This window comes from Carassius auratus, chromosome 21 (genome assembly GCF_003368295.1).
Source record: "Carassius auratus strain Wakin chromosome 21, ASM336829v1, whole genome shotgun sequence".
Lineage (NCBI taxonomy): Eukaryota > Metazoa > Chordata > Actinopteri > Cypriniformes > Cyprinidae > Carassius > Carassius auratus.
In genome coordinates, this window is record NC_039263.1 from 24,527,821 (window position 1) to 24,599,909 (window position 72,089).

Consider the following 72,089-nt stretch of genomic DNA (forward strand, 5'->3'; position numbering starts at 1 on the left):
CTATCATAATTAAGGTCAGAATCTAAGTGACCATTCTTACCCACACTTCTCTGTATGTACAAATGAATTACCATGCGTGCACGACTGTTGTAGTAAGTACAGTCGTGTTTCTTATTTGTTACCATGTACATATACTTTAGGTAAGTACCTTACCTTGTGTTATTGTTATTTTTATAGCTGCCTCTCTTTTTCACTTTAAATAATGCACTATGAAAAACATATCATGGGTTTTTATGCAAAACAGATGATTAGTCCTATGCAAAACAGTTTCTGCTCTGCTTCTGTTTCACAAATACAGCAATGAACACACACCCACACTGTTAACCATTTTTCTGTGGCAGCATGGTTGCCAGGAAGTGACTGAATTTTTGGTTTTACAGCAATGTACCGTAATGCAATTTCACAGTAATTTAAAACAGTACTGCATAACTACAAAACAGTATTGTATTTTTTACAGTACTTTGCCTTTTTTGTCACTATTTCTACCAAATGTGGCTATATTTGAATATTGGTGCACGTCCTGATTTTGCCAAGTTCGATGTGTTCCTAGGTCAACATATTTTTTTGACCCTGGAACAACATTTTACTCCAAAAATATATTCTTAACCATATCCCTAAACCTAAACCTAACCTTAACCATGAGTAATCCCTAAAATCAGAGGAAATGATAGATGAATGACACTGATGTACAAGCACCAAACACTGATTTTAAGCGTAAACTTCACAAAATCTATAAACTGGTTCTTCAAATCTGATTGGTTAATCACAATGTTGTTCTAGGGTCAACAACGATGTTGTCCCAGGAACATGTTTCACTTGGTAAAATCAGGTTCTGCAATATTGGTATAGGTATAGTACATACATAAAGTGTGCATATAATAAATATAAAACACAAACATAAATCTTGAGGGATGAATAGGGAATCACTATCCTAAGTATGGATGGGTACCAAAACCTGGTATTTAATCTGTCCAAGGGCTAAATTATGAAAGACTGGAGATAAGCTTTGATGTTAACCGTTCTGCTATTGGTACTGGAGAAATTAATTAAATACACATACATTTATTATTCCTATATATACATTATCTTGCAAATTCTATTGCACCAGAGTCGCCAGCTATTTTTATATGCAACAATATTCAAACATTTGTCTATGATGCATTTTTGCTGTTGGCAATTCAGAAGTGATATAGCACAAAACAGACAAGCTAATTACATTTTCAGATTCGGATGTATGTTCAAACGATGAAATACACACAAAATATGTCAAAAGGGCCGGCTTGGAGAGTATTCACTCAAAGAGAGTTTATGTCTTAATTCGAGAAAAAATCCAATGTGTATAAATATATTGTCTTAAAGTGACAGACTGGCGCTTGGGCCATCAATGTAAATCAAACAACAAAATGCAAAGAGAAAATTGCTCTTAATCTGAACATGTCAAATGTCAAACCAGAAGCCGTGGATGAGAGCAGAACAGCAAGACCCAATCTGTCTTGTGGTATCAAAAATGCAAAACAGTCACATGCTCAAAAAATCAACAATCACTTCACAGACAGCAGAGACACACGCCATTCAGACCATCACTGACCACAAGCCCCCACCGCAGGCCTGTGATAATGACACATTCCTCCCGGATAAACTCAACCACTTTTATTCACGGTTTGACATGCAGAATGACACACCTGCACAAAAACTCCAGCTGGTGGAAGGAAGACCCTATCTGGGATTAACCCACACAAGGCTGTGGGTCCTGACAACATATCTGGCCATGTACTGAAAGACTGTGCTGCACTTCTGAAAGATGTCCTAACAGATATCTTTAACACCTGGCTGAGCCAGAAAGTAGTCCTCACATGTTTCAAATCCACAGCAATCATAGCTGTATCAAATAAATCACCTGTCCTGTCTAAACGACTACTGTCCAATATCACTAACTCCAATCATGATGAAGTGCTTTAAGAGGTTAGTCATGCACAACATCAAAACCAGCCTCCTCAACACAATTTATCTGCTCCAGTTTGATTACCGTCCAAACCGCTCTACAGACAAAGAAAGTTCCTCCTTTTACCTGGCTCTTACCCATCTACAAAATAAACATTCCTATGTTAGAATGCTGTTCATTGACTTCAGCTCAGCATTCAACACAATAATCCCACAGCAGCTCATTTATAAACTAAACCTGTTGGGCCTAAAAACCTCCATCTGTAATTGGATCCTGGACTTTCTAACTGGAAGACCTCAGTCAGTCCGTGTTGGCCACAACACCTCGAGCACTACCACACTGAGCACAGGTGCCCCACAAGGCTGTGTGCTCAGCCCGCTGCTCTTCACCCGAACCTAGAGTACCCCCCCTTCCCCGTCTAGTAGTAAAGTGAACTTGAAGTGAGAAGATGGGGTGGAGGAGGGATGCTAATAAACCATCAGAGGATAGATGTAAGTCAGCAGTATTTACAGTATACTGTGGTATTGATTACTTGATTGTGGTCCACCGTATTGATTAGGATAAGTATCTGATGTGCTCCTCCATAACCTTGTTAAGAAAACATCATTTTGTGGGTGTGTGTGTGTGTGTGCAATTTGAAGTGTTCTACACACAGGTGAGTGGGCCTGTACAGAGACTCAGTAATATATGTATGTTTACATGCTCATGCACTACAACTCATCTTGCACTGTTCCCCAGCCAGCTGCTTGACCTACGATGTTTCTCTTTGCACATGTACTTTACTATGAGAAGCAATATATACATAGTATATTTATAGTCAAAATCTCTCAGTTAATTAGTTGTGCATAGATTTATACTGTTTTACTTAATTGTTGTATGTCTGTATTTATGTAGCATCATGGTCCTGTGAGGCACAACATTTCGTTCCACTGTATGTCCACATATGTAGCGGAGTGACAATAAAGCTGTATTTGACTTGACTTGACATAAATAACGTTATAGCTTTAATAAGCATCAATCTATATGGCGGGCCATACTGATTGGGACACCATGCTAGAGACTGAGACCTAGAGGTAGCAGAGACAAAAATCACAGACAGAGCATTCACAACCCCAGGACCAAGACAGAAAACAAACACACACACAAATCATCAGTGGGTTCACTGACTGAGACTGGACCAGCAGACTGAACAGGGTACCAGTTCATAACCAGGATAACTGACTGAAGCTGGAAAGGTGGACTGTTTAAAATCTGACGCATTTATAGTCTCTAGGCTCAGAACAGACATGGGTAAGAACACTGACAGTCCATTTTAAATGAGCCTTTACCTACAGAACACGATGGCGCTTCTAGACCATGTTCACATATGGCTTCCTTTTGCATAATAGAGCTTTAGTTGGCATCTGCAGATGACGCGATGGATTGTGGTTTCTGGAAGTATTTCTGGGCCCATTTAGTAATGTCAATGACAGAATCATGCTGATGAGGGATGCAGTGTTTATTCTCATTTCACCAAACCACATATGCAATCACTTTCTCTCACTTACTTCACATTTAGAAATAGGAAGCAGTAAACAAAGTACATAATTTCTGTTCTCCCCAGGGACTTTTTCTGGAGTTATCTGTTGACTGATGATGATTCATAATAAGCAAATAGATAATCTCTGTAACATGATCATCAAGGTCAATCTGTCAACATTACGACACACCCATTAAACAAAACTCTTATGTTTGAGATAAACCATCTTTCTCAACCTGGATTCAAAATGCAAAATCACCAATTTATTTATTGGTCACTGATGTTTTAATAGATTTTTAGTCTCTTTCTCAATAAAACATAATGCACTGAAATATTTTGTCAGTGTTTACTCTGATAATCAAATCTATATTTATCAAACCTAAATGCTAATGGAGCATCACCTAGAGCAAAATACAGCAACACAATAAATCCAGCTGCAAGTAGCAATAGAGGAGTCAAGCACAAATGGCATCAAGCATTAAAACAACCACAACGAGTAATTATAAGACATCTTATGGTGATTTGACTAAAACTGAAAAATAATAAACTCAATCATCAGTCATTTGATTTAAGAGTATCACTTGTGATCAAATCGATGTGGTGTGTTCAGTGTGAGGTCACAATGGCACACATAAAGTTTTGAAGAGATGCAGCCTAATTTTTTAGATACAGTAAATTAAAACCATTTCCTCTACCAACTTGAAATCCAAGTTGTTGCTTTTTTTTTGCCAGCATGGTCTGAAGATGATCTGAGTCAAATTAGCTTAAAATCAGACCAACAGTCTAGAACTACCTGGTCTCATGGCATTTTACATACCTGGGTGCACTTTTTAGCAAGACACTAAATATATACCAATAAGTACATATCACTACATTTTCCAAAAGAAATGAACACTAGAGGCAGCAAAACTCTGACACATTTTACTCCTTTTGATTAATAAAGCATAATTTTCGCACAATTACTTGATTAGAATATCATGTTACAACTTCGAAACAATATTAATATGCTGGGAGATTTGAAAACTGATGATTTTGAACGTTAGCATTGCACATATCTAGCTTCATATCTATTAGTTTTTAAGTACGGTAAGTTTGTTTGGTAGCTCACAGGAAATCATGGCGATAGACTACATGTATGTGGCGAGGAGCTATGGTACGAATCCTGTGTAACCACGGTTCAATAAAGCAAAACACTATCAGGTAGGTTTAGTGTATGGCATATTTCCAACATTTGAACTCTGAACCGCAGCAATACATACCTGTAACAATGTAATAAAAAAAACACACCAATACGTACCTATACATATATCTATGTTCACATATATTCACATATTTAACCTGTGTTTTAGCATCACTCAGAGGACACTTCTCTTTGAAACTGCAGCGAAACATGCAGTAAGGTACGTAAAACAGTGGTACGTGTTTTTATGAGACCAGGTTGAGCACTTGATACAAAACAGTTTGTGTTAAAGAAGCTTTACAGTGTTGAACAGGAAAATATTTCAACAATGCAAAAAGTGACTTCAATTATGGAATGAGTTCAATTCATCTATAAAGAAGCTCTGGAGAAAACAGTGATGACACCATCATCACCACACACTGAAGCATTACTGTCCTCCAGCTGTTTATTTTATTCATACTGAATAAAATAAACATTACTAAAGTTTACCTTTTGAAAGGGTACCACCTTCATTAAAAAATTATTCCAATTAATTATTTTGCAATGCTCATTTACCAGTAATAGATTTATAACTGTTAGTATTATACAGTATCATGCAGTAACAGAAAAAGTAGTGATTATTTTATACGCTTTGTTTTAGACATTATTGTTAATGAGACATCATGTGTTCATGTAATAATTTGCACAGACAAACACAATGACACTCCAGATGATCGTATAGGAATGCTTTAGCAGCATAATTTAGGGTAAGTTTACAGTAAGCCATCGGATATTTATGCATTCAGAGTTCTTGTCTAAAAACAACTGGGGAAGTATAGAAACAGATTTTTGCAGTTGGAAAACACGTTAAGCCATCAGATAATCAGCAGACATGCTCACGATAAACAGTTGTTTGAACAATCTAATTTATAAGTTTGAAAAGTTTTACCACAGAAAAAAAATACATACAGGTTTGAAAAACCATAAAGAGTGAACTGATCCCGTGGCCAATATCTGAGGAAATGTGATATAAAACATTTTGATGGAATTCATGCAATGTTGATGGTGACTGGCAAGGAAAGAATTAACTAAAACATGACCTAGATATTCCAAGACATAATGCAATGATTTGATGAAATTAAAACTATGAAATAAATAGGTTCATTAAGAAAAGGCTGAGTAAAGCTGGTTTCACTTCCCATGCCATTTTTAATGTCAAACTGATTTCCAGGTTCCAGTTACTGAATTATTCTAATATAAAATACCTCATATGTTCGAAGCAAGCAAGTAATTGTAAGTCAATTGCATTTGTGTTATAATCCAACCTTGCACATGTGGATAAAAGGAAAACTATACTAAAATATTTTAATAATTTTGTTAACAACTGTTTATTTTTTATTTTAATTTTTTTTCTGAGAACAGTAATATAAAACAAAAAGCAGCTGTGCAAATTTAGAACCCAGCCCATCCCATCCCACTCCTGGTAGACTTAAAAAAGTCCCCAAAAGTAATTTATGAAAAACATGGCTTTGTGTCATATCTCAGTACCCAACACATATGATCGTTCCTGTTAGAGTCCTGGTAGAGTCCAAAAAGGTAAGAGAGGGACACTCCCAAAAAAACAAAATAATTTAACCATGCCTAAAGATCCTTGCAAACAGAGATTACACTTAGGAGAAGATGACAGATTCATATAAAAACGTTTCTTTGGAGTCAAGTAAACCCTATGCAGCAATTTCCAATGAATCCTTTGGTGATTAGGATTTTTAGAAGACAATTTAAACATATCCCATACCTGATCCGAAAATAAAACATGCACATCCTTATTAAGATTATAAGATCCTCGCAAACAGTTGTGATAGATAAAGGTCCGTATGAATGCTCAAGAAGAAAGTGATAGATAACTGAAACAGAGGATGGAGATTCCTCGGAGGGAAGGATTAGTTTGTATAAAGGGTGAACAGGCAGTTGAGAGGTCCAGGGAACTCCATATGACCATAGGGCCAATCTAATGCAAAAATACATAAAAAAAAAGGGAGTTGCCTGGTAGATTATACTGAGTTTGAAGATTCTGGAAGGATTTTAAACCACAATAATTATAGATATCTCCATTGCGGACAATGAAATGGAGGACTGCCTGACAAAATATTATTATTGTGGAAAATAGGCGAATGCCCATGCCATATTGTAACTAGTCGTGAACATCTTTCAACATCCCTCCATGTGGAGAGGAGCAGGGTTACAATAGGATCAAGCGGAGATTTACACGGTCTAAGTGGAACCCCCCCAACCCCCCCCCCCCCCCAAAAAAAAACAAAAAAACAAATGCTTCAATTTATAAAAAAATAAATAAAAAAATAGAGTCCTCAATTGCGATTCAAGGCACAGAAGCGTCAGGATCAAACCAAACTGATAAAGGGTGGAGGGAAATGGCTAAAGTTAGGGAAAGACCTCAAGTAATGTCCAGGTCCATCTACTTCGTTGTAAGGTAATCAGTTTAATACGAGATGTTTCCCATCCCATATATACTGTGAAACACATGCATCAAGTTTGTGCCAGTAGCCAACTGGTGGAGTAAGAGGAATCATGGAAGAAATTAAATTAATATGTGGGAGAACATTCATGTAACAAGGTGGCCAGTAACAAGAACAGGAAGTCAGATCATTCTTTTTTAACAGGAGAGAAATAACAGCTATATTAATAGATGGGTGAAATGAGCAATGAAATACTGAAAAATGTATCATATCTAACATGAGTGGGCCTAAATCTGACCAAAAAGTATTATACAATTCGATTGGAATACCATCTATGCCTTGGGATTTCCCCTTGTTCATAGATCGGATTGCTGACTCCAGCTCCAAGAGTGATCGGCTCAGCCAGACAATCCAAATCTGCATCTGACAGCCCTGGTAAATCAGGGTTGGACAGAAAAGATGCAAAAGAGTCAGGGCCAACATCAGCAGAAGAGGTATAAAGGTTAGAATAAAAAGAGTGGTAGCACTTTATTTTACAGTCCTGTTCCTCATGTACATACCATGTACTTATTATAGTAATTACAATAACTATGTAATAACTAGGAACTAACCCTGAACCTACCCCTAAACCTAACCCTACCCCATGTAGTTACCTTGTATTACCAGAACTTTCTTAGATAAATACACTGTAAGTAAACTATAAGTACATGTTAGTACACGTACTGTAAAATAAAGTGCAACCAAAAGAGTGGAAGGCGATATTAATATCTTTTGGGTCTGTCGTAATGAGCCCATATTGGGATTTCACTGCTGAGATATTAGCAAACATTTCACTGTTGCATCATCTAAGAGCTAAAAGGTGGCTTGGTCTACTGCCTTGAAAATATTAATACTGCCTGGATCTTTGAATCAGGAATTCTGTCCTGGATCTAAGTAATGAATTGAGTTCGGACCTAACCGCCATGATTTTGCTGAGTGTATTGTCTGAGAAACTACGTTGATTACCCCTAGTCAGATTCTGGAGCTGTGATTCCAGTTCAACTATCTTTTGTATCTTTTTAGGTACAATTTCCAGATACCTGAAGGTCCCACGTTCATATATAATATGCAAGTATAAAAACATGGCAATGTTCAACCATCATACCACTCAGGTAGGAGATTCTGGGTCCCAGAGAGGAACATTTTTTGGTGCAAAATGTGTGAAGCATCCCCAGGACAACAACAAAAGTCTTTCTGAAGATGCTGGCTGAAACTGGTAAGACAGTGTCATTATCTACAGTAAAACAAGTCCTGGACCAAAATGAGCTGAAAGGTTACTCTTGGAAAAGAAAGCCATTACTTCAAAACCACGATAAAAAGGCCAGACTACAGTTTGCAACTACACATGGGGACAAAAATCTTAATTTCTGGAGACATGTCCTGTGGTCTGAAGAAACAAAAATTTGAACTGTTCGGCCATAATGATAAACGGTATATCTGGAGGAAAAAGGGTGAAGCTTGGAAGCCTCAGAGCACCATCCCAACTGTGAAGTATGTGTGGTAGTATAATGTTGTGGGGCTGCTTTTCTGCAGAAGTGACTGGTGCACTTAACAAAATTAATGGCATCATGAGAAAAAAATAAAAATTATGTGAATATATTGAAGCAACATCTGAAGACATCAACCAGGAAGTTAAATCTTGGGCACAAATGGGTCTTCCAACTGGACAATGACCCCAAGCATACCTCCAAATTAATAACAAAGTGGCTTAAAGGGTTAGTTCAACCAAATATAAAAATTATGTCATTAATAACTCACCCTCATGTCATTCCAAACCCGTGAGACCTCCATTCATATTCAGAACACAGTTTAAGATATTTTAGATTTAGTCCGAGAGCTTTCTGTCCCTCCATGAGATTTGAGGAAGTTAACACCCACAGGATGAGCTGATGATGTTTAAACGAAGAGCTATAAATACAGAATGAGAGAAAGACTGACAGAAACAAAAAAAAAAAAGGACTGATGAGTGTCACATGTGTCTGCTTGGACTGATCATTCTCACAGGTAAAGAAATCTGATTATGATCTATAAGATAAAAGATGTGTGTGAACAACCACTTAGGTATATTTACTTGAGGTATTCAGCACATGTGTCTCCTGTTAATGAGGGCCCAGGTGATGTGACCGATGTCACACATTATATTATATGTTTTTATAATTATTTTATATACAATATGCTTTAATGTTGGGAATGTGAGACATGTGCGAGGAAGTCATATACTAATAGTTAGAGAGTTTGACTCCTAACCCTAAGGTTGTGGGTTCGAGTCTCAGGCCTTTTAATTATAAAGCACATTTGTAACATAAAGCAATGCTTATTTGTTTTTAATTAATTTATTATTTATTGTTATTTAATTTATTTTATTATCATCTCATTATGTGGATCTGCATTCAAAAGGATTTTTGTCACTGAACATTTCCTGTAATTTCTAGAATAAATAAATAATAGAAAAAATAAAACAACAACATCATACATCTTACCTAATAACAAATGAAGCTAAAATAGCAAAATATTTCTGGCTGCACATCAACTACACAGAGTTATGACAGACATTCAGAGGCAGTTGAACTGATTAATATAAAATAACTTTATTGACATTGATATTGTCATATTTGAATTTTTTAAATGGAACATTCATTTTAAAGGATAGCTATTTGATAGTATATCTGTTATGATGATTCATTGTGAAGAATATTTATAAAGTTAATTATTCGTCATAATGAATTTTAAGAAAAAGACTGTATTAAAAATATAGACTGTATTCTGTATAGGCCAATAGGTTAATAAATTTTTTTTACATTTTGATTAGACTGCAGATTAAAGTAAAATAATTATTGATAAAATCTTTAAAATGAGAGAAATCCCTGACATTATTTTTTTTCCTTCTTTGACTGCAGAAAAAAACAAATAGTAAAACCATTTAACTTTTAATAAAAAAAAAAAAAAAAAAAAAACAAGAAAAAGAAAAAAGAAAACAACACAAGCTGTAAATGAGAAAAAAATTACAAAATGGATGAATGATATTAGACAGTTAACACATATACAATCGCTGGCATCAGTCACAAATGTTAAACATGACTGGCAACGACTGGTTCTTGAATTCTCAGATTCAAAATGATTAAAACATTAATATTTAAAATATTCTTTGAAACTTAATTTGATGTTTGAAAATCTGCACTTTTTAAGAGTGTTAAGAAACAGTCATGGAAGTGCCTCTCTTTAGGTACACTCAAGTATTTTAATAATATTATATTATCTGCGAGTACCCTGTACACATTTTTTTATACTTTTAAGATTATAAGTAGGGCCTACAATACAAGTGCACATTCAATAAAATTAATGTCTTTATTTTTCACAAGGAAAACTTACTCTGGAACAACAGTGTGGGCTGTGAGATGAGAACAGAGACACACTGAGCTTTAACCACTAACCATCGACCAACTGCTGACTGATGAGAAAACATCATTAGCTTCTGAGAGACAAAGATAAACTGAACCACAGTGATCTGAACTGAAGACAGCGACTGTAACACATTTCAGTTTCATTCAGGTAAGCTCTCATCTGTCTGATTTAATGTAATTTTTTTTTTTTTTTTGCTCTCATAATGTGAAAATAAAAATAGGTTATATCTGGTTAAATGAAAAATATCTCATGAACTATTCCACTGAAATTACATTCTTTACTGTGAGAATAATTGAAAGCAGTGAAAAACAACATAATTTATTTTACTATTATCTCTCCGAATGATGGAAAACACTTCAAATGGTTGGATACTCAAGACAGATTTATGTTACCATTCTCAGACTCTACCTGACTCGCAAAACACAGAGAAACAGATGACCACTGATGTTTACTATTTTTCTATTTAAATTCGTATTATATATTTCCTAGTTACCAGCCAATTTCAACATTTCTTTAAAAGGTTCAATCTAATTAAAACAATATAAATTCACTGAGCTCTGATTTAACTATGACAGTGTAACCATGATTAATTAGAGCAAGTCATTTCCATTAAAGATGCTCTACATGTATGAAACAGCTATGTTTTGAATAATTCACACTATCACTCAATATTAAATCAAATAAAACTTTTTTTTTTCTTTCAGCAACCTAAACAGTGAAAATCAGACCTTGATGGATGATATTGAGGGTTATTATTTTGATACTGATTATCATGACAATAATATCCCTAATGGAACTCAATATGATTCTTCAGATATCAGAAGGATTATCTTCCTCATCACTAGTGTTTGTGTGAGTCTTCCAGCTCTGGTTTGGGCTTTTCGTCTTCTGCACCTTCACAGAAAGATCAGAGGCCAAATCTCAGTCTTCATCCTCCTCCTCCTCCTCAATGACCTGATACAATTACCCCTTCATCTATATTTAGCGATAGGTATACTGACAGAATTCAGATCCTTTATCCATGAGCTTGTCCAGTTTTGGTTGGGATTACATTGGTGTGGTTTTCATCTGCATCAGCTGGTGGCTCTGGAGGGGATTGTGACTCTGAAATATCCGCTTTGGTCTGCTCATATTTTCTCACTGCCCTCTTACATCATAATCTCCATCCTTGTGCTTTTTTTTTCTACAGTGAGTGCTTTATTTCTTTTCCCGCATCCAGCATTTCAAATTACAAACATGTCATTATTCAGTCTCAGCACAAGTGTTGTTCCTCTGATCGTATTGTCTGTATCATCTACAATCAGCTGTAAAGCCTCTTCCACTCCTGTCAGAAAAAACCGTTCAGTGTTCACTGTTGCTATTCTTACATTTGTTTTGATGTACTTACCTTTCATGTTCTTCATCTGTGTGAATTTCTTTTATTTATATGCATATGTCTATCCATGGTTGTTAATATCTTACTGTTTGATTAGTTTGAGAGTGTTTTCAGACTCTATTCTGTGTGTTTTGGTCTGTAGAGAAAATCTCAGAGATGTTCAGACGCCACAAACACACACAGAACCCAACGCTGATGAGACGTCAGTCTGAACTTGAGTTTCATTAGTCCTCACGTCTGAATCTGGCTTCAAAACAAAACATAAAATGACCTGTATAATGAAAAGGAATTAATAAAATAAATAATATATGACTTAAAGATTGATTAATTCGAAAGGTTTGTGATTGCTAAAAGTGAAAGTTTGCTCTCTATGCCACAAACAACACAAATTGAGTTTCCATCTCTTTAATGATCATTCTGACAGTTTGTTTAATATTGTAATATATGAATAATATGTAAAATAACTCAAATCTAAATGGTCATGTTTGTTGTTTACGATTCATTTCAATATTCAGCAATTTAAAGTATTGTACGGGGCTTCCCATATAAAAAAGTGTAACATTCAATGTGATTTCAGCTGTCAATCATCCATATATTAGAATAAAACATCTAACACAATGCAGTTCTGCCCAGCAAATGATGTGCACACAGATCATTCACATTTGGACCTGAAATGGTAACTGATGATATTCAGAGAGTTAAATGACTCGGCAGAAGCTGATTGGTTCATGTTGCATATGCAGCCAATGAATTACTGTCTTGCATTTGCACTGTATTTACTCCGTACTATTGAGGGCAATGGCTGCTGTCAACTGTCTGGTTGCCAATATTCTTTAGAATATCTTAATAACTTAATACCCTAATCCTAAAAATAAATAAAAATAAAAATAAAAATAAATAAAAAATTCATACAGGTTTGGACAAACCTGAGTGTGAGTATATGATGGCAGGATTTTAATTGTAAGGTTCTCTTTAAGGTTAAGGTTAAGTTTAGGATCAGGATTATGTTATGTTTATTCTGCAAAGTCACCAAGTTGATGATTTGTTTCAGACCGATTGCACGTCATCACAAACTCAGCTCTTAACTGTGCCCTGCAGCCCAGGAGCAACTGTTTTGCAGGGCTCTGCAGTATTTCCTTTCACCTGCTTTGAACATTAAAATCAATAAAAAAATAAAATAAAATAAAAACTCTTGGAGAGATCCACAAGATCAAACTTCTTTCTTTGGGCATTCATTCTGATTGCTGCTCACCAAAGGTCTAGGAAAAACCTCTCCTCCTGCAAGATAATTTCCTAAAATTAGGTTGTTACATCTTCAACGGGTAATTGTGCACAAACTGCCAATCTTACATGACCTGTGATCAAGCCAGACTAGAGGTACAGATCATGAAGTGGCAGGTTAAGACATTCATTGGCTATTCTGTGCATTAAAACATTAGCTCCCGTGTCACTTTCTCACAAATCAGTGATTGGACTGATCCCGTGTTTCTCAAAATCTTCAGTGACTTTCCCACTTCGTCAGGTGAAAGAGACATAGTGCCATCCAACAAGAACGGCTGATACACACTAGTAACAGTGTGTGTGCACCAAGGCTGCAGTTTTAAGCTTCACACCAGCCATTTTCTGTTTCCAAGCCATCATGTGACTCGGGTTTAAACAAAAAAAAAAAAACTTTCTTGCCTTTATTTTTTTCACAGGTTTGGTGCGTGATGAGTTAGGGGTCGTACCTTTATCAGAACTAACATTTTGAGAGTACATTACATTATGCAGAGAATTATTAAAATGTTTATGTGTCAGTACAAATTCATCAGCCAATACCGCAGCATCATTAACAGAAGTGACTTTTTGTTCATTCAGGTGAACTACCACACATTCAGGGATGCAATTTTTGAACTTCCCAACTTTTGAAATTGATTGAATGTGGTGACTTGGTTCTCAAAAAGTGTGTACTTCTCCTGACCGAACTTGACATAAGTCTGTTTGGCAGAAGGCAGAAGAGACCTCATGGGCTTTGCCAGAAAGACTGCATCGCAGTAGCAGAGCCTAGATGTCCTTAGGCTGGATCAGATTCATGACAATATGCTCAAATGTAACAAAGTTAACATCTAATTCTGAATGAAGATCACTGCAGAGAGAGGAAATGACCAGTTAAACAGAGAAAACAACTGAAGACATTAGCCACATATACTGTGAAGTATCCAAGTAAATTATTTATATTTAAATAATAATCAGTAAATATGATTGTAGTCTATGACGTATCTGACCCTTCATCATTTACAACTAAAACAAAGCCACCGTCTCCAGTCACCAGCTCTTAATCTGCAGCTCCTACACAAGCAGGTACATAATCAGCTGTTAAGATCAATGTTTACTGCTAACTGAAGACCTCAGTCAGATACACTGACATGTGCTCAGATAAGAAACTACATTTCTTTAATCAGTTTCTGCAGAATCTCTGATACAGAGACATGACATGATAACGTCATTCATTCACAACCAACTGAAGGTTTTACTCACGTATGATGGAGATAAATAACTCTGTGAAAAATGAACACAGACTGTATGTAATGTGTTGTAATTATTGAGTATGAAAACATGATATCAGTGTTTAATAGTATGGTGCATCTGAACATTCATCTTTTGCAGGTCTAATGGATTCAACTCTGATTCCAGTCAGCAGCTCAAACTCTGAGAAGAAATCAAGCCAAACTCCTACAAAACAAGGTCCATGATCACTGACACACATCATCAGTCTCTCACTTCAGTGGTGTGCAGTTGCTCTCACAAACTGCTTTCATTTAATTTAGTTTGTTTGTTATGAGGTTGTTTTTGCTATTCAGAGCTGCGAGAGATAACTGCCACTGAAATATAAACTGCAACTTGATGTTTTCACACGTTCAGATACTATCTCGGTATTTCCACAATCTGCCACATAAATCTAAAGCTATAAATATATCTCCATAGAGTCAACTACAGCACCAACACAAAACCAAATACCACTGTAAACACTCTAAATTAAGATTTGTATATAAAGGATTCTCATTTGAGAGGCTTTATTCACATAATAGGCTTCTTCTAGAATCCGGAGATGATCATAAACTTAGACTTTTTGAAGCTTCCCTCTCGGTCCACAAGTGATCCTCTTAGATCTCTAACTGAGCCATAACAGCTTCCTTGCTTTTCTTTGGATCATTATTATTCAGAGATACTGAAGTTTATTATGCTGATGAACCTGATGATTATTGATCCTTATTATTGATGATCATTGATCATTGTGAACCCCCCCCCCCCCAAAAAAAAAAAATAAAATAAAATAAAATACAAATAAAATAAAAAATAAAATGAATTTCAATGTATGTAATGAAATGTAAAATGAGAGGTCAGTGGGTTATTTTGTATTTATTTATGTTGTAGTGAGGAAAGACTCATACAGAGGGAATAGAAATACCTGCAATTTTAGAATAAAATACTCTCTACAAATATCAGGCAAGATTTATCTTCATGTTATGGATATTTTATAAATTTAAACAGCTTTCAGTATTATTTTCAAGTGCTCCAAAGACTTTAAATGTGATATGAATTTGAGATTGATTAAAAACAGCAACATTTGACTGTCAAAAAACATGAATGGTTATTTACACAGATGGAAATCATAAAATAATAAATATATGGTAAAGATGCATCAGTGTCTTGACAGACTGTGGAAGTCATGACACGGAGAAACTGTGGAAGAAACTGTGGACGTCTTTATTATGTCCTGATCTTGAGCCAAATGAGATGCTGCCATAACTTAACAAGAACTGTGCTATCAAGACTGAAAAGATCTGTAGAGAGAGATAAACCAAAATTGGTCAGATGTCTTAAAAGCAGCGACGGAAAAAAAAAATGATGGTTTTGCTGCTGAATCTACAAGTTAGTAAAATCAAAGCTCACTTACTTTCTCCATGCTGCACTTTTAATGATTACTCCATGTATTCAATAAAAATGTGGAAAGAATTATTATATTATTATTATTATTAGTCTAATGCGTTTGTCTGTAATAGTTAACGTATGATCGGACCACAAACTTATTCCTGCGGTTGCATTTAACTATTTTTACATTTAACACCTTATTCTACCTATCCTCACACACTCTTTTCACAGTTTATCTGTTACGAATCCTGTGCCTGTCCTTCATTTCACTCCCCAGCAGAGGTCCCTCTTCAGTTACATTGACTTTCACACTACACAGACCGTTACACTTACACTGGACTTCAGCTCCTACAATACACTTCACCCTAATCACACGCTCACATAAAACCAGTTAAGTTGCCTATCAAGGTCCCCTGAAGTGCTTTGAAACAAACAGTTTTATGGACTATGTGCACAAAATGGTGACTATCAACTTGTCAACTGGAGTATGAGTGTGCATTTCCGCACTGCTAATAAAAAGAGTTTTGACAGAGATCTAGATCAAAGATCTAGCTAACCTTACTAAGTAAGAATGAATGGATTCAGGATTACAGAAAGGTGACTGGCCTTTCAATGGGTGTAAAAACTCAGGATCTTCAGTCAGACAGGTGTGTGATGCTATACTGTCAATGTCAGATCGCGCCCTCAGATCAGTTGGACGTGGTTGTGTACAAGAGGTAAAAACGATATAAATGCTGTTTGTTTTCTTACACAAACTGCTTGTTTTGTGTCTTAGGTCATCAATGTGTACTTACCATGGGAATTGTTTAATTTGGACTACTCTGTGCATGCTCTTAGAGGTGGTGACCATAGACCTCCATTATATAAGTCACAGACAAGAACGGATTGACCTAAACAAATCGAAATGGGAACTACTGTGGAAACAAAGACACCTACATCTTGGATGCTCGTGAGAATATTGGAATAATCTGGCAAAGAAGGGGGAAAGAAGCAGGTGAGTTAATTTAGGGAGAAGGGAGAGCATTAGGAGGTAAGGAGGGAGATGAAGGCTAACCACGACAGGACTGATAACTCTACAAATGCGAAATGGACCAATGAAATGGGGGACAGCTTACGGGAGACTGACTGGAGGGGTAGGTTAAGAGTAGGGTGCCAAAACTTCTGAACGCAAATGCATCTAGGGCTTTTGACTCGGCGGTGATTAGCGGCTCTCAGGGTCCGACCTTCAGTGTTTGAGTCAGAATCATGAACATGATTTTCCACTCCAGATGATTCATTTTTATATGTTTACATTCTTATGTTTGTTAAAATGCATTCTTAAAAGTAATACTATTACTGTTATGTTTAAGTAAAACAGGTGATTTGAATTCAGAAAGTGCATAAACTACTGAAGTGAGAGAACAATGATATAAATCTATTTACTAAACAAATTAGATCTGCTGTGAGTTAAGAGATTCTACAGTCTCTTTCTATTTCTAGGCCTACACTCTTAAAAACAAAGGTGATGCCAAAAATAGTGATGCCTTAGAAGAACCATTTTGTCTAAATAGTTCCATAAAGAACCTTTAACATCTGAAGAACCTTTCTGTATCACAAAAGGTTCCTTGTGGTGAAAGAAGGTTCTTCAGATTATGAAAAGGTAGAAAGAGATGGTTGTTTAAGAAACTTTGACTGAATAGTTCTTTGTGGAACCAAAAATGGTTCTTCTATTGCATCGTTGTGAACCTTTTGAACCACCTTTATTGTAAAATTATCCTTTTTCCTGAGTGTTGACTACAGACTAATTAACTCTCAGTTTGTGCTAAATAAGAAAATAGGCAAAGACACTTGATGATGTGTTAATGTAAGAAATAATAATTTGTTGTTTGAGCTGCCTGAGCAGCTATTTTTACTAAGGCTTGTAGCATTTTATTCAATTTGAAATAAATAAATGTATGATGTCAAACAAGTATATTTACCATGAAAACATATTTTCTCTGTAGACATCACACAGCAACCTCTTGAGAATCCTGTGATTGTATTCAAACAGAGGCAGAGCAGATTTTGACAGTCATATCTAAATTTGCATAAATCTGTTGTTGGTTTACATTTTAGTTCCACTTGTTTTCCAAAATTGTGGTCAAAATGGTACAATGGCACACATCTTGTAATGTTGTAAGACTGTGCTTGCCCAGGGCAGATACAGATGGCATCATGACAGAGTACTGACTATGCTGACATCCTAGAGCAGAAGAGGACCAGGAAATGGCAACATAAAAGAAAGCTGCCACCTGGTATAACATTTGTCAAGGAGGGGACAAAGCCACCAGAACCCAATAACTCCAAGATAAGCCTCCTGCAGTCTGCCCAAGCATGGGATCTTAGGTTAGACTTGAAGAGAAGCCTTCAGTTCCCAGATGTCTTCCATACTACCTAAAGATCTGATGCCACCCTTTTTTCTCCACAGAAGGAAAGAAGATCATCCTAGTGGAGCTTACAGTGTCATGGGAAGAGGAGTGGGAGGAGGCATTTGAAAGGAAGTCTGAATGCTTTAGAGCAGGGGTTTTCAAACTGTGAGTCCCCACACACTCGTGGGTCACAGAATGGAACAAGTTGGGTCGCACAAAGTCACTTGGGCATGCACGAGTTGTAATAACAGTGTCAGAGCAATGTCGTTAAAAGTTTCAATTGGTCCGCATTATTAAAAAGACAAAACTTGCTCACTTCTATACACTATTCTGCATGAGATTGCATACACCAGAAAATTTGAATGTTATGAAAATGTTTTCATGTAGGCCATGTTCATTAATTTCCATCATCTGTTTGAACTCTGCACTGTTTTCCTTTGGGAAACGGTTTGAAAAAAGCATTTCACATGTACAGAAGAAAAGAAGATCATCCTAGTGGAGCTTACAGTGTCATGGGAAGAGGAGTGGGAGGAGGCATTTGAATATATATGTACATACATAACTTCATTTTGTAATATACCTGCCTACAATTGTCATTTGTATATTGTCATTCACTGTCTACATATTTGTATTTTTTATTCTTTTATTATGTGTTTTATGTTCTGTCGCTGTCATTCTGTTGTACTGCGGAGCTTCTGTCACGAAAACAAATTCCTTGTATGTGTAAACATACCTGGCAATAAAGCTCATTCTGATTCTGATTCTGATTCTGATTCACGGTGAGCACAACAGGGCACACACGCAGGGTTAATTGTAATACTACAAGATCTAAACATTTCCACATAACAAAATGTACAACATTTTGCAATAATTCCTTGACGTATCATCTCTATTTAGAGAAACATTTGCCAGAGTTCAGAAATATTTTGAAGATATTGCTGAACATTTATTTAACCATTGCAAAGATTAATTTCTGCCTGAACTTAAGGTCATCCAGTGTTTTTTTTTAAATGAGACATTTATTTATTATAATTTTTTTTAAACCTATTTCTCAATTATTTTTTTTTCCAAACTGTTTTAGATAGTTCTGCTTTGCTTCTTATGCTTTTTTTTTTAAAAAGTGTTGGACTGTGCTCCATTCTCGCCGAAACACACAGATAAATCGTGAATGCATTTTCTGCAACAAAACAGTTACAGTACACTGGAGTCAGCCTGTTTCACGTTTTTATGGCGATTTCATATTTTAATGTCTCTAAAAAAAATTACTTAAATACTAGTAGTGAAATTTTTAAATAAAATAAAAATCTAAAATAAAATGGTTATTTTACTTAAATACTTAATTTCTGTCATCAAACTTTTAAGTAACCGTTTTGTTTTTCTCAAATGTTTTGGTGGGTCGTGAAATAGATTACACTTGTCACTGATGATCCACCAACAGAAGAGTGTTATGGTTAAGGGTTGAAACACTAGGTGACCTTCTGATGACACAACCTCCTGGCTAAAGACTCCAGTCATTGCAAAATGACTGAAGGAGAAGCATCCAAAGATGTATGATACCACTCTTACTACACACATCTGATTCACGTCATCAGCTCATTAATAAAGACTCCGAGAGCTGAAATGGATGTTTCATTTAAAGGACATATTCAAAATGTGCACAGTTTGCAATGCCACAAAATAAAAATGACAATAGACTTCCATTAGTGGTGGGGGGGGGGGGGCTATTTGAAAATAGCAGTGTTGAGTTTCAGTGTAGTGTGGAGAAATGCAGCTAAATGGTCAGTTGGTGAGATTTGAGGAAGTTAACACCCACAGGATGAGCTGATGACGTTTTTTAATGAAGAGCTATAAATACAGAATGAGAGAAAGACAGATAAGTGTCACATGTGTCTGCTTGGACTGATCATTCTCACAGGTAAAGAAATCTGTTTATGATCTATAAGATAAAATATGTGTGTGAACAACCATCTATCCAAACAATTTTTTTCATTTACTCCGACATGTGTCTGGAGTTTGAATATACTCAATTTTATTGGAAAATTCCTTTTCGAGGAAATTCATTAAGTCATTAAGTTATTTCAGAATAATGTGGAGTTTATTTTATTCTTTAATGCATATACTGCTGTCACACTGGAGCAGGTTTTGTTCTGGGATGAGTTTACATCAGAGGTATTCAGTATATTTATGGCTATATTTAAATGTTTTTAATATTTGTTTTTGTTTTTTCTGCAGTCAAAGAAAGTAAAATAAATGAAAATGTCAGGGATTTCTCTCATTTTAAAGATGTTATCAAGAATTATTTTATTTTTATCTGAAGTCTCATAAAAATTAAAAATATATAATTATTATTAACTATTGGCCTATATAGACTGCAGTCTAATTATACTTTTCTAATCTTTTTGTTTTTCTTAAAATTCATTATGAAGAATAATTAGCTTCATAAATATTCTTCAAATTGAATCATCAAAACAGACATAAGAATCATAGCTATTCTTCAAAAGGCATTTTCCATTCACTGGAAAAGTGAATCTCTCCACTTCTGCTCCACTGGTACAGTACCTACATAAAATAATAATAATGTAGATTACTCACAGTTTCTTAAAATTTACACAAAAACAAAAAAACAAACAACACAAGATGTAATCAAGAAAAAAAAAGACAACATAAAATGAACGATGAATGATGTTTGACAGTTAACATATATTGTATACAATCACTGGCATCAGTCACAAATGTTAAACATGAATGGCAATGACTGGTTCTTGAATGGTTTCTTAGATTCTAATCTTTTAGACACCACACTACAGGGGCCCTATTTTAACGATCTAAACGCAAAGTGTAAAGCGCAAAACAGAACCGGAAACCCGGAAAAAACGGTTGGCGCGCCTGGGCGCATGGTCTAAACAGGTTACTCCTGTTCTCTTAATGATTAATGGGTGTTTTTTGGGCGTAACATGCAATAAACCAATCAGAGTCCATCTTCCATTCCCTTTAAGAGCCAGTTGCACTCATGCCAAGACGGATTGAGGGGTGACTGCTTCTTCTAGTGGCCGCACCCTTCTTGTTGGTCGCAGCGCTTGCAGGGGATGGACGGCCCGGCATCCTGGCACAACGGACGTGTAAACGGGTGGGGTTCTCATCCAGACCGCACCCTTCCTGGACCCACGAGGACACCAGTGTGCATGCAGGGGGAAGAGACCGGTTTCCCGAGAAGAGTCGCCTTGGGCTTTTAAACAGAGGCAGTGATGAGGCTCCATTTCCTTCAGGTGTGCCCTATCACACGCCGCCAGCCCTGACTCTTCAGCACCCCTCCTCTCTCACACACCCACTCCAATTGGGAGCCTGGTGAAGGGCGGCAATTTAGGACGGGGTGCCGATGATAATCAGGGAGGAGGCAGCTGACTTGTCACATTCCACCCCCTAATGACATCCCCGTCATCAGGGCGCCACCCACACAGGAGTGCTACCTTCCTCAACCAGGCTCCAAACAGTTGGAGTGGGCGGGGCAGGGATTCCTCTCCGGGCAGTCCTCCCTCTTGCACCGTGCCGGAACAGGGACAGAGAAACCGGTTTAAGTCGACAGCCTCAACCAACCACAGGGTAAAATGACAATTAAAGAGAAGTCACTTACCCCTGGTGTGGCTGGGAGGCCGTCTCCGTTATTCCTCTGTCCCAGTCTGGGTTTGCGCAAACTTTTGCGAGCGAGAGGGAGTGACATCATCAGGTGTTTCCCAAATGCACTGTCTAGGCTCCGCCTTGCCCGCATTCTCCACCAGTGTGGTGGGAGGAGCAAACGACAGACACAGTGGGCATGGTGTCAGGCCTCGGAGAGGCTTGTATTCACAGAAAAATATATATATTTAATTAGCCTACAAAAAATTTGTATGCATTGCGATCCACTGTTAGCCAGCACCCGACGCGGGCGTCCTCAACGCCCCTCAACTCACATATGTCAGTGTTTATGAATAGATTAAATCTTGGAGATTAATCTTGACAAACTATATATCATAAAGCTTATAAAGACTGTATTTGCTACATTTGTGTAAGCAGTACACATCAAAACATGAGCAATGGAAACTATACATACCAGATCCGTCGTAATAACGAGTCATGAACACATCCAAAGCTGTAAATCCCGGTTTAGTTAGAAAGGTAAGGGTCCACTGAACTATATCTCATGAAGCACGTTTAGTCCAACGAAGCAATAACGTTGTAATATGGATCATAATTCCTTAGTTTACGTTTCAGTTCTTCAGCGACAGAACTGTTTGTGTCCGTTATGGAATAACTCAAGGTCAGAAACTGCGTCTTGGTTGGTAAAAAATGGCATTGTTTTGCAGCGTACAGTGTCACAAACAGAATGAGACGATCCACCGGGAAAAAAAAGTGAATGAAAGATAGGCGACAGATAGTATATTTGAGTTTTGGCACTCTCTCCTGACGTGATGTGCTCTGACGCACCTGTCAGCTGATGGAGGCGGAACTTACAGCGATCGCCTTTTTCTTTGTTTGTTTTATTTTTCAACAGTTTTTATATGTGTGAGAGTGTGTTTTATGTTGAATGTGAATGTATCTGCATGATTACCATCTGTTTGAGTGCAAATCAGCCCAAATCAGCTCGCCATTACCGCATGATCACGGCTATCAAAGTGAACGCGTCTATATGAATAGAGAGAGTGGGTTATTTACTGTATGGCACATTTGTGTTATTACCATCTGTATAAGTGGCCATCAGCACATCAGCACTTATTTGCATTGTAATTCATTGTAAATGCTGCATTTCTAGCATTTTTCATGATATCTTATTCAGATTTGAAATAGAAACTTATGAGATGTGACTTTTAACCCATTACTTTTCTAGATTGCTCCAGGACTTTCCACTGAAGTAGGAAACTATTACAATTATAAGTTAGGTAGAGCACTTTCAGCTGTGAGTCCCATAATGGGGGGTCACGTTAACAGGTTAAATTTTAATATTGGCATGTTTGTGTGCTGCTGTGCATCCCTGTGTTTAATAAGCAGCATGTGCGTGCGTTGCGGAGCTGCCTATGCTAACACGCTCTTGAAATAACAAAGAAAAAAATTGCACCAGACTTTAGACCAGGTTTGAGTTGCTGCTTAAAATAGCATTGTGCCAGCAATGCACCTGAACACACCTCTTTTTTAGACCAGCACGCCAATTGGCGCACAAATGGCGCTAATGCATTTGCTAATTAAATGACGTCATGCTGAACGGGGAAATGCGAACGGCACCGGACTGAGACTATAGCAAACACACTTGTGCTGCACCTTGTGTCACATTGCGCCGAGTGTATTATAGGGCTCTAGGACTTCATCTATTGCAAACAGCAACTGAGCCCAACTTAAACAGACCCAGACCGACCAAATTACATTGATAATTGGCCTGACAGCTGTGTAGTGTGTTCTTGGCATAAGGCACAACAAAATTATAAAAGAAATATTCCTAATTTGATGTTTGAAAATTTGATGTTTGAAAACTTTTTTGAGTGTTAAGAAACAGTCTTGGAAATGTCTCTCTTTAGGTACACTCAAGTATTTTAATAATATTATATTAACTGCGAGTACCCTGTACACATTTTATGTACAATTGATGTCTTTATTTTTCACAAGGAAAACTTATTCTGGAACAACAGTGTGTGCTGTGAGATGAGAACAGAGACACACTGAGCTTTAACCACTAACCATCGACCAACTGCTGACTGATGAGGAAACATCATTAGCTTCTGAGAGACAGAGACAAACTGAACCACAGTGATCTGAACTGAAGACAGCGACTGTAACACATTTCAGTTTCATTCAGGTAAGCTCTCATCTGTCTGATTTAATGCAGATTTTAATGTGAAAGTAATATTACAAGAACTTCTCTTAATGAAGGACTGCCAGTTTTATCAGTGCTGTGTTGTAGGTTTCTGGACTTCGTTTTTTTTTTCTCTCATAATGTGAAAATGAAAATAGAAACGGGTTAAACAAAAAATATCTCATGAACTATTCAACATGAACTATTCAGCCAGTTTCAACATTTCTTTAAAAGATTTAATCGAATCTAAAAAACATAAATTCACTGAGCTCTGATTTAACTATGACAGATTAATTAGAGCAAATCATTTCCATTAAAGATGCTGTAAATGTATGAAACAGCTATGTTTTCAATTATTCGCACCATTACTCAATATCTGACTCATTCACCCAATATAAAACTGTTTTTCTTTCAGCAACATGAATGGTGAAAATCAGACCTTGGTGGATGAATACAGTGATCATCCTACGGATAATTATGACAACAGTGTCCCTAATGATTCAGATATCAGAAGGATTATCTTCTTCATCACTAGTGTTTGTGTGGGTCTTCCAGCTCTGGTTTGGGCTTTTCGTCTTCTGCACCTTCACAGAAAGATCAGAGGCCGAATCTCAGTCTTCATCCTCCTCCTCCTCCTCAATGACCTGATACAATTACCCCTTCATCTATATATACTGGCAGGTATACTGACAAGATTTAGATCCTTTATCATTCCGCTTGGTCAGTTTTGGTTGGGATTACATTGGTGTGGTTTTCATCTGCATCAGCTGGTGGCTCTGGAGGGGATTTTGACTCTGAAATATCCGCTTTGGTCTGCTCGTATTTTCTCACTGCCCTCTTACATCATAATCTCCATCCTTGTGCTTTTTTTTTCTATAGTTAGTGCATTATTTCGTTCCCTGCATTCACAAAATACAAACATGTCATTATTCAGTCTCAGCACAAGTGTTGTTCCTCTGATCGTATTGTCTGTATCATCTACAATCAGCTGTAAAGCCTCTTCCACTCCTGTCAGAAAAAACCGTTCAGTGCTCACTGTTGCTATTCTTACATTTGTTATGATGTACTTACCTTTCATGTTCATCATCTGTGTGGATTTCTTTTATTTATATGCATATGTCTATCCATGGTTGTTAATATCTTACTGTTTGATTAGTTTGAGAGTGTTTTCAGACTCTATTCTGTGTGGTTTGGTCTGCAGAGAAAATCTCAGAGATGTTCAGACGCCACAAACACACACAGAACCCAACGCTGATGAGACGTCAGTCTAAACTTGAGTTTCATTAGTCTGGTGTGAATTTGGCTTCAAAACAAAACATAAAATGACCTGTAAAATGAAAAAGAATTAATAAAATAAATAGAATATGACTAAAGGTTATTGATTCATTTGAAAGGTCTGTGATTGCTAAAAGGGAAAGTGTGCTCATGCCACAAACAACATAAATTGATTTTTCATCTCTTTACGGATCATTTTGACAGCTTGTTTGATATTGCAATATATACTGTAAATAATAGTTTAAAAATTAAAATCTAAATTTGTTATTTTCATAGTTTATGATTGATTTACAGTATTCAGCAATTGAAAGTTTTGTAACGGGGCTTCCCATACTAAAAAAAAGTGTAACATTTAAGTCAAGTCAAGTCACCTTTATTTAAATAGCGCTTTAATCAAAACCGATTTTGTCAAAGCAACTGAAAAACACAGGAAAACACAGGAAGTGTCTGCTCCCGCAGGAGCCTTTCCTATACCTCCTCACTGCTACGCAGTGTCTGCTCCCGCAGGAGCCTCCTGGACAGACTTGCTTTACGTTTCCACTCTACGGTCGGCGAGGCTTACCCGTTCGATGTGTGTGCTCCCTTCGGACGTCGGTAACAGTCTCTCGGCCACGCAACTTACCTTTCCATTTGACGGTAGGCGAGGCTTAACTGTCCGACGCTACGAGTCTCGTCCTCTCGCCAAATCCTGCAAAAAAAAAAAAAAAAACTCTCAGCTACCCTCAGCTACTCTCACATCTTTTAACCCCGCCTGGCGAGGCTTACCCGTTCAATGTTCTGAGTTTAATGCCCCATCGGATGCCGCGAGAGTCCTCCCAGTCGGGTTTCCTTTCCAACTCTCCCCGTCCGGCGAGGCTTACCCGTCTGATGCGTGTGCTCCCTTCAGACGTCTGACGAGAGTTCTCCCGGCCGGGCCTATGCTTGCAGGCCGCAAGTGAGTCTCATCCATCCGATGCTGTGAATCGGGATCTCCTTTCGAATGTCGCCAGAGTCCTCCTTGTCGGCCAGCCGAAAGCTTTTTATCTGCCAAACCGAGAGGACCCAGACGTCCGTCATCCTGAGTCTCAATCTCCTGTCGGAGGCTTCATGGGCCCTCTCGGTCAGCGTTAGGCCCTTCACCCACTGAATAGCAGGGGCTGTCAGCCAGTAGGACCCGACGGGCACCACAACCACGCTGCTCCTCCTCATTGGCCGGTAGGGCTCACCATTCCAACGCCAAAAAGCTCCAGTTGAGCATCGGCTCGAGCCCTACCGACCGGACGCCAACAACCACGTAGTTCACTAGCTGCAGCCGGTAGGGCCTACTCTCCCAACGCCCAAGTCGCTCCCTCCGGAGTACGTAGGCCCTTCCAGCCTGCCAATGAGATGACTTCTCAGAAACCAAATCAGCCCCCGCCAGTACTCTGCTTTTGGGGGGGCATTCTTTAAACTGGCGGCTGTCCTCTTGTACATTTGCCTTTTTGGGCGGTACTCTAGGTTCGGGCCATTCCCGAGCTCGGAGCCCTTCCCCGGACAGCACGCCAAATACGCATACCATACCTCAGCCAATTATATGTAAGCGTGAACTAGTGAAATGTAATTTATTAATAAGATTCGGGAGGAGCGCGTCAGATATTTAGCCTGACCAACACAGGTGGACCATAATCAAGTAATCAATCCCATAGTATAAATATCGCTGACTTACCTCTATCCATTGACGGTTTATCACCATCCCTCCTCCACCCCATCTCCTCACTTCAAGTTCACTTTATAAATAGACGGGGAAGGGGGGGTACTCTAGGTTCGGGCCATTCCCGAGCTCGGAGCCCTTCCCCGGACAGCACGCCAAATACGCATACCATACCTCAGCTAATTATATGTAAGCGTGAACTAGTGAAACGACACATGGCTAGAAGACAGCTGCAGTGCAACAGTCCTTAATGAAGCAGCCCCTCCTAAGTGTCTGCAGGACTTTAGGAGAGGTGGAGGTGTAGCTGCTCTATTTAAAGATGTCTATCAATGCAAGCAAGTGTCATTTAGTCAGTACTTGTCTTTTGAATATCTAGGGATTGTACTGAAAGGTTCTCCACGCATTCTGTTTATCATTATTTACAGGCCTCCAAAAATGTTATCAATGATTTCCTCAGAGTTTGACTGTTTTGTTATTGCAGGGTATTTTAATATTCACATAGATAATGCAGAAAACAAAACTACAAAATAAATGATAACTGTTTTAAACACCTTTGACCTGATTCAGCATGTGTATGAACCCACACACGAATGTGAACACCCTTTAGATTTAATCATCAGTAGGGGTCTAAACATTTCATCCATTGTTATTAAGGATGTAGCACTATCTGATCACTTCTGTATTTTCTTTGATATATTGATCTCTGCTGCCAATGAATCTAGATCGGTCTTTGTCAGAAGGAGATGCATTAATGATTGCACTAGGGTGCTGTTTATGAAGACTATATTTTCAACACCAAGAATTTATGCAGACTCTGTTGTTCTTCTCCTTGATTCTTTTAACTCAAAAGTTATGGATATTATTGATGACTTAGCTCCAGTGAAAATTAGCAAGAAGACTGGCGGACAAAAATCAGCTTGGAGAAAATCAACAGCAGTTCAGAGTATGAAAAGACAATAAAAAAAAAGCTGAGCGGATGTGGAGGAAGACAAAAACTTGAAATTCACTATAGAATCTATAAAGACAGTCTTCGTGCTTTGAATGTGGACAGACCTTCTTCTCAAACCTCATCAGCGGCAATTTAAACAACACTCTTTTCGCTACTGTTGAGAGACTGAAAACATACCATGAAAACATGCTCTTCGACAGCAAATAATGTATATACAGCAAGTAATGAATTTGCTTTCTTCTTTTCTGAGAAGATCATTAATATCAGGAAGGCGATTAAAACTTCCCAAAGTTATGTAGAGGTCAGACACATTCAACCGCAATATATAAAAAAAGATACTATGTCAGCTTTTTTTTTTTTAACACCCATGACCTTTCAGCAGTTGGTTACAAAATATAATCTTCCACAAAAAAAAAACCTTTTTTAAATACCTTAAAATTAGAAGTTACATATATTCAAGAATTAAAACCTATTCAGAACCCCAACACTCTATGGTATCCTTGTTTTATAAGGCATTATTATCTGGACTAAAGGAGGGCTCCCAATCATATCTTTTAGCATGGAAAAGAGACCTCCAGGTGGATATCACTGTGGAGGAATGGGAGCAGGTCTTTCAGCTCAAACCCAATCTATTAATACTAGGTGTAGAATACTACAATACAAATGGATGGTGAGGACATACATTACCCCTGTCTTATTACATAGGATTGATGTTTTGTTACATTAAAACAACTTAAAATGGTAAAATTTGAGAACCTAAGATGGAGCACAGCTGCAGTGTTGTTCTTGATTTGTGAGTGTGAAAATGATGACATCACTGAAGCCTTCAGCCTCAATCGATTGAAATTATTAAGAGATACATTATTAATGATGGTGGTTGTTTGGGTGTGACTCCTGAAGATCTTTATGTACTATTTTAATTTTTCATCCGGGAAATTTACTTAGTCTGTGTGTTTGTGAGAGGATTGTAAGAGGTGTGTGTGTGCACTTTGGATGGGTTAAATTCAGAGCATGAATTCTGAGTATGGTTCACCGTACTTGGCTGTATGTCACTTCACTTTATCACTGTACAAATGTAAAATGAAGACATGAGTACAATCAATGATCGTGGTGTTCCTCTTTTTTTTCTTTTTCTGAAACATTTAACCATCCAGGATGGAATAATATGTGAGGTTAATAAATAATCCCTTTCTAACGTCTGCAAGCCATCTATAGACAGACAGAACCCCAGTACAGTCTTCACTCTCTAAATGTTCAGCATCTTCTGTATGTAGATGTCAGGATGTGTGCTACCATCTGATTGCATCACTGGAACCTTCAGCCCCCATTTGGAGTCTATTCGGTGCCATTATTAAACCCACAATGCCCAATGGATGAGATACTGTAGTCAGAAAGTTTAGAAAGATACGTTTTGGGTGTGTCCAAAATTTTAATTTCATAACACAATTTTATGATCACTTTTTCAGGAGCCTTATGTCATATTCAGAAGATATGAGAAATGAATAATATCAGTAGATCACATAGAGTTTCAGATAACAATATTAACATTTTTGTAATCACATCAGAGCTAACTGCAGAGTGAAATATGACGTGGATTAACAAACATAATGCATTTTGGAAAATATTTTGTTATTTTGCCCAGGAATATTTTATCATGACCAAAAGGATGATTTACTCCAAAGTTCATTTAGGTTTATAGTTAAACATTAAATCAATTTGGCAAACACTCTGGGTTAAGAGAAATAATTCAATTCTATCAATGTGTTCAACAACCTGGAAATGCATAACAAGAATACAGACTAAGACAAGAAAAACCAAACAATGAGACATCTGTAAATGTAAACATTCACAATGCAAGCCGGAAAAAGTATGTGAATCCCTAAACTAAAGATTTCTAACCTGCAGTCAATCACTGAGATGAGATTAGAGGTGTTTGTGCTGCACTAGAACAAAAACACATACACATTTTTGAGTTTGTTATTCAGAAGAACTACTTCCTGAAACATGCAAGAACACCTACGGTTTTGTCTTAAAGCTTCACTGCGCTTTTTTGTATCTTTCTATCTATACCTTATTAGAATCCAGAAGTTCTTCCTGAAGTGAGACGATCCGTAGTAGTACAGCAGAGGATCCAGGAAAACACTTGAGCTTCCTACACACACAGACAACAGGTAAGCAATATATGAAGAATCCCCGCTGTGGCTTTCAGTAGCTAAATAAACACAGTGGTATAACAGGATGCCATTGGTTGGTGCAAAGCATGTGAGAAACTCTGTCAGCACGGCGCTAGTCATAATCACAGCTCTCCTTCGGATGTCTGAAGATGAGGATGATGTTGCAAAGGAATTAGATTTTACACTCAGCACATATATGATGGTTGAGTAGCTCACTAAGGTGACGACAAGCGGCAAGAAGAAGTAGAGGCAGGAGAGGATGGAGAATTGATACGCATACAGTTGTGTGCGATATTGCACATCATGGCAGGTAACGCCCACATCCTCAATGTTGAGTGTTTGTCTCTCTAAGAGAAGCGGCATGGTACCAGCGAGCGCCAGCAGCCAGACTAAGATGCATATGCATGTGGCTTTCCTTGAACTCCTCCAGGTCAGAGATGCGATGGGAAACGCCACGGCCAGTAGTCTGTCCAAACTCATGCACATCATCAGCAGTATGGAGCAGTACATGTAGCAGTAGTACGCTGCAGTGATCAAGCGACACGCCGCCTCACCGAACACCCAATCTGAAGCATTCATCTGGTAGTGGATCTTCAGAGGCAGCAGCAGGGTGAAGAGCAGATCCACACACGCCAGGTGAGTCATGTAGATCACTGCTGGTTTCTTCTCTCGAATCTTACAGGTGAACGTGACGAAGGCCAAAGCGTTCAGGGGCAAACCGATGAAGAGGAAGATGATGTAGAACGAGGGCATGATGCGTGTGACCAGCAGGCCTTTGAGGAAGTCAACAGACTCATCTGAGATAATAAATATGTTCGGGACAGTGCATATTTCTACATTCGGATGAGTGCTGTTGGAAAGCTTGCCAAAATGTTGTAGTACTTTTATAAGTTGAGGATGAAAACCTGTAAAAATAACAAAAACCATCAGTGAAAGTTCTCGTGAGGCACATTATACAGTATAAAAAGTTTTGATGAAGGCTTTAAGTGAAACAAACAACAAAAACTACCAAAGGCTTGACATACTGTATGAATAAACACTGCCACATTAAGGATTTATGTATGTCATTTTTTTTGTTGAAGTATAAAATGGAAATACATTAGCAAACATTAACAAGGACATTATTTCATGTTTATATGTGAATATATAATAACTAATGATCCATTAAGCATTAGATAATGCTTGGTAATGATTAATGAAAGTTATTAAAAAGTGCTACCAACTAATCCATATGAATTGAGCGGTTTAATCCAAGTCTTGGGAAGAGATACATTCCCTGTGTGGACAGAATCTTAGGTGTGGACAGAATCTCCTCAGTTAACAGTATAAATAGTTTTACTTTGCGTTTCACAGATTAACCAATCTTTTGGGTTTGTAATGTGTAATGTGTAACACCTCTGCTTTGTGCTTCAGTCCTTAAAATCTTCACTGAATAATTGATGTCATCAGTTGGCACATCAGTCTGTTCATTACTGCTTATAGAGCTCTCTGCAACCAAACAGGCCAAAACACCATCAGTGAAACACAAGCTACTAAAGGGAATTGGGTCGCATTTGCAATGTTAGGCTGAATCACTTTCTGTGTGCCCATTTTATAGCATTTGGGTCTCTGTTCATTCCATGTAGATCATATTGATGAAAGCAAACTCCTAAGACATGCAGGCTCATAGAAAGCATTGCTGAGAGTCCAGTGCTGACAGGAAATTAAAATATTATGTGACCTAAATGCAATGGTCTCATTATGTAAAATATAATGTCAGAAACAGCAAGACTTTACATTAATTTGTGGATGAACTGAACTTCTAGCATGCATAAAAAGTTAAAATAGCATGCATTACTTGTCAATGGTGGGACATTCAAAGTTTTTTGTTTTTAAGAATGTTGGTAATCAAACTGTTTAAGCAACCATAGACTTAACAGAGGACAAAGTCATACATATTTGGAATGACATGAGGGTATATTAAGTGGTAGAGTACTGTATTAACAAGCGCAAGGTTGGGGGTTCGAATCCCAGGGAACAAGTTAGGAGGAAATTGTTAGCCTGAATGCAATGCATAAATGTAAATGTAATACCAAAATATGCCTATATGAAAAAGATTATCACACAGTTTAAACCAGCAATCTACAAAAAAACAAGCTTCCTTACACACACAATATAATACAGTCAAGGTTTCATCTGCATAGTTAAAAACCAATTAAAAGTCAAACTTCTGTCATGCACAACTGCACTGATGTTCTTACCGTTAAAGGTGGCAGTGAATGCATGCTGAAGTATAGTAGACAACAAGATAGTTTTGACCCCCATGATCTGATCTGAACTGTATATGAATCTCTATACAGACAGTGGTTCTTCACTCTCTGATTGCTCGGTGTCTTCTGACAGGAAAGCCTCAGATTTATATATGATGACATCACTGGACCCTCCACCCTCCACTAAGCCCAAATTCATTCTTATTCATTGCTGCAACCTATACAGAGCGAATAAGAAATTGAGATGCAATCGACAGACATCAGTTAGATCTCAAACTGAAATTGGACCAATCAGATGTGAGCAACATGACAAAATGTGTATAGCTCTAATGAAAGCACAGAGCATGTTTAGAAAGAATGGCTTGCTGTGTTTACAATTGATCAATTTGGATCTTTGTACTAACAATTTTATAAATGTACACCTAATTATATCAGAGTTTTATACAGAATTATCTTCATTTACAGTGTCTCTTGATCTAGACGAAGCTGTATAGTGTCGTTCTGATGTATCAAACTGGATCAAACATGAGGTGAGAAGAGAAAATTGTATCCAATTCTTCTCATTCAATACTTCAGCAGAGCTATTAGGAATGAGTTCATGCAGCTGATTGATCAGGAATTGATTTGATTTGATGTCAATGATATGATGTTGCTTTATTACTGCTGGCTTTAATGAACTGTATTTGTGTGATAATAGATTTGAATGTAGGGTTGAAAGGAAAACACATGAAAACTGCTGGAGCATCAGAATCCACAGAAGAGCAAAAAACAAGAGAACTAGAAAAATAGAGGCCGGAAATGAGACACAAACCAGTGGATCTCGAGAGAAAAGCAGACAGAGACTTGTTAGACAGAACATTATGGATAGAATAAATCCAGAATGTAAGTATTTGTTTATTATGGAGCTTATGTTAGATATCACCTTTACACTCCTGTCATAAAGAGATTCATTAAACTGACTTTCTGCAGTCACAAGAAATGTGCCGTTAAGAAGTTTTACAACAAGTTTTACGGCAGCGATTTCAAACGCTCATTGGCTCTTTTGACCCCAAAGTTTAAAGTAGTTTAAAGTGGTTTAAAGTGGGCCTGCACCAGGATTCAACCATGAATGCCCCCATGGGCTTAAAGTGGGCTTTGTAAGGATCTTTAAACCGATACCGATATTTACCGATATTGAATTTTAAAGTCAATATCGGCCAATAATATCGAGCATCCCTAGTTGTCTAAATATGTGTTTCTCCCCCAAGGGACAGGCAACTGGGACTGGACTATTATTTGAAGTGTTACGGTAGGCCTGACACCTTTCTGAAAGTCCACTTATCAGCATAATTCAACATAGTGTAAACTTTGACCTATTTTGATATTTTAACAAAAATGGCTTTGGTGACCAGCATGACTTGAAATGTATTGAGTTACAATTACTCAATCTCAACATGCTTGATTAGCCTACATGTAGAGTTACTACAAGTTACTAAAAATTGTACAGTAAGTAATTACATAACTCAATAGGCCTACATAGTTACTTTGTGCCTCTGCCATGCAGGACCCATGTGTTCCCAGTTCAAACCCAACTTAGGACATAAATATGCCATGCAGGACCCATATATGTGTTCTCATTTCAAAACCATGCCCACTTGGACCATGCCTGTCCCTTATTGGGCCCATGTAATCAGCTCATATGGGCTTCCTAAACCTACATGGGACCTGCTGATTTCACCCAGCCAAAGCCCATGCCCACACAGTAACCATGCAACCCGTACTTAACCCATCTGGGCCCCACATGTCATTGCTGGCTGGGTGGACTTGGGACCTCCATAACTGCCAGACTTGGAACCACATGACTCCTGTAAGACGTGACTACCCTGTACGGGAAATCAAAGTTCACCAACACAACAAGGAAAAGGAGAGAAGGGCAGGGCAGGGCAACATAGGAACATTAGACAGCAATCTGGTACAAGATTGAAAACACAAGAAAAAAAAATAGGGAATCAAATAAGAAGGATAATGAAGGATGACATGTGGAGTAAACAAAATAATAATCAGATAACAAAAAGGCACGGTTAAGACGAGGAAAGTCAATTACAATATACAATGTCTAAAACAATCGTTTGATATTTTCTGTTACCTCCATTTTTGCTGTTTCATGAATTGTTTTGTTTCATAACTACATCTAAATGATCACTGAAAAGCCTTCAAATGGTACATACACACAGTAACACACTAGACAACTTTGATGGTGTTAAACCAAACTCACGATGGTGTTTAGCACAGACAAACATGCGTTTAGTTCATTAAATGTCAGCAGGCATGGACAGATAAATGCACATAAGATTTGAATTACTTTCAATACTGGTCTATTCATAATGTGAACAATGCACACACTTTATTTATAATACTGTTGCTAATATATTTAATTCAGAAAACACATCTAGTTTATGCATTTACACATTTGCTAAAGGAGATAAATATTCATAGCTACATAATTATTTTCAATATAATATTTTTGCTGAAATCTTTCAAAATGTTTTAGGAAATTAAAACTACATGAATTTTTGAACTACATGAACATGTAAGACTTGTCTGCAAAGCACAGCTCCAGCCCATGTCTCCCCCTGCAGGATACTGTAGTGATTTATTTTTTTATTTTTTTCTTCATTTCCTCGTCATTCTAACCTTCCCTTTCGGTTGATCTTCAAGGTGTTGGAGAGAATGGCGCAGAGATCAGGTAAGACATGAGTTTAACAAGCTATTTGTGCATTACCTAGTTAAATGATTCGTATTTTCTATCATAATCTAATAATCACATTTTCGTCTGCATTATAACATTTTTGTCTCAGTAGGTGGAGATACTTATAGGCCTATCATAAACGTATTTTATATTTAATAGGCCTACAAGTAATAGCCTAATCGTATTTTGTAAGTAGGCCTATATACATTTTTCTGTTAAATTTAGTTTCTTTGAAGAAATATCCCCTTGTGTATAATTGTTGTACTGCTGTTTATTACTTTGGCTTGCCAACTTTAATTTACATAGCTGTAAGTATTTATTCTGTTTGCATCATTGAATTAGTATTGTCCTTTATCAATGCAAAGCTGTTTTGAAACAGTGTATTGAGCTGTAGCTATATAGAAATAAAAGTGACTTTAATCGATCAAAGCGTGTTTATGTGGATAACGCACATCAGTAGGAAACAAAACACAATGCATGAATAACCTATCTTCGTTTATTGTGCAGAAAATTATTAATTGGTTTACCTATGTTTTTAGATGATAATGCGGAAGTTATCGAAAGAGGGTATGCTTTTCTCTTGATCGTAGATGGCACAAAATTTAATCTCCGCAGTTTTGAGTAATAGCAACGCTAATTTGGTAATTTCATCTAAATATCACAACATTTGTGCATCGGCGTATGTTTGCTTTTGACATTGGTGGGGACATAAACCCAATTAGGCCACCCAACCAAAAAAAAATTAAATAAAAAATTACTATTATTTTGTAAACCAACAACATCAGAGTACTGATTGTCTTTATCACACATTACTTTATTTGAATATTAATCAAATTGGTCCCAGGATAATTCTGAAAGAATACTCTGCTGTAATCATGAACACAACTTTCATGCGCATCTTGAACCGCACACTCTTATTGCAGTGTTGTTTTTCTATTGTGGATATTTCAGCAAACATTTGATTTGTTAAACAACATCATTTTAAAGTTAAAGTTTGTCCGAGGAGGCTCAGGATGCTGTTCCAAATCCTGCTGCACCACAGACTGCACCTTATATATATATATTTTTACCATAAAATCACATTATATTTGTCCCAAATTATTGTTAGTGTTCATAATGACTTTATCCTAGACTGGAAGATTGTGTATCTTAAACTCACAACCTTTTTATATTCGTAGGCTATGTTTTATATAGGCAGCTAATAATAGCCATAAATTGTGCTTTCTCTTTCTGTTTGCTCTGTTTTGTCAAACACCTTCGAAAAACTTCAAACTCATCGATGCAACTTTGTTAAATCCTGAAGTGAACTTGTATATTAACTGTTCTGGACTGCTGTCTTGAATTGGGTAAAATACCCGTGAGTTGTATTTTGTATTAGGCTAAATGCACGTCATTGAAAGCGCACAGTTTTCTAGATAAAATTTCTTAGGTAATATCAATAGTATGTCATTTCAGATGCGCTGTAAATTACAAAAACACATCCAAATATTTAAATGTTTAATCAAAATTATTACTAGGGACAGTCTGGCACTCGCTGCATATTGGATATTGGTGGGGACACGTCCCTGGTGCCCAATAACTACACACACACACACACGCACGCACGCACGCACGCACGCACGCACGCACGCACGCACGCACGCACGCACACACACACACACACACACACACACACACACACACATATATATATATATATATATATATATATATATATATATATATTCCTCGCCCTTATTTATTTAATTTTTATTTTTGTTACATGCTGTTCCATTTCCCCCAAAAAAATATCGAAATACATTTCGGTCATCAGCAAACAGAGTTGTTTATACTTAGACACATTAAATATATAATTTAAACACAAACTATTTTGGGCATAGCACCAAACCTTGTGGAACACCACAAGTGACTTTTATTAAATCCAATTCAACATTATTTATTTGTACAAACTGAGACCTTCCACCAAGGTAACTCCTAAATCAAGAGAAGGCTTTTCCTCTTATAATCTCTGATTTCACCCTTAAGCCTTGATCAATGATGCCAAAAGCTTAATAACAAAAGCTTAAATGCATTAATTTTAACCATAACCATAATCCTACTGACTCTTAAAAAACAAGGGGAAAAAAACACTTTCACAATTTCCCTCACTGTTCCATAATTAATTAAGGTTATTTATTTTTTTTTATTTTTTTTGTAGAAACCAAGAGAGACCAAAGTCCAGTTGATATTCGTCCTGACAGTAAGTTAATGTATTACTAGTAATTAATTTATAAGACTATACAGCCTGCATAGTACTTGAAGCTGGAGAAATGTGGTAGTTTACATTAATGCATTTAGCACATTCAGGCTGTACATTTCTTATTAGTATGTGTGTTCCCTGGGAATTGAACCCACAACCTTTTACACTGCAAATGCAATGCTCTACCACTGAGCCACAGGAACACCTAATTAATAAAAAAATGATTAAAGCAAGACTTATTGCCAGCATGTTAATTCCAGAATTTGTGCACTTAAAAAGATTGTTGTTTATTGTTTGATTCAATATATTAGAGGATTGTATCATTTGGCAAAATTGTGTGTTTCAGTGAGTGATCTCAGGATTGTCCTGGTGGGGAGGAACGCTCCAGAAAACAACCGAGTGGGAGACTTGATCTTAAAAAAACAAGTGTTTGGAAAGAAAACACCACAACCTGATGTGGAGACGTTCAGTGAAAGAGTTGAGAGAAGAAACATCACAGTCATCAACACAACTCACCTGCTCAACCCACAACCCATACTACAAACCGTGATAGATGAAGTGTCAGAGTGTTGTCATCCAGAAGCTCATGTGATCATACTGGTGCTGCAGCACAATGATTTTAGTCAGAAGCACAGAGATATATTACCTGCTGTGTTGAGCTGCTTTGGAGAACATGCAATGAAGCGTACAGTGATTCTGACTACTGATGATGAGACATGTGACGATGAACTAAAATCTGTAAAAGAAAATACATTTATTCAAGAATTATCTACAGAATGTGGAGGAGGACATCTTCAGCTTCAAAACACAGAACGCTCTCAAATACTTCAAAAAGTGGATGAAATAATCACTTGCAGTGGTTTTGAGGACACAAAGCAGGCCTCATCGCTGGATGAAGAAGACAGTAAGTCTTATTCTTGAGAGCAAATTGTAAAATAGGCTCAGCCATCATCTTCAGTTTATATTATTTAGTTTCCTTATTTTTATTGAATTTGTATTGACAAACTGAAAATAATTTACATAGCTATTAGATTTTATTCTGTTTGCATCACTGAATTAGTATTGTCCTTTATCAATGCAAAGCTGTTTTGAAACAGTGTATTGAGCTGTAGCTATATAGAAATAAAAGTGACTTTAATCGATCAAAGCGTGTTTATGTGGAGTAGGAAACAAAACACAATGCATGAATAACCTATCTTCGTTTATTGTGCAGAAAATTATTAACTGGTTTACCAATGTTTTTTTAGATGATAATGCGGAAGTAAGCAACAGAGGGTATGCTTTTCTCTTGATCGTAGATGGCACAACATTTAATCTCCGCAGTTTTGAGTAATAGCAACGCTAATTTGGTAATTTCATCTAAATATCACGACATTTGTGCATCTGCGTATGTTTGCTTTTGACATTGGTGGGGACATAACCCAAGTACCCAACAAAAGAACAAAAAAAAAAAAAAAACAGAAAAAATGGCAACTATTATTTTGTGAAACAACAACATCAGAGTACTGATTGCCTTTATCACACATTACTTTATTTGAATATTAATCAAATTGGTCCCAGGATAAATCTGAAAGAATACTCTGCTGTAATAACTAACACAACTTTCATGCGCATCTTGAACCGCACACTCTTATTGCAGTGTTGTTTTTCTATTGTGGATATTTCAGCAAACATTTGATTTGTTAAACAACATCATTTTAAAGTTAAAGTTTGTCCGAGGAGGCTCAGGATGCTGTTCCAAATCCTGCTGCACCACAGACTGCACCTTATATATATATATTTTTACCATAAAATCACATTATATTTGTCCCAAATTATTGTTAATGTTCATAATGACTTTATCCTTGACTGGAAGATTGTGTATCTTAAACTCACAACCTTTTTATATCCGTAGGCTATTTTTTATATAGGCAGCTAATAATAGCCATAAATTGTGCTTTCTCTTTCTGTTTGCTCTGTTTTGTCAAACACCTTCGAAAAACTTCAAACTCATCGATGCAACTTTGTTAAATCCTGAAGTGAACTTGTATATTAACTGTTCTGGACTGCTGTCTTGAATTGGGTAAAATACCCGTGAGTTGTATTTTGTATTAGGCTAAATGCGCGTCATTGAAAGCGCACAGTTTTCTAGATAAAACTTCTTAGGTAATATCAATAGTATGTCATTTCAGATGCGCTGTAAATTACAAAAACACATCCAAATATTTAAATGTTTAATCAAAATTATTGCTAGGGACAGTCTGGCACTCGCTGCATATTGGATATTGGTGGGGACACGTCCCTGGTGCCCAATAACTACACATACACACACGCACACACACACACACACACACACACACACATATATATATATATAGTCCTCGCCCTTATTTATTTAATTTTTATTTTTGTTACATGCTGTTCCAGTTCCCCCCAAAAAATATACATTTCTGTCATCAGCAAACAGAGTTGTTTATACTTAGACACATTAAATATATAATTTAAACACAAACTATTTTGGGCATAGCACCAAACCTTGTGGAACACCACAAGTGACTTTTATTAAATCCAATTCAACATTATTTATTTGTACAAACTGAGACCTTCCACCAAGGTAACTCCTAAATCAAGAGGAGGCTTTTCCTCTTATACTATATCTCTCTGATTTCACCCTTAAGCCTTGATCAATGATGCCAAAAGCTTAAGTAACAAAGGCTTAAATGCATTAATTTTAACCATAACCATAATCCTACTGACTCTTAAAAAAGAAGGGGAAAAAAACACTTTCACAATTTCCCTCACAGTTCCATAATTAATCATGTTTTTTTTTTTGTTTTTTTTTTTGTAGAAACCAAGAGAGACCAAAGTCCAGTTGATATTCGTCCTGACAGTAAGTTAATGTATTACTAGTATGTAATTTATAAGACTATACAGCCTGCATAGTACTTGAAGCTGGAGAAATGTAGTGGTAGTTTACATGAATGCATTTAAAACATTCAGGCTGTACATTTTTTATTAGTATGTGTGTTCCCTGGGAATTGAACCCACAACCTTTTACACTGCAAATGCAATGCTCTACCACTGAGCCACAGGAACACCTTATTAATAAAAAAATGATTAAAGCAAGACTTATTGCCAGCATGTTAATTCCAGAATTTTTGCTCTTAAAAAGATTGTTGTTTATTGTTTGATTCAATATATTAGAGGATTGTATCATTTGGCAAAATTGTGTGTTTCAGTGAGTGATCTCAGGATTGTCCTGGTGGGAAACAATGCAACAGAAAACAACCGAGTGGGAGACTTGATCTTAAATAAACAAGTGTTTGGAAAGAAAACACCACAACCTGATGTGGAGACGTTCAGTGAAAGAGTGGAGAGAAGAAACATCACAGTCATCAACACAACTCACCTGCTCAACCCACAACCCATACTACAAACCGTGATAGATAAAGTGTCAGAGTGTTCTCATCCAGAAGCTCATGTGATCATACTGGTGCTGCAGCACAATGATTTTAGTCAGAAGCACAGAGATATATTACCTGCTGTGTTGAGCTGCTTTGGAGAACATGCAATGAAGCGCACAATGATTCTGACTACTGATGATGAGACATGTGACGATGAACTAAAATCTGTAAAAGAAAATACATTTATTCAAGAATTATCTACAGAATGTGGAGGAGGACATCTACAGCTTCAAAACACAGAACGCTCTCAAATACTTCAAAAAGTGGATGAAATTATCACTCGCAGTGGTTTTGAGGACACAAAGCAGGCCTCATCGCTGGATGAAGAAGACAGTAAGTTTTATTCTTGAGAGCAAATGGTAAAATAGGCTCAGCCATCATCTTCAGTCCATATCATTAAGTTTCCTTATTTTTATTGAATTTGTATTGACAAACTGAAAATACATGAAAACTGAATTTTAAGGGCATCATTTTATTTCAAAATATGAACACAGACACAGAATAAAGGTGAAAGAAAGTATTTAAGGATGAGCCTACATTATTAATAGCATGGTCAGGAAAATAAAACAAAGCATACTTTTACTACTAAAGAAATCAATTAAAGCCATAAGTGGTATGTCTGTGAGGGAAGTCACTAGACATTACTGGACTGGACAGGTTAATTGTTCTTTTTAACTTTCAATTTCTTTTGTCTCATATTTTATGTCTCACTTTGTTTTTCAGAGCCAGATGTTTATCACAGATCTGGAAAACAAAAACTGATCTTGGTGATGTGTGGATTTGATGCAGAACTGCAATACTCCATGTCAAAACTTTTACTGGGGACAAACACACCTATATCAGTACAAGATGAGTACAGCTTGGTGTGTCTGACGAAAGAGAAGAAGATTCATGGACGTCAGATCACTCTTGTGACGCTTCCCGTTCTCAGTCGTCTCTCAGAGGAAGAAGCGATGCATCAGACTCTCCGCTGTGTGTCTCTCTGTCATCCTGGAGTTCATGCCTTCATCATAACTGTTCCTGTTGGTCCACTGACTGATGAAAGCAAAGAAGAAATAGAAAAGATTCAGAAGTTATTTGACTGTAGAGAGCATTTTATACTGCTCTTCACAACAGAGCACAATGTTAAAGCACCAATGACAGATTTCGTCAAATCCACTCCAGAATGTCAGAGGTTAATCAGTCTCTGTGGAGGTCAGTACAGAGTGATGGGATTGAAGGAGCCTAAAAGCTCAAGACAGATCCCAGATCTACTGGATTATATAGAGAACATGAACACTGAACCATATTCACTTCAGATGCATGTGAAAGCTCAAGAGAACAGAGTCAGATGTGAACTTAAGAAAGAACTGAGTGATCTGGAGAGCAAAATCAAAGAGTTAGAGGAGAAACTTCAGTCGGAGGGTGAGCTCTAAAATTTACTTTAAATGTCTCTCATGGGTGATGATTAAAAATAGTATTGCATTTTGGCTATAAGGAAAAGTTCTAGTGACCTCAAAACATTGCAGAAAAAAAATCTAAAAACTGTGAAATTGTATGGATATAGTGTAGATGAGGTCAACAGTCCAAAGGATTACATATTTATTTGTAATGGTTCCTGTAGCTGTATCTATCCCAATGTCACAGGTTCAATTCCCATGAAACACACATATTGGTCAAATGTATAGCTTGAATCAAAGTCACATTAAATATAAGTAACTAATGAGGCCATTTAATGATTGTAAAGCCACAAAACAGGCGTTGAACCAGGCATTAATTAATTAATTAATTTATTTATTTTTGTTCTTTGTTTCTGTGGTGCCTGTCCTCCAACAAAAAACGACCATATAGGTCATTTGTGCAATGACCTTATTACGACCTATATTTACGTTTTAAAGTTAAACGCCCTCTAGCGGGCGTAAAAATAATGACAGTATCGCGTTGCTTCTGTAGTCATGAATTGACGTATAACGTCATTACCAATCAAAACGCATGTTTATTTAAATGCAATGTGTGGGCGTTTTACACCGATCTCACAATATTTCCTACATATTTTACTACTGTAGGTGGCTTATTCGTTCGAATGACCACACCTAACCCCACCCCTAAACCTAACCCTCACAGAAATCATGCTAAATTATGATTTATTGAGCATATACATTTTCATGCACGTCCATTCCTGGGATTGAACCCATGATAGCCTGATTACATATCAAGGTATAACGCAATAATCTACTAACTGATCTACACGAAATGCAAACCAGAGGGCAAATAAAAGAGTACAAAACATTAATATGAAAATGACCTTTTGCCTATAGGGGCGCGATTGTAGTATACGCACTGATGGGTCGTATTACCGGGATTTGGACAAACGACCTATACAAGCGTATTGGTTGGAGGAAGGGTTTAATTTTATTTAAAGAATAAACATTCTGTTATTGATCGATTATAACTCCCATATAAAGGGAAGGCAATCTTGCAGTTAAAAAGTATTTAAATCTACAGCAATCCTAAAGATTTATTTTCTCAACATTTGTTTCTACCAATGTGTTCCAGGTACTAAAGAAGTATTGAATGATCAGCGGTGTCTGAGGATTGTGCTACTTGGGAGGACAGGAAGTGGAAAGAGTGCAACAGGAAACACTATTCTGGGAAAAGATACGTTTGTGAGTCAAGCAAGCATAGATTCAGTGACGACTGACTGTAAGAAAGGAGTTGGTGAAGTTGATGGTCGATCAGTGGCTGTTGTTGATACTCCAGGACTCTATGACACAACACTGAAAAATGAACAAGTGGTGGAAGAAATAGTGAAATGTGTTTCGCTCTTGTCACCTGGACCTCATGCGTTTGTCATTGTGTTGAGTGTGGGAAGATTCACCAAGGAAGAAACAGACACTGTGGATCTGATTAAGAAGGTCTTTGGTCATAAAGCTGCTCAGTTCAGCATCGTCCTGTTCACTGGAGGAGACAAGCTGAAAAATAAGTCCATAAATGAATATGTCAGTGAAACTAAAAATGCTGAATTCAGGAAGCTGATCAGTGATTGTGGAAACAGATTCCTGGTTTTTAATAACACAGAAAAACAAGAAAGAACTCAAGTGATTCAACTGTTAAACATGATAGAAGAGGTGAGAAATAGTAGTCAGGGTAGATATTTCATTAACAGCATGTTTGAGGAAGCAGAGATGTCCATTAAAAAGAGAATGGAGCAAATACTGAAAGAGAGAGAGAGAGAAATTCAGAAGCAGAAAGAAGAGTTACAAGCCAAATATGAGATGGACATAAATAACATGACGAAGAGACTCGAGGAAGAGAAACAAAGAGCAGATGAGGAGAAAATACAAAGAGAAAATGAGTTCAGACTGAACAAGGAAAATCTCATTAAAGAGTTTAAAGAGAAAGAAAAAACAGAAAAGAAGAAAAGAGAGATTGAAAACCAGAAACGATCAAAAGAGGAAAAACGACGAAGAGCTGAATATCTTCATAAAATAGAAGAGATGAAGAGAGAGATTGAAAATCAGAAATCACAGTATGAAAAACAGCAGAAAGAAAGAGAAGAAGAAGATAGAAAGAAAGAAGAGAAATACAGACAAGATCTAGAAAAGATGAAACATGAACAAGAACGTATTATAGCAGAGTTTCAGAGGAAACAAGAAGAAGAAACTAAGAAGAGAGAATCTGAGGAAAGAAAGAGGATTGAACAAGAAGAGAAAGAGAGAGAGGAATGGAGAAGAAGAATAAAAGAGGCTGAGAATGATAGAAAAGAGACTCAAGAGGAAATTCAACGACAGCAGAGAGAATGGGAGGATGAAAAGAAACGGCAGATGAGAGAACGAGAGGAAGAAGAAAGAAAGAGAAAAGAGAAACATGAGGAACAACTGAAAGAAAAACAAAAAGAACTGGAGAAAATGAGAAAGAGTTTTGAAAAAGAGAGGGAAAAAGAAAGACAAAAGATAGAGGAGGAGATACAGAAACAGAGAATAGAAAGAGAAGAAAAAGTGAGAGAATATGAAGAAATGAAAACTGAAATGGAAAGACATAAAAGAATGGAACGAAAGAGAAAACGAGAAGATGATGAGAAACAAAAAGAAGAGAGAAAAAGATGGAAGAAAATTATTGAGGATCTGATACAAGAACAAGAACAAGACAAAAAGAGAAGAGAAAAGGTGGAGAAGAAGAGAAAAGAAAGAGAAGAGAAAAAGCTAGATGAAATGAAACAGAAACATGAAGAGGAAATGAGAGAGATGAATAAGAAACGTGAAGATGAAGCCAGAAAACAAGCAGAAGAACTGAATGATTTCAGAGAGAAAAAAGAGAAGCACGTTCAGGAGCTTCAGCAGATGCTGGAAGATCATCAGAAACAACGTGAAGTACTGGAGAAACTCTACCAACTCCTGAAAAATCAGAAAGGAGATGAAATAAAAGAGCTGCAAAAACAAGTTGAAGAGCTGAAGAATAAATCGGGAGGATGTGTGATTCAGTGAAAATATATAATGAAAATCATATATGAAAAAGTTAAGAATCAAATAAGATTATATGTGTGTGACAGGGTTCAGATAAGTAAGGAGGAAAGGGTCGGCTTGACTAAAACTGTGTTTTATTTTTAATAAAGCAAAAGAATATACAAAATGTCACACTCACGGCACTCTCAAAACACACAAGGACACAGGGTCGCCATGATTTTGCCAAGACAGACATGTTCCTGGATCAACATTATTGTCCAAAAATATAGACTAAACCCAATCCCTACCCCTAAACCTAACCTTACCCATCATTTATTCCTAAACTCAGTGGGAAATAATAGCTGATTAACAAGGGTGTAGAAGCACCTAACTCTGGTCGAAGCCTAAAACAGATATTTTCTCAAAAGTTAGATCTCAATTCTGATTGATTTGAATGTTGCTCCAGGATCAACAAGGATGTTGATCCAGGAACATGCTGTACTTGGTGAAATCATACTCACAGCTCTCCAGAGCATTCAGCTTCCAGCTCAGTACACAGTTCACAGTCACCACTCTGTCTCTCCCCTCTCTGTCTTCCTCAGCTTTATTGTACTTGATCAGTGCTTGAAGTGGGTCAGTACACACTGGTGCGCAGTACCAGCACTTCTATATTTTAGTCTTTACATTACCTGTACTTTTTTCATGCATAACACAACTTCTGACATGTTGCCGGTACTCAGAGTAAAATCATCTGTGTCTTGGTAATTAGAAAGGACACTATATAAATCACACTACCTATGTGTCTACCAAATGTTGACTGTATTAAATAGAATTAAAGGCATTGTAAATAACAATGTGTAATTAATAGTATTTGTATTTATTGTAATGCATTGGTGACGGTTGTTATTCTCAACCAGAGAAGAAACTCATGTTAATAATTCTGATCGCCTATTGGATGGATTTTGTTCCTCTGATCAGGATTTTTACTGCCAAAACCCGTCACCTGAAGCCCCACAAACACATTTCTTGTCATCTTGCTGTAAGAACAATAAAAATGAAGAATGCTGTGAATGAAGAAAGAGAAAAGTGTGTTTCTGAAGATGTTGATGTTCAGCTAAATTTTCAGGTAAAATGAACACAAGCTCATGCTGCATTAAGATGAATTAAATCTGAATCAGATCACGTTCATATGAACACATAACTCATGGTCAATATAACGGAGCACATTAAGATTGTTGTAGGATTGTTTTTGATGGTGAAAAAAAAAGCAGCTGAACCAGTTCTCAGCCCAGAAGTGGAAGTAAAAGTCAAAGGAAAAGGAAAAGCATTGTTTACATGTGTGTAAGAGGGAAAGATTTACCAAACAGACTGAATTATCATGAGACAGCAATCCTGTAACGGAAGAGGAAAATAAATAAAATAAATCTTACTTAAAGACATTTTCTGCAAATTCTTTACTTTTTATTAGTATTATTATTTATTTATTTATTTATTTGACAATTTAGAAAGACTCACTGAGAGTTACCTGAGATTGCTTTGATGTAGTTCCCTATCTGTCGGTCACTACGAGTTATGTCGACCGACAAATGGGGTCTCACTTGGGAGGCCAATCATCTCTGATTTTAAGAGAAAACGCCAATGAAATTGGCAAGTGGATTAACACACCTGAGCCACTCCCCGTGCCAGCGGGTATAAATAGGGCGACAGGTGCATCCACTCATTAGATTTTTGCTTCGGAGCCGAGTAGTCGATGAAGAAGATCACTACAAAGCCATTCATCTTTGTTTTTGCTGAACTGTTCCTGGTCGGTGTGACGGCGCGTTACAGCGGTGTCCCTGCGAGACGGCGATTCCCCTGGGCGCTTCGGCTAAAAGAGACAGTTCTAAAAGAGCAAATCACGGACGATTCGCGTCTTTTTCAAGATGCCGTTTCGTCCGTGTCCTTCTGGATGCGGTCGTTTCCTGTCTTCGGTTGACGGTCACGAGCGTTGTCTGCAGTGTCTGGGCGTCCAACACGCTGAGGCTGCGCTCGTGGATGATTCATGCGTCTACTGTGGGCGTATGAACATGGCAGCGCTGCGATCGCGTCTCTCACTCCTCAAGGGGAGTGCAGCAGACCCCTCTGTCGCCACCCGTCCCGGTCTCTCTGGCTCGAGCAGAGGGCCGCCGGCTGGCGCTCTGGGAGATCTGAGGATCACAGTGAGAGCTTCTCCGCCGGGCCACGCCCCACGGACCTCTCACTCCTCACGCAGCGACTGTCCCGTGCAGCTGCCGATTGATTCTGCTGGGCCGTCTCACAGCGGTCCCAGCATGTCTTTCGGTGCGCCGCCCGAAGACCAGATGTCGATTGCTGCATCGGGGGATGGGTTATCGACCTCTGAGGATGAAGGTTCGGCGGGGCTGCCCCCCTCGGGTGTTGTCGCTGCTGCCGAATCGGACTTGGAGTTGTCGGCCATGCTTGCCCGGGCAGCCGTGAGTATCGGACTGGAGGTGACTACACCGCCCAGTCCCGAGCCCTCACGGCTGGATGATTGGTTTCTCGGCGCGGGACGCGGCTCACAACCTCGTTCTGCTCCGGTGCCTTTCTTCCCGGAGGTGCATGAAGAGGTGACGAAGTCGTGGACGGCCCCCCTTTCAGCCAGGGGGTACGTAGAGGTTCCCCAGGTGGAGAGGGCGGTTGCGGTGCACTTGTGCCCACAAAACGCCGCCACTTGGAGGAATCGTCCGCGCCTCCCGTCCAAGGCCTGTAAGCTGACGGCCGCACTCGCTGCCAAGGCTTACAGTGCTGCGGGCCAAGCTGCCTCTGCCCTGCATGCCATGGCTATCCTGCAGGTACACCAAGCCAAGGCACTCAAAGCCATGCACGAGGGTGGTACCGACCCGGGGTTGATGCAGGAGCTGCGCACGGCGACTGACTTCGCCTTACGGGCAACGAAGGTCACGGCGCGGTCCCTCGGGAAGGCGATGTCCACGCTGGTGGTCCAGGAGCGGCATCTCTGGCTGAACCTGGCTGAGATGAGGGACATGGACAAAGCGCGCTTTCTCGACGCCCCCATCTCCCAGGCAGGCCTGTTCGGCGACACTGTCGAGGACTTTGCCCAGCAGTTCTCGGCGGTACAGAAGCAGACTGAGGCAATCCAGCACATCCTGCCCCGACGTGTCTCTCCGGCTGCCACCGTTCCGTCGTGGGTAGCGCCTCAGCCTGCTCGTCACCGTGGGCGCCCCCCTGCGTCCTCTACGCCAGCTCCGCCCCGTGCTGAGAGTTCTTCGAGGCCGGCGCGTCGAGCCCCGCGCAGGAGAGCGGCACCCCCCGTGTCACTCCCGGCTGCGAAGTCCTCCAAGAAGTCGACCAAGCGGCCCTGACACGGGCAACTCGGAGATGCGGAGAACTGCTCTTCAGGAGATGGCGAAGACAGCGCCACTCCTTCCCCCGGAGGAGGGCCGGGCGGAGAATCTTCAGTTTCTGTTTTGTTCTGTTCCGCCACTGGCCGGATTTTCAATAAAAGAGCAAATTCTCCTTCCTCCGAGTTGCAAGGCTCGTGGCTTGACAATGAGCGATGCACAGCTTCCTCACTCTCACCCACGACGCCCCCTTTCGCCAGCGGCCAAGAGGTCGCGGTTCGGAGACGCAACGCCTCTCCACGCGTCTCTGGCCAGTTCCTCCGGGAACACGAGGAGTGTGGTTGCGATGACCCAGGACGCAGTGCCTTCTGGGCCTTCCGGCACGACTCCCCATCGCTGCACCACTGCGGGTATGTCGACTGTCCCTTTGGTGCCACTTGTACGGTATCTGGGAGCGTGGCTTGCGCTGCCCAACCCGTCATGCTGGCTCATCCGGACGGTTCGACTCGGCTATGCGATTCAATTCGCCCGGCGACCCCCCAAGTTCAATGGCGTGCTCGAGACTTCGGTGGCAGTCCAGGACGCCCCTGTCTTGCGCGAGGAGATTGCTGTCCTCCTGGCGAAGGATGCAATCGAGCCGGTCCCTCCAGCCGAGATGAGGATGGGGTTTTACAGCCCTTACTTCATCGTGCCCAAGAAGAGCGGTGGCCTTCGACCTATCCTGGATCTGCGAGTCTTGAATCGGGCCCTACACAAGCTCCCGTTCAGGATGTTGACGCAGAAACGCATTATCAAATGCGTCCAGCCCCAGGACTGGTTTGCAGCGATCGACCTGAAAGACGCGTACTTTCATGTCTCTATCCTCCCTCGTCACAGACCGTTCCTGCGCTTTGCTTTCGAGGGTCAGGCATGGCAGTACAAGGTCCTCCCCTTCGGGCTCTCCCTGTCCCCCCGTGTCTTCACGAAGGTCGCGGAGGGCGCCCTTGCCCCACTTTGGGAAGTGGGCATCAGGATCCTCAACTATCTCGACGACTGGCTCATTATGGCCCGGTCCCGAGAAGAGTTGTGCGATCACAGGGACTTCGTGCTTCGGCACCTCAGTCAGTTGGGGCTTCAGGTCAACCGAGAGAAGAGCAAGCTCTCCCCTGTGCAGAGAATCTCTTATCTCGGTATGGAGTTAGACTCGGTGAGTATGACGGCACGTCTCACCAGCGAGCGTGCCCACTCAGTGCTGAACTGCCTGAGTTCCTTCAGAGGCAGGACAGTGGTACCGCTGAAACACTTTCAGAGGCTCCTGGGGCATATGGCATCTGCAGCCGCAGTCACGCCGCTCGGGTTGCTTCATATGAGACCACTTCAGCACTGGTTACACTCCCGAGTCCCGAGATGGGCATGGCGCCGCGGTACACATCGTGTCACCATCACACTGATGTGTCGCCGCCTATTCAGTCCTTGGTCGGACCTTGCCTTTCTACGGGCCGGCGTGCCCTTAGAACAAGTGTCCCGGCACGTTGTTGTCACAACAGATGCCTCCAACTCGGGCTGGGGCGCGACATGCAACGGGCAGGCAGCCTCAGGGTCCTGGACAGGACCTCGACTGCTTTGGCACATCAACTGCCTGGAGTTGCTGGCAGTGCATCTAGCTTTGCGACGGTTTCGTCCGCTAGTGCTGGACAAGCACGTGTTGGTCCGCACGGACAACACTGCGGCTGTTTCGTACATCAACCGACAAGGCGGGTTACGATCACGTCGCATGTCTCAACTCGCCCGTCATCTCCTCCTCTGGAGTCAGACGTGGCTCAAGTCGCTGCGCGCTGTCCACATCCCGGGGGAGCTCAATCGTGCAGCCGACGCGCTCTCACGACAGCTCACTTTCCCCGGGGAATGGCGACTCCATCCCCAGACGGTCCAGCTGATCTGGAGTCGATTCGGGGAAGCCCAGGTAGACCTGTTTGCTTCCCACGAGTCCTCCCACTGCCAGCTGTACTATTCCCTGTCCCAGGCCCCCCTGGGCACAGATGCACTGGCACACAGCTGGCCTCGGGCTTTACGCAAGTATGCGTTTCCCCCAGTGAGCCTGCTCGCACAGACACTGTGCAAGGTCAGGGAGGACGAGGAACAGGTCCTGTTGGTTGCGCCTTACTGGCCCACCCGGACCTGGTTTTTGGAACTCATGCTCCTCGTGACAGCCCCTCCCTGGCGCATCCCCCTGAGGAGAGACCTTCTCTCTCAGGGGCTTGGCACCATTTGGCACCCGCGTCCAGATCTCTGGAACCTCCACGTGTGGCTTCTAGACGGGACGCGGCAGACCTAAGTGATCTGCCCCCAGCGGTGGTAGACACTATCACTCAGGCTAGAGCCCCTTCTACGAGGCAGGCCTATGCTCTGAAGTGGAGTCTGTTCACGAATTGGAGATGCCCGGTCAGAGTCGTGCTTTCTTTCCTGCAAGGTAGGCTGGAGCGTGGGCTGTCACCCTCCACCCTGAAGGTGTATGTGGCTGCCATTGCAGCACATCACGATGCAGTGGACGGCCGGTCCCTGGGGAGGCATGACCTGATCGTTAGGTTCCTGAGGGGTGCCAGAAGGTTACATCCTCCTAGGACACCCCTGATTCCCTCCTGGGACCTCTCTATTGTCCTGGCGGGACTTCAGAGGGGTCCCTTTGAGCCACTGGATTCGGTTGAGCTGAAGCTCCTGTCTCTCAAGACAGCGCTCCTGATCGCGCTCACTTCCATCAAGAGGGTCGGGGACCTCCAAGCATTTTCGGTAAGTGAAGAGTGCCTTGTGTTCGGGCCGGCCTACTCTCACGTTGTCCTGAGACCCCGGCCTGGATACGTGCCCAAGGTTCCCACCACTCCCTTCCGAGACCAGGTGGTGAACCTGCAAGCGCTGCCCCTGGAGGAGGCAGATCCAGCCTTGTCGTTGCTGTGTCCCGTAAGAGCGCTTCGCATATACGTGGACCGCACCCAGAGCTTCAGAAGCTCTGAGCAGCTCCTGGTCTGCTTTGGAGGTCAGCAGAAGGGGAAGGCTGTCTCTAAGCAGAGGTTGGCCCACTGGATAGTGGACGCCATCGCCTTGGCTTACCATTCCCAAGGCGAGCCGTGCCCCCTGGGGGTGAGGGCCCACTCCACACGGAGTGTGGCCTCCTCCTATGCGTTGGCGCACGGCGCCTCTCTGGCAGACGTTTGTCGAGCTGCGGGCTGGGCGACACCTAACACCTTTGCGAGGTTTTAAAACCTCTGTGTAGAGCCAGTTTCCTCCCGTGTGTTGGGTAACAGGTAATTGGCGGGAAGGGCTGGCTGGGTGTCTCGCTTGCTGCGCCATTCCCCCTAACACGGGGATGTGAGCGCCTTCTTCTCCCAGTAGAGTTCCCCGGTTGGCGTACCCTGGTCGAGCATCCTCCAGCACCCTCGGCGTCAGACTTGGCGGAGCAGTCTGTCGCCAGGCCCAGTACTGGCGTTAGCATGCCCGGAGCCGGTCAGCCCCTGTACTGGGCTAGGTGTCCATATGGCTGGGTTCCCTGCGGGTAATCCCATATGTGTATTCTTCCACGGTAAGGTTTCCCTCTTGGCAAACCCGTGTCTTCCCTTGACAGATCGCTCTGTCGGTCTCTTCTGGCAGCCGTTCCATCCCTACTCCAAGGTAGGACCTGCCTCAGAGACCCTTTCCATATGTAGTACTGCCCCCTGGGTCAGTCCATATCGGTATATCCACATGTCACCTCCCTACGGGTAGGATGTGGTCTCCGTAGCGACCTTTCCTAAAGGCTCGCTTCCCCATTGTCTTGCCAGCTGAAAGAACAAATAGGGAAGATTTGAAGCAATCTTTCACTGAAGGTTGAAATCCCTTCCATTTACTTTATGTGGGCGGAACAGCAGCATGGCCTTCTCCAGCAGCGGTGTACTCACCCTTTGGCCCCTTCGGTACCAAGGTCAGTGAATTTGCGCTGGGGCTTTGGGAAGGTTACGACCTTAAGCGTAGCTTTTGTGGCACGCCAAGGCTTGTCAACAATTGCAGCGCCTCAGGGTTGTGATGAGGTTCAGGTTATGCCGTTTTCCATAGGACCCCATTTGTCGGTCGACATAACTCGTAGTGACCGACAGATAGGGAACGTCTCGGTTACGTACGTAACCCTCGTTCCCTGATGGAGGGAACGGAGACGTTATGTCCCCATGCCACAACCTTGAACCATTCGCTGTTGCCGGGACACGTTCTCGGCTCCTCAGCGTAAAACCTAATGAGTGGATGCACCTGTCGCCCTATTTATACCCGCTGGCACGGGGAGTGGCTCAGGTGTGTTAATCCACTTGCCAATTTCATTGGCGTTTTCTCTTAAAATCAGAGATGATTGGCCTCCCAAGTGAGACCCCATTTGTCGGTCGACATAACGTCTCCGTTCCCTCCATCAGGGAACGAGGGTTACGTACGTAACCGAGACGTTCTTCCAACTTTTTATAATGTACTGATCCCATGATTGATTGATTGATATATTTATCTGTTTTGGTCATACGTGAAATCAGCATGTTTTACTTCTGTTCTGCAATCTTATAATAAAAATGTCGATGTTTACATTTTAATTACAAGTGAATAAAATACTAGACCATACCATAATATGCATTTACTGTAAAAGTTTAAAAAAGTTCTCATGAGAGCATCTATAGGATCTATGTTAGTCTTATTCATAAATGTGGAAAATTCATGGCACATTTAATTAGCAAAAAATCTATTTGGTATTAAACAAATTGAAAGGTTGTGAGTTTGAGTCCTGGGCTGGCAGGAATTGTGGGTGGGGGGAGTGCATGTACAGTTCTCTCTCCACCTTCAATACCACGACTTAGGTGCCCTTGAGCAAGGCATCGAACCCCCAACTTCTCCCCGGGCGCCACAGCATAAATGGCTGCCCACTGCTCCGTGTGTGTGTGTGTGTTCACTGCTCTGTGTGTGGCTCTTCACTTCTTCCCCATCGGCTCTGGAGGCAGTGTGAAAAAACAACATACTGACATTACATTGAAAGCAACATTCATGCTTTCTGTTCAGTTATTTTAAGAACAGACAGCTACATCCCATTTAAAAAGCTACATTTCAGTAACACAGTTTCCGTGTTTATTTTGTCCAATGCATGTCGATATGGAGCACACAATATGACTATTTCTAAGCAACTACTCACAAAAGTGACACCACCATTTGTCTCTGTCAGACTGCCAAATACGAGACAGAACTGGGAACAGAAACACTGGACCAGTACAGATGCTTTCAAGACAGATTTCCAAGAGTTTGTCAAGTCACCTTTATTTATATAGCACTTTAAACAAAATACATTGCGTCATAGCAACTGAACAACATTCATTAGGAAAACAGTGTTTAAATAATGCAAAATGACAGTTAAAGGCAGTTCATCATTGAATTCAGTGATGTCCTCTGTTCAGTTTAAATAGTGTCTGTGCATTTATTTGCAATCAAGTCAACGATATCATCGTAGATGAAGTGAGCCCAACTAAGCAAGCCAGAGGAGACGGCGGCAAGGAACCGAAACTCCATCGGTGACAGAATGGAGAAAAAAACCTTGGGAGAAACCAGGCTCAGTTGGGGGGCCAGTTCTCCTCTGACCAGACGAAACCAGTAGTTCAATTCCAGACTGCAGCAAAGTCAGATTGTGCAGAAGAATCATCTGTTTCCTGTGGTCTTGTCCTGGTGGTCATCTGTGACAAGGTCTTTAAAAGGGAATTTGTATCTGGGGCTCTAGTTGTCCTGGTCTCCGCTGTCTTTCAGGGATGTAAAGGTCCTTTCTAGGTGCTGATGCACCATCTGGTCTGGATACGTACTGGATCCGGGTAACTGCGGAACAACCACCCAATAAAGCATTACAATAATCTAACCTTCAAGTCATAAATGCATGGATTAACATTTCTACATTTGACATTGAGAGCATAGGTCGTAATTTAGATATATTTTTGAGATGGAAAATGCAGCTTTACAAATGCTAGAAACGTGGCTTTCTAAGGAAAGATTGCGATCAAATAGCACACCTACTGTAGGTTCCTAACTGATGACAAAGATTTGACAGAGCAGCCATCAAGTCTCAGACAGTGTTCTATGGTTATTACATTACGTTTAGGTCCTACAATTAACACCTCGTTTTTTTTTTTTCAGAATTTAGCAGCAGGAAATTATTCGTCATCCTGAATGTTATATCGACTATGCATTCCATTAGTTTTTCCAATCTGTGTGTTTCACCGGGCTGCAAAGAAATATAGAGCTGAGTATCATCATCAGCATTTTTTCACACAAGATGGCAGCGCGTCCACACGCAGCGGCTTCTCTCTGTCCCGACAGAACAGTGTTTTCGTGTTTTTTGTCTTGTGAGTCGCAGTGTTTTTGTACGTTGTCGTCGCGTCTACCTGTCTGTAAGCGCAAATACAGTCGCGAGTTTCTGCTCGATGTCGGCAGAACCGCATTTTTACAGTTAAACTCCGCGCAAGCGGAACAGCTGCGGGATCTCGATCTGCTACGGAGGCCTTCACCATCATCGACCCCCACTACTGTATCTCGCCTGCAGCGGAGGCGCCACAAGTGGCGTGAGAGGAAGCAGAAGAGGAGGAAGCGTGGAGGTATCCGGGCTAGGCTAACGGCTAACTCACACAAGCCATCTATCCCCACCATCGTACTGGCTAACGTACGCTCGTTTGACAATAAACTGGACTACATTCGTTTACTACTCTCAACTCAGAGGACTGTAAGAGACTGTTGTGTTTTTGTGTTCACGGAAACATGGCTCAGCAAAAGCGTTCCAGATGGCGCTATTCAGCTCAACCAGCTGACATGCTATCGAGCGGACAGAGCTCTCGTCGCGGGAGGAAAAACCCGCGGCGGCGGGCTTTGTGTTTACATCAGTGACGCATGGTGCCACGATTCTGTTGTGATCAGCAAACACTGCTCAACCCTGGTGGAGTTTATGATTATTAAGTGCCGGCCGTTCTATCTGCCGAGGGAATATACTGCTATACTGCTCATTTCAGTGTACATTCCCCCATTCAACATCACCAGCAACAGGAACGACGCACTTAATGAACTGTACCAACACATCAGTGAGCAGCAGACAGCACACCCCGATGCTTTTCTCATCATAGCTGGGGATTTCAACCATGCTGACCTTAAGAGTGTGTTTCCAAAAATACACCAGTACATCAACTTTCCAACATGAGGTAATAACATTTTGGACTTTGTTTACACCACACAGAGAGGAGCTTACAAAGCCCTCCCCCTCCCCCACCTCGGAACCTCAGATCACATCACTGTTATGCTAATGCCTGCATACAGACCACTCATTAAAGTCGCCAAACCAGTTTACAAACAGATTAAAGTGTGGCCAGAAGGATCATCAGATATTCTTCAGGATTGCTTCAACACAACTGACTGGAACATGTTTAAACAGGCTGCCACATGCAATAACACCACTGACCTCCAGGAGTACTCAGAGACTGTAACTGCCTACATCAATAAATGTATTGATGATGTAACGGTCACAAAAACCATCACTGTCCGGGCCAATCAGAAGCCATGGATGACAGGGGAGGTCTACAGACTCCTGAAGACATGGAACGCTGCCTTCAGAGCTGGAGATGAGGTGTGCCTGAGAACAGCTTGGGCCAACCTGTCCCGTTGCATCAGAGAGGCTAAGAGACAGCACTCCAGGAGGATAGCTCATCAATTCAGCGACAGCAGAGACACAAGGAACCTGTGGCAGGGGATACAGACCATTACGGACTACAAGCGCCCCCCCCCCCCCCCACGGACCTGTGACAACAACATCTCTCTGCTGAACGAGCTGAACACCTTCTTCGCTCGCTTTGAGCAACAAAACAGCACCACTGCACTGAAGACTCCACCTCCTCCTGGCGACCAGGTGATGACGCTGACCCCAGACAGCGTGAGGAGATCCTTCAGCAGGATCAATGCGCGCAAAGCTCCGGGTCCTGACAACATCCCTGGGCGTGTACTGAAAGACTGTGCAGCAGAACTCACTGATGTCTTCACAGACATTTTTAACATCTCACTGAGTCAGGCTGTTGTTCCCACATGCTTTAAAACTACCACTATCATCCCAGTCCCGAAGAAGCCATCTCCATCCTGCTTCAATGACTACCGTCCTGTTGCACTTACCTCCATCCTCATGAAGTGCTTTGAACAGCTAGTCATGCACCACATCAAGTTCCTGGGTGGGCACATCACAGAGGACCTCTCCTGGACTGAAAACACTGCAGCACTGGCCAAGAAATCACAACAGCGTCTCTACTTCCTCCGCAAACTGAGAAGAGCCAAAGCCCCGCCCCCCATCATGTACACCTTCTACAGAGGCACCATCGAGAGCATCCTGTCGAGCTGCATCACTGTGTGGTATGGTGCCTGCAACGCGTCTTGCCAAAAGACTCTGCAACGCATAGTGAGAGCAGCTGAGAAAATCATTGGTGTCTCTCTCCCCTCCCTCCAGGACATTTATGGAACACGTCTCACCCGCAAAGCCCTCTGCATCACAGGTGATCCCACACACCCATCACACAGCTTTTTCAGCCTGCTACCATCAGGGAGGAGACTGCGGAGTCTCCAGGCCAGGACCAGCAGACTGAAGGACAGCTTCATCCACCAGGCTGTCAGGAAGCTGAACTCCCTCCCAAACCTGCCCCCCCCCCTTCTTCCCCAGGCACCACTGAACTATGAACCACACCCCCCCCCCCCACACACACACACTAATTATATGATGACATGCACTAGTCACTTGCTCACTCACCTATAGTAGTCTATAGTAGTCTGATGCGATACTGTAGCTGACGGCTGAATGGTTACAATTTTATCTATAATAGTATCGATTTTAGAAGTAAAGTAGTTCATAAAGTCATTACTGCTCTGATGTTGGGAAATGTCAACACTTGTTGTTAAATACCTGGGGTTATGTTTGTTTTCTTCTAAAAGAGAAGAAAAGTAATCGGATCTAGCAGTTTTTAATGCTTTTCTGTAGAATAGGTTACTTTCCCGCCAAGCAATACGAAATACCTCTATTTTTTTTTTCCTCCAGCTGCGCTCCATTTTTCAGGCTGCTCTCTTTAGGGTGCGAGTATGCTCATTTTACCATGGTGTCATACTTGTTTCCTTAACCTTCCCTTAAGCGTAAATGGGCAACTGTATTTAAAATGCTAGAAAAGAGGGAGTCCATAGTTTCTGTTACTGTCACGGTGCAGGGTAACGTATCAGCTTCCCCTGCAGTCTGTGTTGTCCTGTCTGTTCGGTAGCTCGTGGTCTGGGCAATCAGCGCTGATCATGGCGGGGTTGTGCAGATCACAAACTGATTCTTCCCCACCTGTCGCTCGTTCCCCCACTCCCTTATATGTCTCTGCTTTTCTGTCTGACATCGTGAGTAGATTGTTCTGTCTTTGTCCATGTTTTGTATAGTTCCAAGTCTCAGTCTCACCTTCTGTTTTCCCATCTAAGGATCCGTAGTTCGGAGATCCGGCAGCGTGAGTGGTCTGCAGTGTGCCAGCCAGCTCAGAGATCTCTGTGTGCGACAGAGCATTTTATTATTGTTTATGTTATTTTGTGTTTTGTGGCGAGAATAAAGATTCTCCTTTTTCTCTACTCTGCTTCTGAGTCCTCTGTCTAGTACGCACCCTGACAGTTACATCATCAAGTTGAGAGTATGAGTTGAGAGTATGAGTATGAGTTTCGACAATGAGTATGTCCAGAAATGTGTTGTCTAACCCCAATAGAGTTCCAACTATTAAAACTGTGTCTGCAGCCAAAACTAACTCGAATGTAAAATCACCAAACTCTTTAATAAAGTCTGTATGGTGCCCTGGTGGCCTGTATACAGTAGCCAGTACAAACATCACAGGGGATTTATCATTAACATATGTTTCTCTGGATAATGTTAAATGAAGCACCATTACTTCAAACGAGTAATACTTGAAGCCTGCCCTCTGAGAAATCCTGAAAACATTGTTATAAATTGAAGGAACACCTTCCCCTTTACCTTTTAGATGCGGCTCATGTTTATAACAGTAATCTTGGGGGGTGGACTCATTTAAAATAATGTAATCATCTGGTTTTAGCCAGGTTTCTGTCAAACAGAGCACATCTAGATTATGATCAGTGATCATATTATTTACAAAAAGTGTTTTTGTAGAAAAAGGACACTATTTTAAGTTGTCCTTGTTATAGTGTAATCATACATTTAAATACTGAGTACATTTAACTACATGTTGTTAGACACGACGGCCTGTTGGGGCTTATTGCTTTATTATAATAGTCAGTACATGTAACATGTAACAAGGACACCTTAAAACAAAGTGTTACTGTTAACTCTAACCATCATATAGTGACATTCATCTTCGTGTCCTTTAGTATTAAGCAGATGCATTTAACTGAAAATCGCAAGTCAACAAGTCACTGCATCAACAACAGCAATTATTGCAATTTAAATAAAGCAAACTGGTATCAGTTAGTTGAAAGTCCAGGGTTTATTTGAATCGTTGTTCCAGTCAGTGATCAAGAAGCAATGTAAAACTAAATGACTAAATACATTTGGATATTAAAGTCAATGTCCTGCATGTAAACATGCTTTAGACAAACACTAAATGAAATGCTGCTCATTGCCGGTAAAAGCATTTGCCATTTTCATGACATTACACAGATTTTGCTTCTCGTTTTGTTAATGTTGTGCAATAAAGCACTATATTATTTCCGTGTAGTTCTATATTTAATCTATGAAATAATGATCTATAATTCAAAATATAATTGAATATAATTTACTAAATTTAACTAATATCTAAAAATAAATTATAATAAAAATACACAATATTAAATAATACAATTATTTTTTTTCAGTGTAGTTGAAAATATAATCTATGCTGATAATTAAGTTAATAATTAGCTAAAATATTTCAAGGTGATAAACTTTCACAAGCTTTTTTAATATATATAATAATAATAAACAAATATTGTTTAAAGCAGAAACTGGATATACTGAAAAAGGGTTATGAACTGTTTTACTTTCAAATGCATGCACATTGCACTATTGAGCAAGGGTCGCTGGGTCTTTTTCATTGTTTATGCTTGTTTGAGTCTTACAGACATTTGGTCTGTTTCTTGTGGTTTTATTCAGATTCTCCTCTCTTGAGGTGACTGAAGAGCATGTAAAGATGACGTGATAGGATTGCACATGATTTCTGCCTCTGTTGACATCAAATTGAAACTTTGGAGAGTCTTTGCGATCCGTGAGGGCCGTTGTGACCTGGTTGTTTCATCTGGAAGCTGAATTGTCAGGACGTTTTTAAACCAGCTTCTAGTTCTCTTCACAGTCATTTAATATTTCCAGACCTTTATCGTGAGGTATGTATTGCAAGCAGGCATTTAAGAAGTCTGAAAATGTAATCTGAACTGAATCAACACTGAACTGACTTGATCTGAATAATGACACTGCTGTCTTTTGGAGCTGCTTCAGAATCTGTGATTTACAGTAGATGAAAAGCACCAGAACAGATTAAAATAGTTCAAATATTTTAAATAATTCAATATATATGTATAGTTTAGTTTGTGTGCTTTAACTACAAAATACCACAGTAAAACCACAGTTACCATGGGAGAAGGTATATTTTGTGGTTACAGAGCATTGATTATATGCAGTCCCGTCGCCACAAGGCAGGCGAACCAAGCAATTGCTTTGGGCCCCGAGCCCCAAGACAACGACTGGTTAAGAATAAAATGCAACTACACTGTGCCCCTTTGATCGTCAATGCAAGAATGTGTACTGACACTGTTATCGCGATCCCCCTCAAGGGGGCCTCTCTCAGTGGTCGCCGACAACAGCCAGCCCTTGTCAAAAAATCCTAAAGGATTCCAATAAGAAAACTGTACAGGATTCTAATTGGATTTTCTATCATATTTTGGAACCGTTCCTATAGGATTCTGATAGGAATAGTCTTGTAGGACAAGACATAAATATCCTGTAGGATCAGTCCTATAGGATTTTAATGGGATCCAGTTGGGTGACTGTTTATATGGGATTTTTTTTTTTTATTCTAAAAAGGTACACTTTTCCATTGTATTTGTTTTATGGACAAATAGTACTTGCAGTTTGCCTAAACTCACCCTGATGTAGACATTGTTTATTGTATGTTGCATGACCTTAAGTAACATTGTAAAAAACATGAGCGGTGATTTGTGCAGCAATACAGCATTAGTACGAAAAATTTCTAAGGCCCTGATAATGGATTGATCACACACACACACAATATGTAGCACTTGTGCTTCCAATGTAAATATACACTAAACCAGTTCTAGACCCAAAGGGAGGAACATATCTAGAGTGAGGAGGAACATATAAAGTGTATACAAGAGACCAGAAGTTGAATATGAAAATAACACTTTACTGTAACAATAATAATAATAGCAAATACAATCACATCACAACACAGAACAATAAAACATTAAAAAATATGTAGAATTTGATATTGTAAATCATTATAATACACCTCAAAGGGAATTTAAACTGTTCATTTAATGTAATAAAGTACTATTAGTGTGTAATGTAAAAACAGAAAAAAAAAACGAAAATAAAAATATTGTATCAAATATATTCCCAAGCAATCACTAATGCTCTGTCAATTGAACATATGCACGATTACTTCCTGGTTTTAGATAAGCCAGCTCAGTCATTTCCAGTCAGTTGTACTGTGCTTTAAGGGGAGAGGCCTTTTCTCAGCTTCTCTAATAAAATCTATTCACAATTTGAAGAAAATCTTTATTTATCTAAGAGGATGAAACGTCCACATTTACCATTAAATGTTTTTAGTGTTAAATATTACGCAGGTAATTCTGCTAAATTGTTCTGGACTCATTGCTTCGATTGACAGTAATAACGGAAGACAAGCCAAATTCAAATTCATTATGTGATTTGAACTAAATTCAGATTAACAAAACTACAACAGTAACAAGTCTTTGTTAACTGAATATATTTAACAGCTTTTACAGTTAAGATAAAATAAAAAAAATTGATTTACTAAATTAAATCTGAAAATATAAAAAAATATTTAATGCATTATTTAATTGTAATACCATTAATATTTAACTTATTTAATTTGTAGTTAACTAGTTAATTATTTAAATAATTCTCCCTTATACACTGTTAGCGTTGGGACATTTATTTTTATTAAATGATATGAGACTTTTTGATTCCTGCACTTGCTATAATTTATACTTCAGTACGAAAAAAAATACACAAATTTGGAGTCAAAATCTTTAAAGTGAATTTTACTGCACAGCTACAGAGTTGAGCGGGTAAATATTATAAGGGTTTAAAAAATGTTCATGACTAAGTAAGAAGGTAATCAGAGCATTGTGATGTAATTTGGGAGATAGCATCACTAATGTTAGCCTACACCTAAACCAGTGGTTCTCAAAGTGTGCTACAAGACCCTCTAGCTGAATCACTAATTTAATTATAAATTAATGTTAAAGCACAATACTTTTGAACTTAAATGCAAAAATAACTAAACTCAAATGAAGATTAAGTCCAACACAGTTTTTATTTAACTTTTAGGTACAACACATTTTTATTTAATCATTATTTCAGTTTTTTGTTTTTTTTATTTACTTGTTTGTAAGCACAGTGTAGTGTTAATGTTCAAAATGTATATTAACAATGTTAAAGTGGCTGATAACAGTAAATATAATAATAGTTAGGCCTTCTACGCTACTGAATTTTAATGCATATAATTGGTTTAAAATTTTGTGAACCACTGGCCTATAAACAGTTACTATAGTGTTTAGTTTTCAGCATTTCAATGTAGTTACGTGTCTAGGTAATCGCCTGGGAATACTAGGCTTGGCATATACAATTATGTGTTGTTAAATAACATAAAACTGTATGTGAATGCCATCATCTATCATTATTGTTATGCTATCATTAATTATGAAGATGGAAGTTTTTTTTCTGACAAGAATTAGGCAGGAGATGTTTCTGTACCTGTATAAACCACAACATTAAATCAGTTTTACCGGAAGTTTACGAGTATTGGCTTATCTTTATGCGGAATTACCATGCATATAGTCAACTGGTTACTAGGCAATGTAACAGGTCCTTCAGCTGACAAAGGCTCGCCATCTATTGTCATGCGTGTCTTCATGTTCACACTCATATCACGGGAGAACGGTCTCATGTCAAACTTTTTAACTGGAACATAAAACCTGACCTGCACAACAGAACATATTAATCCATTAATACAAATAAAGCGCTACACAAAACTGTAAAGCACAATTCAAAACGCTCAAAATGGTGGCAGAACAGGCATTCTGTACTCGCTACTTCAGTGTTTTATACAATTACATTTTATTATAAATGGCATACATTAATATTTCATTAATATCAGTTGTTAAATTAGCTTTTGCTATGTAACGTTAATGGCAGACTCCTGTACTAATCAGCAGATACAGTAACTAACGTTAGATCAACAACTCACCAACAGATATAATTACTTCACCCAAAATGGTTCGTTTGGGATGCAGCTCATATAAGTATCATTATTTCTTCCTTTTACGCGTCTTTCAATAAACTTTTAACAAGTTAAACAACGTTAATCACTCGATTTCTCAGCTTCCTCGCCTGACCGTTACCGTTCAAATTATGCACGCTGGAGTGTCACGCGCACTACATTCGGATTTCTTAAAGGGGAAGCGTCACGACACAACCATTGTAGATGTTTCTGTTTCTATGAATTCTTAGTCAAATGTAATACAATTTAACTTATTCGGATATTATATCATTTAAAATATTTGCCTTACTGTATTATGAATTAAAAAAATATATATTTGTGTATATGTAGGCTGCATTTTTATGGGTTACAAGTGTACACACACACACACACACACACACACACACACACACACAGTGCTAATCTAAACAAGTAAAGTTACTCTTAAAAAAGTAATTAACAGAATCAAATAAGATCCTACAGGACAAAGTGAATTTCCATAAAAAAATCACAATGTCCAATACAAATCAATAAAAGATTACATGAAAAAATTAAATCAAATTCAATTAAACACAATGTCGAATAAGATTCTAAACATCAAATAAAATCCTACAGGACAAAGTGAAATTCCATTAAAATCAATCAGAATGTCCAATAGGATTCCAAGAGTCCAGTAAGATCCAATAGGACAAAGTGAAATTCCATTAAAATCAACCAGAATGTCCAATATGATTCTAAGAATCCAGTAAAATCTTACAGGACAAAGTGAAATTCCATTAAAATCAATCAGAATGTCCAATAGGATTCTAAGAATCCAGTAGGATCTTACAGGACAAAGTGAAATTCCATTAAAATTAATCAGAATGTCCAATAGGATTCTAAGAATCCAGTAGGATCCAATAGGACAAAGTGAAATTCCAATAGGATTTTTTGACAAGGGAGCCAACGTGATCTCTGCAACTTTTCTTTTCTCTGCAACTTTTCTTTCGAACGGAAGGAATATGGTTACTGTAATATGTTTTTTAATGGGATTAGGAAGACGCAGAACAGAAATCGCATACTGCAAGGATTCAGCAGTGTTTTGATTTGAGGGCGTGGGCAAATGTAAAGAGCGTCGTGGCGTCTGTCCATTGCAAGATAGAGCTGATATACCACAACTAGGGCCATATGATTTCCGCGATGCAGAAAACACGGAGGGAATCGCGGAATCCAGTCATAAAAACGGAATTGACCATTTAAAGCAGAATGACACGTAATTTGTCAAATTATGAATGAATTAATTAAAAATAGGTCATTGCACTTACATCAAATCACGATATGGACTAATATCTGTAAATATTAATCCGGAACAGTCTATTTAAATATGAATCCTGAATGTTCTGCGTGTCTCTGTTAATGAATGGAGCAGAACTGCGACTCTATTTACACACACAGAAGCACACGTGACGCTCAGGTGAATTCAGTGTCTGCTGTCTCAATAAATAAGACGTGAACACATGAACAACATCTCCAGAACTGCTCTGACAGTCACTTCATGAGCATTTGTCCGTTTGATTTGAGTAAAACTAGTGTCACATCACAGACACAGAACTGTAAAGATACGTCAACCTGTCAAAATAAAAGTCCTGTTTTAGACAAGTATTTGCCAGAGATGTATTACAGTTGTTCAGCAGAATGTACATAGCCTACTACAAAAAAAAAAAAAGAAAAAAAAGAATGATGGACTGTTTTATGAGACGGTGCCTGTACTGTATGTGTCTTAAGTCATGTAAAATCCATCTTTTAATGCACTATATCACTGGTCTTTGGTACAGATGAAGTTTTGGGGAAATGATCGCCCTGCTGGTGCTCCAGAGGTAACTCCAGCTTCATTCATTCGAACCGGATGTTTGACTGCTTGTGCCATTGTGTTATAGTGTGATAAAGTATGAAGAGCTCATCCAAAGTTAACTGGTTCAGATAAATGTTATGTTGACTTCATGTCACTAAGGCTGCACAACTTAATATCTGAACAGATTTGAAAACACTGGGCATCTTACTGGCTTTGTAATAGTCACAGAGGAAAAGCTGTTCATCATACCAGACTTCAGAATCATTCTGATCACAACAAACTCACGCAGAAACGTGCACCTTATTGCAATGAGAGTCTGAAGAAAAACAAGCAGGGTCTGTGAGCATCTTTATTCCTTGATTTATTGTTTAAATTAAATGGGAATGCATGAGAACACAGAACAGTGGGAAACTGAACCTTGTAAGGTTCCTTGTAACAAGAGACAAAAATGGAGACCAGAAATGAGACACAAACCGGTGAAGTACAAGAGAAAAGCAGACAGACACTGGTTAGACGGAAACAGTATAAGGAATTATCAACCACTCTGTAAGTGTTTGTTCATAAGTGAACATTTTGTGACACTTCTGAATGCCGCACCACCTATCTAACCTGCACCTGCTCTTTTACTGCACTGGTCACAGTACTTTACATACATGTATTGCACTACTCATATTTTGCACAGACTGCACATGGTTAAATCCATTACACTATAAACTGTCTAAGTGGTTAATGTACTAGCACAGTAGACTATTTCTACAAAAAATCATTGCACTACTGTTATTTTGCATATAATAGATTGTTCAACAATACTTTGCACACTCATTCAACTGTATTTATTACCACTGTTCTCACGTTCCTGCTATTCATAATGTATATATAATCCTTCATTGCTCTGTTCATAATGTACATACAATATCTACATTGCATTCATATTTATATTCTGTATATACTCTGCTCAGTACTGTATATAGCAACTCCACTGTACATTCTGTATATCATAGCTTTACTTACTCTGCACTTTTATGTATATAAAACACTATATTCTTGCACTTCTGGTTAGATGCTAACTGCATTTCATTAGCTCTGTACTTGTACTCTGCATAATGACAATAAAGTTGAATCTAATCTAATCTAATCTAATCTAATTTTAGTCTTGCTGTTGTAGATTTAATTGTGTTCTCTTCTGGCACAAAGAGACACATTCAGACAGATTCATTACTTTCTGAAGGAAACAGATGTGTGATCGTTTAACTGACATGTTTTACTAATCAAGAAGATTAACTTAAAATTCAAAACAATATATTTAGATAATCTGAAACCTATATTTGTGATTTCTAGTCTAATGCGATCCAGATGGGTCTTTGAAGTTTCATTCTGACAAAAACTGAGGTGAGATCCTCACATCAAAACCCTTCAGACGATCTCAAGAACAAACAACAGCAGCTGAAGACCTGAACATCATCATCATCATCATCTCTGACTCCATCACTCCACACTACAGTCTGTTCAGCTCCTGGACTCTTTTTCAGACTCATCTGATCACTAAGTTGGTAGACAACAGCGGAGCTGAACAAAGTTTTGCGAAGGGTAAATAAATATCTTGTTTTTTGAATAAGTACTACTAAACTAAACCACCACAGTATCAAATTTTTGCCAGGAAGGCGGATACATGTTGGATATGTTATAGTGATGGTATGGCTATAGTTTTCTTATAATCTGGAATTGAGTTGGACATAATTACTTAAATTATATTTCAAAAAAGTTTGTCAAAAATACTTGACTCATTGCTCCAGATGAGTCTGAAGAGTTCAGGAGCTGAACACACTGTAGTCTGAAGATGATGAAGATGAAGATGATGATGAAGATGATGATGAAGAAGAGGATGATGATGATGATGGTGATGAAGATGGTGATCAGTGTTCATCTGCTGGTGTCTGTGATGTTGTGTTCTCTTAATAACATCTGGATGAAACATCACAGGTGCGTCTTGATCACGTGAGACTAGAAATCACAAACATATAGAAATATTCTCAGTGTTTTTTTCTATAATCAAAATAATACATGAATGAAACAATCACACATCTGTAAATATGTAGTACATCTAGGTGAGTGCAGAAAGTATAATTAAGTCTAAAAGTCAAACACTTACACACTGGCTTTAATATTATATTATAATATTATAATTTAATATCTCCATGCTGTCACATCTCTTATATCTCTCTCTGCTTTTCTCTTTTGATTCACTGCTTTGTGTTTCATTCCTGTCCTCCATTTCTCTCTCTGTCCTGGTGTTTTGTGGTGGTTCCTGATGCTCCAGCAGATTTCTCTGTGTGTGTTTTTTTGTTTTTGTCTACATCTCATTTATATCTATTTTGCAGACAACACAACATAAATAGTTGCAGCTAGTGCCAATGAAATCAGTTTAGGTCAAACTCAGATGAAGTCGTCCATTTCTAGAAACACAGTGGGGCCAAAATAATTAAAACATTAGTATTTCCAGCAAATCATTTTTTTTATTATTATTATTATTTCTATCTTTTGTTGTAGTGTCTCAGTAGTAGATATGAGTTTAAATTTCCAAACATTCATTTCAGACAGACTCAGTCCTGAAGAACTGTGTCTCTGTGACGCTTCGAGAAACTGAAAGCTTCAGTAGTGTGAAAAGTGTTAGGCACTTGTGTAAAATGAGTATGCTGTCATAAATAATGTCCTAAATAGATTTTGTTGATCAGTTAGTAGTTTCTGGAAGCGTCTGGGAGACACAGTTGTTCAGATTGAGTCTGTCTCAGTTTGTTCTGTTTCTTCATGTGACTCCAGACAGACTGATGAAGATCAGATCACATCTCTGTGTGCAGCACACACATCTCACTGCATTATTAATATTAATGACACAATCAGTGTTTGGAAACTGATATTTCCATCTGACACACTACAGGAAAAGATAGAAATACATTTAAAGCAGTTTAACTTGTGACAGTACTAATTGTTCCTATTTTATTTTAATATTTTCTGTAAATGAATTAATGATTAACTCAATGTATTGATAACCAGATAAATCTAAAACTCTCTCTGGAGAAACCTTTAACTCTAATATCAACATAATAAAAAATTATGAACCTGCATTTATCCAATGTTCATATTTATGTGTTGGAAATGTATGCAAATGAGTACATAGACCTATTAAATAAGATAATGCATCATTTGCATATTTAAGCATAGCATTACAAAAAATTTGTAATACAAAAAAAAAAAAAAAAAATGTGAGTCTTCATGTAATCAATCAGGTGATGAAGTACAGTGATGTCTTCTGTCTTGAATTAACATATGAGTGTTTCCAGTGTAATTTAGCATAAATACATCTGGAACAAAAGTACTATTATTTATGAACTCACTGGGGAAAAGAGAACTGTTCATAGATATATACATACACACACACACACACACACAAACCACACACACACACACACACACACACACACACACACACACACACACACGCACACAAACCACACACACACACACTCAAAGATTCATTGAGTTTGCTTAAAAAAAAGATTGCAGTCAATTTATTTTACCAACAATTAAATAAACAAATTTAGTTGACTTTCAACACTATTTTTTATGAAGCTAAAATAAATTGTTAGCAACCAAAAATGTGTCATAATTCCTAGGAGACAAATAAAATATATTACGTGGAATATCACAATGACAGATTTTACTAGTCTCTGTGTGGTGATGTAAAAAGTGTTTGTCTCTACAGATTTACACTTCAGTTTCACTGAATACAAACAGCAATGTTCAGATTGAAATAAATCAGTGAAATACAACAAACAATGAAATATAGAAGAGTGTAATGACCTTGTGAAGAGCTGAAGAGAGAGACGTGTCCTCTGTGGATCTGAGAGCTCTGCTGCTGGTTTATATACAGATGGTGACGAGAGGAGAGAGAGTTTAACTTACAGCTCTTACAGGTCTGCTGCTGGTTTATATACAGTAGATGTGATCAGAGGAGGGCCACATGAACTACAGCTGATTAACTGGATCAACAAGTTCCCAACATACAGTAAGAACTGTAATTTCTTCCTAATGTCACCAGAAAATATTACTGTACATATACTCAATGCCATTGTCAATGCATAATTAGCATCTTTTTAAATAAATTCATTTATTAAAATTCATGCTTTCTGTAAATTGTGTAAATATTGTGTTCTTTATATTTCAATAATTTGTGTATTGTTTGTTTTACATTATGAAATGACTTTCTCAGCATTATATCAGTCATCAGCCTTGGCTCAATGGACCGTAATGGACTGAAGCTTGTTCGGAAATGCAAAGCATGTAAAAGGGAAACAATAAAGCATACTTGACAACAAAATAATATCCTAAAATATAGAATAGCATTAAATAATCTATAGCTGCCTAACTTGCAACTTACATGGTATGAAGGCAGCAAACGTTTCTTGAGATCTCTGTTTTGAGATAAACTTTAATAATAATAATAATTAATAATTTAGAATAAAAAAATGCATTATATTGCAGCTGCTTTTTCAGTATTACCAGCTTTTAGTCAACGGTGTACTTTATATGAACTGTACTGTAGATGCCGGCAAGAAAGCTCTTTCTGCTTCTGATACAGAGCTGTGTCTCTGTATCTCTTCCACTTCTCCCAGCTTATTTAGTGTGGATGTGAAATAGGACAACCCATCTGTGGTCAGATCTGCATCTGTATACCAGTGGAACATTAACAGAAGAAGACACTGTTTGAATTCAAGTAGCATTCCCATATTTTTGTCATTCCCTTCTTCTGAACCTAGCATTATTTTATTTAATTAATTTATTTATTTATCTTGATGATATTCAAAAGTTGTAACCCTTGGGTTCAGAACTACTCAGTGTTGTCATTTTCTGAACTGGTACATTGGTTTGCATTGTGATTTGGTGCGTGTTGCTCTTTATCTACTTTTTTTATTGTGTTATGCATATATGGATTTTTTGAATGTAGTTTTTAAATGTTTTTCTTTTATTCCATTGCCTTATGTAGATCTTTGAATATGGGAACTATAATAGAACAGCTTCAAAGTCTATTACATGCTTTGTGGCTGCATGCCTGATCTTGCCCAGAAACAGATTTCATGTCAGCCATAACAGATCCCTAATATGATAAATACAAATAGAATAACATTAGAGTGTTGCTCAACTAGTGTTAACAGGGTGAGCCTCAACCGGCATTATTTATTATTTAAAGTAAAACTAAATTCAAATGAATAGTTACTTTAAGAGAACATAATATTGTGCAACTATATCTAATCATCTTACTGATGAGCTGTTAAACCGATTGGAAGAAAGTTCAGTGTTATACACAAGAAAACAGACGTGTAGGAAACACCTTCAGTCAGAAGAAGTGTGTAACGGAGGCACGTTACAACTCTATATTACACTGGCTGAGGCGGCCAAATATGGACAGGATTCCGGTAAGAGAATCAGGGCTGGAGAAGAGATTCTTCACAAAGATGCTTTTATTTAACAGTCTTTGGGTTGTCATCGGCACTAGTCATTCTTTGGCACTGACATCTGTATTAATGGTCTAAAAGAATAATAAAGAAATATAATTACAACAATATTCTGATAATTATTTACACTAACATGATAATCAAACATATGCAAATAAACACTGATTATACACTCAAGTCTGCATCTTTAACATTAACAGCAGCCTAATCTATGCAAATAAACATGACATAGTTGTGCAATGATGCGATATTAATGTAAACACAAGTCTGACGCAGAATAATAATACAGCTGATGCTAATACAGATTAGCGCATTTCTCTCGCGGCAAATTACGGCCGCTACGGCGCTCAAAAGTCACCGATGATAACCGCAGAACAATCGCGGGACATCAATAAGATACATTATATAGACATACATATGCAGATGTACTTACATCAAGGCATAAACGCATTATACAGAACAAAGCAATTGTGCAGAAATGAGCGTTCACCAAACCGTCCTTTGTGTGTCACATAGTACATCAGTCCGTGTTGATAACAACTCTGGTCCCTAGGATAGGCTTTCGTACACAGCCGCCCCCAATTATCTGACTGGATAATTGTAAACATCAAGAAAGTCTGTCTACAGTGTCTTAGGCTCTTCCTCAAAGTGAGGAAGTGGAATCAACCTAACAACTGGGCGAGTGTAGGATTTCTCATGAACTCTGACCCGAGCAGTGCGAATTTTTCCATCAGGTCCAGCCAACGTCTCAGTCACTGTGCCTACAGGCCAGAGGGCACGAGGAAGTTGGGGGTCAACAATGAGAACCACTTGGCCCATAGTCAGCTCTCGGCCATCCTTTCTCCACTTATGCCGATTCTGCAAACTTGGGAGGTAATCTCGGATGAAGGCAGTCCAGAAATGATCCGCCAACACCTGGCTGTGTCTCCATCTGCGTCTTCCGAGCAGTTTGGTAGAGTCAAATAAGACTTGAGGTAGGGAGGCATCGCGACGGCCCATAAGGAGTAGGTTCGGAGTGACTGGGTCCACGTCTGAGACATCAGAAGATACGTAGCCAAGAGGCTTGGCATTTAGAATGCCCTCGACTTCCACTAACAAGGTCTGCAGCACTGGCTCTGGCACCGTTTGCTCTCGTAGAATGACACGTAGTGCAGTCTTTACAGACTTGACTTCACGCTCCCAAGTTCCTCCGAAATGAGGAGCATTAGGTGGAATGTAGTGGAATCTGATCGTCTGTGGAGCAAGCAGCTCTTGAAGCTTGGGGGCCATGACATTGAAGGTCTCACGTAGTTCTCGATCTCCTCCTACGAAGTTGGTACCATTGTCGCAGAGCAATTCCATGGGCTTACCTCGTCGTGCTATAAACCGACGCAGAGAGAGCAGGAATGCATCAGTGTCAAGGTGTTCCAACAGGTCAAGGTGCACACATCGGGTGGTCATACATTTATAGAGGATGCCCCATCTTTTTTCATGGCGACGACCAACTTTGATTGAAAAGGGGCCAAAACAATCTACCCCAGTAGAATAGAATGGCGGTTGGTGAAGTTGCAGCCTGCAGGATGGAAGATCGGCCATTTGGGGGACTTCAGGCTTAGCTCGCCAGAACTGACAATCTTGACATTTGCGCTGATGCTTACGGATGGCTTCTCTGCCCCGAAGTATCCAAAACTGACGACGTAATTCTGCTAGCACCCTTTCAGAACCAGGATGAAGA

General features: G+C 39.2%; 2 protein-coding genes and 1 long non-coding RNA gene across 4 annotated transcripts; 2 read left to right on the plus strand and 1 right to left on the minus strand.

Annotated features, from left to right (window-relative positions):
- Nucleotides 1-20,092: 20,092 nt before the first annotated feature.
- LOC113039059 (uncharacterized) lies at nt 20,093-25,432 on the plus strand. The gene is made up of 4 exons (XR_003274850.1): nt 20,093-20,124; nt 21,206-21,475; nt 23,841-24,030; nt 24,443-25,432. It is a non-coding gene; the product is annotated as an uncharacterized LOC113039059 (long non-coding RNA).
- Nucleotides 25,433-29,829: 4,397 nt separating this feature from the next.
- Nucleotides 29,830-34,474, minus strand: LOC113039143 (proteinase-activated receptor 1-like). Its single transcript, XM_026197043.1, has 4 exons — nt 34,469-34,474; nt 34,109-34,205; nt 29,991-30,999; nt 29,830-29,863 (listed from the first exon to the last, which is right to left on the minus strand). The coding sequence occupies exons 1-4, from the start codon at nt 34,472-34,474 to the stop codon at nt 29,830-29,832; spliced, it is 1,146 nt and encodes a 381-aa protein (XP_026052828.1).
- A 517-nt stretch (nt 34,475-34,991) lies between these two features.
- On the plus strand, nt 34,992-46,609 carry LOC113039060 (GTPase IMAP family member 8-like). Of its 2 annotated transcripts, XM_026196933.1 has the most exons (7): nt 34,992-35,068; nt 37,269-37,310; nt 37,657-38,214; nt 40,138-40,179; nt 40,529-41,086; nt 41,477-42,157; nt 43,289-46,609. In XM_026196933.1, exons 1-7 carry the CDS (start codon nt 35,053-35,055, stop codon nt 45,214-45,216), a joined length of 3,825 nt encoding a protein of 1,274 aa, XP_026052718.1. In that variant the 5' UTR covers nt 34,992-35,052; the 3' UTR covers nt 45,217-46,609. The 2 variants fall into 2 exon arrangements, with proteins under 2 accessions (XP_026052718.1, XP_026052719.1); XM_026196934.1 differs by lacking the exons at nt 40,138-40,179; nt 40,529-41,086.
- Nucleotides 46,610-72,089: the final 25,480 nt, after the last annotated feature.

Excerpts from the sequence above, each read along its gene's own strand:
- LOC113039143 (XM_026197043.1), bottom strand. Across the intron at positions 31,000-34,108 it reads GACATGTGGGGCCCAGATGG|GTTTTCATCCTCAACTTATA; the intron begins GTTAAGTACGGG and ends TTATTTTTACAG. Across the intron at positions 29,864-29,990 it reads AACTTCTGGATTCTAATAAG|TGCAGCACAAACACCTCTAA; the intron begins GTATAGATAGAA and ends TTTTTGTTCTAG.
- LOC113039060 (XM_026196933.1), top strand. Across the intron at positions 37,311-37,656 it reads AGTTGATATTCGTCCTGACA|TGAGTGATCTCAGGATTGTC; the intron begins GTAAGTTAATGT and ends TGTGTGTTTCAG. Across the intron at positions 40,180-40,528 it reads AGTTGATATTCGTCCTGACA|TGAGTGATCTCAGGATTGTC; the intron begins GTAAGTTAATGT and ends TGTGTGTTTCAG.